The sequence below is a fragment of the Squalius cephalus genome (genome assembly GCF_949319135.1).
Source record: "Squalius cephalus genome assembly, chromosome: 2".
NCBI classification, from domain to species: domain Eukaryota; kingdom Metazoa; phylum Chordata; class Actinopteri; order Cypriniformes; family Leuciscidae; genus Squalius; species Squalius cephalus.
In genome coordinates, this window is record NC_137123.1 from 57,701,122 (window position 1) to 57,770,078 (window position 68,957).

At 39.1% G+C, this 68,957-nt stretch overlaps 3 protein-coding genes and 2 long non-coding RNA genes across 7 annotated transcripts in view; all 5 read left to right on the forward strand.

Annotated features, from left to right (window-relative positions):
* The first annotated feature begins 3,554 nt into the window (after positions 1-3,554).
* Positions 3,555-40,607, forward strand: LOC307150328 (interferon-induced protein 44-like). The gene is made up of 7 exons (XM_079857451.1): positions 3,555-3,615; positions 10,451-10,484; positions 10,962-11,169; positions 39,326-39,472; positions 39,571-39,748; positions 40,026-40,126; positions 40,210-40,607. The coding sequence occupies exons 1-7, from the start codon at positions 3,573-3,575 to the stop codon at positions 40,381-40,383; spliced, it is 885 nt and encodes a 294-aa protein (XP_079713577.1). The 5' UTR covers positions 3,555-3,572; the 3' UTR covers positions 40,384-40,607.
* Positions 40,608-40,789: 182 nt separating this feature from the next.
* Positions 40,790-42,444, forward strand: LOC307150332. The gene is made up of 3 exons (XR_013819684.1): positions 40,790-40,864; positions 41,218-41,336; positions 42,175-42,444. It is a non-coding gene; the product is annotated as an uncharacterized lncRNA (long non-coding RNA).
* Positions 42,445-44,730: 2,286 nt separating this feature from the next.
* On the forward strand, positions 44,731-46,690 carry LOC307149844. The gene is made up of 5 exons (XR_013819626.1): positions 44,731-44,857; positions 45,030-45,234; positions 45,531-45,668; positions 46,204-46,260; positions 46,472-46,690. It is a non-coding gene; the product is annotated as an uncharacterized lncRNA (long non-coding RNA).
* Positions 46,691-46,887: 197 nt separating this feature from the next.
* LOC307154355 (monocyte to macrophage differentiation factor 2) lies at positions 46,888-57,546 on the forward strand. Of its 2 annotated transcripts, none has more exons than XM_079864241.1 (7): positions 46,888-47,111; positions 49,468-49,549; positions 52,758-52,918; positions 53,155-53,229; positions 56,293-56,394; positions 56,498-56,567; positions 56,651-57,546. In XM_079864241.1, the coding sequence occupies exons 1-7, from the start codon at positions 47,098-47,100 to the stop codon at positions 56,852-56,854; spliced, it is 708 nt and encodes a 235-aa protein (XP_079720367.1). In that variant the 5' UTR covers positions 46,888-47,097; the 3' UTR covers positions 56,855-57,546. The 2 variants fall into 2 exon arrangements, with proteins under 2 accessions (XP_079720367.1, XP_079720368.1); XM_079864242.1 differs by lacking the exon at positions 46,888-47,111 and adding an exon at positions 48,830-48,877.
* Positions 57,547-68,901: 11,355 nt separating this feature from the next.
* Positions 68,902-68,957, forward strand: part of radil (Ras association and DIL domains) — a 22,633-nt gene continuing 22,577 nt past the window's right edge. For both annotated transcript variants that reach the window (XM_079854514.1, XM_079854515.1), the window contains exon 1: positions 68,902-68,957. This exon is cut by the window's right edge and continues 83 nt beyond it. The gene's annotated coding sequence lies outside the window, so the exon portion shown is untranslated.

The following is a 68,957-nucleotide window of genomic DNA, read 5'->3' on the forward strand; positions in this document are numbered from 1 at the left end:
AAAATTGATAGGTTGCTAAAGCAGAAAATACACCTGTCAAAACTGTTTTCAGAGATAAACAGAAACATGTCACAACCTAACCTAGGTTGGTAAACTGCAACTTTTTGGATTCTGAAAGTTAACACAATGGATGACATCAGAAAACAAAACTCCTTAACAGCTCACTTCCACAGGCTACACACACACACACACACACACTGTGACGAAGGACGACCTTTTTCAGGCAGATAAAACTGGCTTCTTGAGAATCAGCCAATCAGGAGCGTCACTGCGCTCTGCGGCTCGCGGAAGCAGACAGTTTCAGTTTCAGTTTCGGAAAAGTTTGGAAGAGAGCGCTGGCATTGAAAGACTGTGCAGTTCATATTCATATTTATATAGATAATATAAGCTAGTGTTGCTGTACTTATTTACAACAAGTTCCTAGTTAATGTGCAGCAAATTAATCTTTGAACAGGGATGTACTACTGCATTTCTAAGTTTGTATTTGCTTAGTAATAAGCATTTATTATAACACTGCATTTAGATCATAACAAAAACTATAATTTAATCTCTTGATTGTGTTTGTTTTATTATATACCTGCTAGACATATACTAATTATTTGACATTTATATAGAGAGTCTACATTTACTGATTTATGTCTGTATCTCTGTTTCAGAACCACAAACAGATTTAAACCTTTATTTCAATAAATCACCTAAACAGAACATCTTGTCTGCATTCTAATCGATGCCCCCTGGTGGTCACAATCTTTTAAAGACCAGTCAAATTATACAGTCCTTTCCAATCACCAACACACACACACACACACACACACACACACACACACACACACACACACACACACACACACACACACACACACACACACACACACACACACACACACACACACTCACAAACTTACTCTCTCACCCACATTCACATATAAGTTTGACTGTATTTATAAGAACTTTTCAAATGTTTTGGAATACCTGCTCTGTAGGATTCTCTTTTAGAGTATAAGTAAATATTCTTACTACATTATTAATGTGTATGTGTCCTCTATACTTATATGGCTCTCAATATTCAGTGGTTGGAGTTGAGTTAATACTCCTTGACAAGTTCCTTGACAAGTTCATGTTTCTGGCTTTAAAATCAAAACATATTGACCATTTAATAATTGTTGAAATGCTAAAATGTTTGTTCCAAATAGGTGTCCAATGATTGATAAATAAATATTTGTTGAATACTGAACCCTAATTGAAGTACCTGTTTATTAAGATGATATTATTTTGCATACTATTGTGTGCCTTGGACTGCCTGACACATAATAAATTATTATATTTATGATTAACAATCAAATGATTAATTAGTTAGAAACTAGTTGCTGTGCCATCAGCTGTCTTCTCATGAATGACTTGTTTGTCACTGAGTCAGTGTTGTTGATGCAAAGGCCCTTCATTACCAAACACCAAGTTACTAAAATAGGATACAATTATGTGTCATTCGCACTTGTGTGGTGTTCAAATTTTTGTTATTCAGCCAGTGTTCGTGGGTCTGGTGGACCTGCTGCATTTTTGGTGTTTTAATTCAACACAATCAAACAATTTTATGTTAACATACTCAACAGATGTTTACTTCATCCCAATTACACGCAATATAAACAGCATATATGGTTATTTCCTCTTTACCTTTGTTAGATCACATTTAAGAATTGCTTGTGGACGTCGAGGTCACTTGATTTGGGAAAAGCCCGTAAAAGTCCTGGCAGTAAGCCAGTATATCCAACATTTTTTATTATTTTTTCCGAAGTGTTGACAACTTAGTGTTAACTGATAATTGTTGCAAACTGGTACTACCAACAAAATATTAGTGCATTCTGGGCGTCGTATCACTACATCCTTATGCATCGCTTTCTGCCAGGACTTTTACGGGCTTTTCCCAAATCACTGAAGTGACCTCGACGTCCCGGTTAGCAGTAGCATGAGCCATCAGGCAAGTGTTATTTAAATAAACTCCTGATGTACTTACAAAGTACGTAGTATGTTGAAATGAGTATTCCAAAGATACCCGGATGGTCTACTATTTCCGGTTAGAATTCGAAGTGCAGATCAATGCACACTTTAACAGCTAATATTGCCCACAGCCCATTGCGTGCGGGAGGGAGGAGCTTTGTGGTGATGGTGGTGATGATGTAAACATGGCAGCCGGACGCAGCAGCGGAGATGCGACCTCAGTTTTTAAGTGTAAGAATTCAAATGTTTAACCCTAATTAAAGTTATATTTAACCACACTCACTTATTTACTGTGGCTGTACAAATGTTGACTTTATCAGTCCAACCAAAGAAACATGGTTACTACACTTTTACTATAGTAAAAACATGGTTCATTTTCATCGGGGTATTTTTGAGTAGTATACATAAGTATAAAATTAAGTATAAAATACGTTAAACAATAGTTATACTATAAACTTTAAATATTTTAACTCTTATTATATTTTAAATAAGTAGCTTTCGTTACACACAGGGAGGGAGAGAGAGGGGGAAGGAGGGAGAGAGAGGGGGAAGGAGGGAGAGAGAGGGGGAAGGAGGGAGAGAGGGAGGGAGGGAGGGAGGGAGAGAGAGAGAGAGAGAGAGGGAGGGAGCAGGCAGGAGAGAGAGAGAGGGAGCAGGGAGAGAGAGAGAGAGGGAGGGAGCAGGGAGGAGAGAGAGAGAGAGGGAGGGAGCAGGGAGAGAGAGAGAGAGAGAGAGAGAGAGAGAGGGAGGGAGAGAGGGAGGGAGAGAGAGAGGGAGGGAGAGAGGGAGGGAGGGAGAGAGGGAGGGAGGGAGAGAGAGAGAGAGAGGGAGGGAGGGGGGAATTGTTAAAACATCACGTGAAATCCTGGAAATAAGTGCATTTTAAATATGTTTTTTCAGGCCTGGAAAATTCATAGAAATTAGTGACATCTATATAGAATTAGGCTAGTTCTTTTTACTTAGTTGCAATCAAAATAAGCCCATAGTCTGTTTAAAATTAAATTCCAGTTGTCATAAATGAAAAGCCATGGAAATTCATTGATTAAAAATAATCCTGTGTTATGTTTCCTCTGGTAAAAATGAAATCAGCTGTCTCCAAAACATTGTAAGACACATGAACCAATGGATCAAATAGATCTCCAAAGACAGGAGAAAAAACACAACAGCTAACTTCATATATTAGTCATAGGGTGAGGTTCAAACTTCAAACAGAAATTTAATTTGTTTTAAGGGGAAATTATTTTGACCTCCACCAATATTATAACGATTATAAAAATATGATGGTAAAAAAAAAAAAAAAATTGGAGTGCACATAAACATAAATGATCCTTTACTTTCCATTGAAATAATGACAATATGCTATTTAAAGTGAAAGTGAAAGTTAGATATGCATATATAAATATAGCCTCGGATGAGAGCTGCAACCACAACATATTTTGCACATCCTAAGAAACACAAGACAGAACACTAGCGATTCTGTGATTCTTGTATTACTCTGTTTACTTTAAACAACTGTGTTTCTGCAGTGTGGTATTATTTGCTGCATTTATAAGGGGGGAAAAATTGCGAGATCACAAATGGGAGGTTCAGGATCAAAACAAAATGAAACCCCCCCAGGAGGTAAGTGCTGCGAATGTTGGGATTGTCTCAAAATATAATAATTTTATTTCACTTAGTTCCCCTAATTCCTTACTTCTTCTTGTGTGTCTGTCCTTTTTTTTTTTTTTTTTTTACTACCCTCTTGTCTTTTAAATCCTTATTATTTGTACACCGAGACAACTGGTCATGCATGATACTGATTTTTATCTTAAAGGGTTGATTATGATTTCACCTTTTTTAACTTCATTTAGAGTGTAATGTTGCTGTTTGAGCATAAACAACATCTGCAAAGTTACAACGTTCAAAGTTCAAAGCAAAGGAAGATATTGTGATTTCAGCGTAGCCAGTGGACACCCCCAGTGTTTGAGAGCAGAGAATAGGCTACTGCTAATTTTTTCAAGATTTTGATAGCTTATTTTTTTTATCATTCAAATTTGGCTGGGTGACTAATAACACATTTTTCTGTGGTGTGACAAACTCAGAACACATAGCCTACTTAATTTTGACTTTACAGGGACTTTAAGGACTACAACAAACGGCTGGTAGGGACTACACTACATTGCTCCCGGGTTAGTGACATCATCACCGACTCTATACAATTAACATAAACCCCTCCCCCGGGAACGCGATTTATAGGTTAGACTTGTTTGAGATGCGCCTAGACTCTCCTGAAATGTAGGCGTAGGCGAGACTCGAGAGTAGGCGGCTGCAGTGAGAGGAGTGAAAAAAGCGCAGGCAAGCCGGACTGGGCTGCGTTCAGCCCCGACAAAACGTTGCACAACGTTTTTTAAACAGAAACGGTGATGCGTTGAACACACTGTTCTGATGACGCAAGAGTTGCAACTATGGCAGCTGAGAAGGCCATTCTTTGTGTTCTTTGTGAAGAATTTTCGGAGCCTGATGAAGTCGGTATAAATATGTTTTTATATATAGGCTACAAAATATGCTTGATGTTACAGTTACTGCACTTGCCGCCCAGAACAAAAGAGAACATCCCAATCGAGTGAAGGGATTGCTGAAACTGAAATGGAAGCACACATCTTACCTAATTCAGACTAAAACACATCTATTTAGCCTCACATAGTGACTTTATTTGTAGTTCATACTGTTTTAATACCCTGTATTTTCTTTCTCATTTTTAGGAAAAGCACTTAATTACCATTGTTTATTTCTATACCAAATGTCATACACTTGCAATGAAGCTAAAAATATAACGTTTTGTCGGGGCTGAACGCAGCCCAGGTGTGGTCCGCTGAATCAGCGTTTGAATGACACGGTCGGGAACAGACCACACAATCGCACATCTGTATAAAAGTGAAATCAGCGCATATTGACCTCGTGGGTTTTTGTGAGAGGAGTTTGATTTTGAGATAGCAGATTTTTGATGATATAGTGACAGTGCGATTTGATTAGTTAGGCTACAGGCTATTTAGGCTTAAATTTAAATTTACACAACACATTGACTTATAGGCTAGAGACAGACAGAGTATACATAGGCAGGCTACAGGTGCTGGTCATAAAATTAGAATATCATCAAAAAGTTGATTTATTTCAGTAATTCCGTTAAAAAAGTGAAACTTGTATATTATATGCAAATCCTGCTGGAAAATGAAGGAAGCATCTCCATAAAGCTTGTCTGCTGAAGGAAGCATGAAGTGCTCTGGAAATGTCCTGGTGGACGGCTGCGTTGAGTGGACAGCACAGTGGACCAACACCAGCCGATGACATGGCTCCCCAAACCAACACAGACTGTGGAAACTTCACACTGGACTTCAAGCATCTTGGATTGTGTGCCTCTCCATTCTTCCTCCAGACTCTGGGACCTTGGTTTCCAAATGAGATGCAAAATTTGCTCTCATCAGAAAAGATGACTTTGGTCCACTGTGCTTTATTAAATCCAGAGTCAACGCAGCCGTCTACCAGGACATGTTCAGAGCACTTCATGCTTCCTTCATTTTCCAGCAGGATTTGCACCTGCCCACACTGCCAAAATAACCAAAACCTGGTTCAATGACCATGGGATTACTGTGTAATTACTGTGTGATTTCAAGTAGGCTAAATGCGCTAGAAAATCCGCGCTCATTCATGGATGTGCATTTATAGCACGGACGGAGAAAGCGCCGACGCCTGCAGGATTTCATCTGACGGCATAAACATATTATAATCCATCTGTACCGTGAGAGCAGAACGAACGAGCCTTTGTTGAAGTTTTTAAATTTGACAACTCCAAAAAGCAACGAAATTGCCAGACATCCATTAGTGCATGTTCACATAGGAAAACAACTGAAATACAGCGCTGGTTCTCTCGAACGATACTCGCCGACAACTCCGGAATCCAAAGACGTGGGCTTTGTAGGCTACCCAAGTAATGGGTGTATTAAAATTGTATGAAATAATCCCGATAAAAAGCACAAACACTGCAGAGAAGGTAAGTTCAGCAGCTAACATTTACTGAGGTGAAGTGACGGCTAACAGCAGACAAATCCAAAAGGTTCCGATAGGTTCCGAGTGCCTGACAACGGCGAGGGTAGTGAATTTTTTTCTAACTCGTTAGTTTAGATAATATTTAGATATAAAATGTATGACAAATAAGGGCGTGGTTAACTTTGATTGACAGCTTGATTGACAGCTCAGGCTGCGCCAAGGAGAATGACAACATAAGAAGCGCCATTTTTTAACACAGTTGAAATATAATACTACTGTTTCTGTATCATGAAATGTAGTTTTAAGAGTTTTTCAGGCGAGAATGTAGTTATTTAAAGCTCAAATCTGTGGTTTATTTAAAGATTTATGAAAATTTTATCCAGTTGTGAGATCCAGCGATGATGACCGGGCGCTCGGCGCATGTACCCCGCCTGGAACAGCTTTTCCTCGGCTAGTCGTTCGCCGCTGACCCTGGGGTCTCTGTAGTGGTTAAACATGAGATATAATTTGTCTTGTGTATATCTAACGGGCGATTTTTGGTCTCGTGAAACTATAATTTGTTCCCTGGCCAATCGTTTTGGCTGAGGGGAAATTTCATAACTTTATAAGCTATTTAACTTTACCGTTGTATGGTTAGACTAGATCGAGCGCTGACTTTGTGTGTTTGACTGAATTGTTTGCTTTATTTGTATAGCTTCTTATACCTTTTACTTATACTTTTATAATGGCTAATATTGATAAAACTGAAATTTAACAAAAAGAGACTGGGTTGAGTTTTGTCATTTTAAATTTTAACACAACGAAGATGATCTATATGTTGTTTACTGCAAAATCTGTTGTTTAGTACAAATGCACATATTGCCTGGACCATATTAAAATGTTTAATATTTTTATATTATATTTAAACGAAAAGAAGCAGGGTTGTGTTTTATATTTTGTTTAGTTATAGGCTAACGTTATATGCAGTGAATATAATCAATACGCGATGCCTGAACCACATTTGTGTGGCTATAATGTTAAGATTTCTTTAAATGAAAACGAAAAGAGTTAGTATGTTTTATAACATATTTCGTTGCCTAAAATATACACAGAGATAACCGGAGTAGCACAGCGAGCTGAGTGACGCGCGCTGCGTCAGAAGGTGGGCGGGGTTAGGATTTCCCAAGATTTTCCAAGATGGCGCCGCCCATCCCCCATAAACGGCTTCAAAACCGTTCTGCAGAAAGTCTATGGGTGACGTCACAGACGCTTTGTCCATATTTTTTACAGTCTATGGTTTTTACTAGCCGTCTCTTCACCTCAGCAAGTGTTGCTGCTGTACTTGCCTTCTCTGCAGTGTTTTGTGCTGTTTTTCGGGATTATTTCATACAATTTAATACACCCATTAAGGATTCCGTCGTTGTCGTCGAGTATCGTTCGAAAGAACAACCAGCGCTGTATTTCAGTTGTTTTCCTCTGTGAACATGCACTAATGGATGTCTGACAATTTCGTTGCTTTTTGGAGTTTTCAGATTTAAAAACGTCAATAAAGGCTCGTTCGTTCTGCTCTCACAGAACAGATTATAATATGCTTATGTACCGTCAGATGAAATCATGCAGGCGTCGGCGCTTTCTCCGTTCATGCAATAAATGCACATCCTTGAATGAGCGCGGATTTTCTAGCGCATTTACTTGAACTTCATAGGCAATAACGTTATATCTATGGTTTAACCCATTTGAGAGGCGGCCAAAATCAGAATTTAAAATGGACTGAATAAGCTCTCTACGAACTTGACGAGCGATGCCGCGCTGACGGACCATAGACTATAAAAAAAGAGTGACTGACAACGTTATGCACATAAATCACTGTCACACACTCTCTCTCAGAGTAGCCTAATATTAAGAGTTCCTGCATTATACATTTTCAACTAGCAGAATAGTACAGAATCACGATGTCACAGTCTCATTTGTAGCCGTGTATTTTAACTATTATAATATTTTGAAGGGCAAAAATAGGAACTTTTAATTGGCTTTACTGTAATCAACTGTCACTTTAGCGCGAGGCCCTGTGCAGTCGCAGACTTGGTACTGTCAGTTGCATATAACGTTATAGAATTACTTCCTCAGCCTGCATAGGAATAAATATCTATGCCCAGCCTGAACTAAAAACTCGATCACATCAGAGCCCGTCGGAGAGCCTGCCCACTCCCTATTAAGTCCTATTGTACCGAATTTTGGTTGTAGTACCACCAGAGTTCCACTGGGGGCAAACGCCATGAGTGCAAAATGAATGGGAGTCAATGGGGCTAGACGGATAAATTTGTCTCTTTCACCCGATTGCCGTTGAGAAATCTCAGATCTGATTGTAGATTTTGCAAGTTCAACATGGGTTTTAGGTCGAAAGTTGAATGAACGAGTACTTATGTCCTTTTGATTTCTTACAGGTTGAGTTGTTGTTGCCCATAACACGCTAGCATTCTGCTAATGGACGCTGATTGGTCAGTGAAGGACTGATTACGACCAGAGATCCCGCTTGATGGCATCGTGGCATCCAAAGCGGGACCACAAACAAACAAAACAAAAACAAGTCTAGCACGTGTATTTACCTGTGTCAGCTGTGTTGTGTGTTTGCCTGTGTCAGCTGTGTTGTCGATGCCTCGAGAGAAAAGAAAGTGCAGAGCGCGAAAGCACCAGAGTGACTGAAGGATTGCCGTAAGCAGTATCTCTGGTCGTACATGTGTATGACGTCATTGACACTTTAAAATACTTTTTAAAGCAAATAAGTGACTCAAAAAAATCTAACACCCAGCAATGTGTAATTTATTTGCATCTCCTTTCGAATACAACATTCAAATTACTAGACAAAAAATTATATCCTGAGAAAAGTGGATTTTTATTGGTATAGCGCCATAGACCTCCATTCATTCTGCACTCGTCCTGTGAGCGCCCTCATATGGAATCAGAGAGGAACTGCAACCAGTTCAGAAGCCGGAAGTGTACTGAGAGTGAAACTTCTCGCCATATTAGACATTCTCTGATCACGTCGAGCTAGGTGATTTCAGATACAGCCAGGCTCCAGCTCACGCCCCGCCTCTGCCCATCCGGGAGTGACGCAAGGCCAAGATGGCGACGGCCGGCTCCGCCCACTTTAGGCTTCAAAAATGCTCTTCAGAAACCTATGGGTGACGTCACGGACACTACGTCCATATTTTTTTACAGTCTATGGTTACATCCAGCCACAGCCGATGTCGAACACACCCATCGGCTGCGGCTGGATGTAACAGATCGGCGAGAGTAGCCGCTTGCAGGCAGGGAGGAGCTGCAAACGGAGACGTGACGTCGGACACTTTCTGGTTCCCGTAGTGACCGTTCGCGTGGTGTATGCATATTTTACCACAGCTGAAGTGAAATAAATGCAATATTTGCCAAATAATACACAGATGTTTCAGAGACATTTTCATTCAATACTTTATGTAGCCTACTGCTTCATACAACGTCTGTTTGAAGAAGAATAAAGTTCAACATAAGCTACTATCAATGAAGTGGAGTCTACGTTTTTTAATCAGTTTTAATTTGATAAACATGACACAATATAACATCGCAAATACATGAAAAGGGTGTTTACTGTTATAAAAAAAACAGATTTGTGCGCTTTAGAGGAACTAAAGGTGTTCAAATAAACATGAAACACACGTGATCGTTGTCATGCGGTGAATCCGGCCAATTGTAGAACAGCTGTGTCGTCATCAGAGCTCGTGCAGCCGCTCTTGAGAAGCTGCGCTGGCTGAGTTCTCCGGCTACTCTCGAATCGCTCTCGCGGTACTTTGATGGCACATGTCACAGTCACGTGGCGTCGCCGCTGCATGAAGTCGAACAAGCCTAATGACTAGAAGTCAGATACTTCACATAAACTACATAAATTCATCAACTAACCATTCAGAAATGTCCTTTTGCTTCTACATGTTGTCAGTTCTTCTTGAGTGTCTCCATTATTGTCTGACTCCGGTTTGAACATAAACATTGACATTTTCAGTGCATGTGTGTGAGGTACAAGGACACAAACTGTTGAAGCTCCGCCCCTTGTGCTGGGAGCAGCAGCTTATTTGCATTTAAAGGGACAGACACAAAAAATGGTGCGTTTTTGCTCACCCTCAAAAAGTGACAATTTTAACATGCTATATAAAAATATCTGTGGGGTATTTTGAGCTAAAACTTCACATACACACTCTGGGGACATCAAAGACTTGTTTTACATCTTGTGAAAAGGGCATTATACCACCCCTTTAACCTAATTTGTAAGTAGCTTATTTATCCTAAAGGTATTACAACTTATGATGTGTTACAACCATCCTCTGTCTCCCATATTTAAATAGATTACACAGCATAGACACATTCTCAGAGAAAGATACTACCAATGTATTGTTAAACTGAATTGTTTATTTGTTTTCCATAGAACTGGATAAACCATGGAGGAAATTTGAATGGGGGTAAGCTATACATGTTCATAAGTTATGCAGACAAGTGTTTATTTATATTTATGTCTATACTCGAAGAGCAATTTTTTCATCTGTAATGTAAAAAGTGAAAATGAAAATGAAATTTTTACTCAACGTTATGTTTACGGATAAATCCACATGTGCTCTATAACAAAAATATCTCCTATTTCAGCAAACAAAGTAAGACAGACCAAGCTAAAAGAGGCCATTTGTATTTTTTAACCTCCCATCACCAATCCAGCCATGGTTTCTAGTCAATCCATCATCTGTCAGCTGTCTATATCAGCTGTCCCTTGCTTATTTGCTTCTTTTGGGAAATACTCTGGGTTCGGGATAGATTCTGGACTCAGAGCCCTCCCCTGCACGCCAAATATGTATACTCTTCCCTCTGTCAGATGTGTTAATTTAACTTGTGAATAAACTTGTGAATTTAGTGTGTAAATAAATGTGTCTCTTGTCTTTGTGCAGACAGAAGGAAGTGCTGAAAACACGTCTAGAGAATTTTCGTCTGAGTAATCCTGATGTTACACATGTCAGGATCCTGGTAGCTGGGCAAATTGGAGCAGGGAAGTCCAGCTTTATTAACTCTGTCAATAGTGCCTTTCAAGGAGAAATGGTTTGTGAAGCACAAGCTGATAATGTACAATCAGCCGCCAGTCATAGTTTCACGAAAAGAGTAGGTATTATTTGACTCCTTGCACTCACATGAAATAAATATTATCTTAAGAAAATGAAGCTGCTAAGATGTTAGGAATATTGTAACCCAGGTCACTAAAGAGATTCTGTTGATGTAAGGAGAGAGAGAAAAAAAAAAGACACACTTGTGAATATATAAAACAGTTATTTTATTAATGTCTGTGGGGAAAGAAAAAAATAGAAAGTTTAAAGATTCTAAGAGAAAATAAGAAAATGCATAAATAAAATCATAAAACTCATTTAGAAAAGCTATTCAATTTAGCTAGACGAAGATTGGTTAATTCAACGAGAGGGAGTTAGCCCCGCCTTAATAGGTGGACTCAGGGCAAGGATGATGCAACACTTTTTACGAGACAGTGAAGCGGCTAGTTCAAGTTAGAGAAGCTGCTGGTGCGATCCTAAAGAAAGAAACAAGAGAGAGAATTAGAACGAACAAACCAAGAGTGAAATCAGAGAAACACTAGAGAGACTTTTAGATTAAAGTGCGGATTGAGTTTCATTCGTCAAACGTTACGAGTGAACGTGTTATTGACTGCTACGAAGAGAGTACATATCCAAAGTCGGGATTTTTGCCCTTCATAGCCGAGAATTGAGTTCTCTTGTCGGATGCTGCACATTTCCTGGACACCGGACGATTTTGAAGAAGAATTGTATGTGAATTGTCCCTGCTTGCTTCACATCGGAAAAAAAACCGTTGCGAGCGGGAACTGGCGAGCCATTTGCCCAATGCCCATATAAGGAAGGACCGAGCTTGTGAATCAAGGAACGAACGGAGTGGTATGATTGTGCACACATCTGAATTGAACTGTGTTGATCCGAGATACATTGCGGAAGAAGGATCTCGTGAGAGCGGCATTCGAACTGGAACTGAGAATTAGAGTGTATATAAATTATATACATATAAAAAGAGGAATCTGAATTGTATTGAATTTGAGACTGCTAATTAAGCAGTAAATTTTGACCTGTATTTTATTTTCTCTACTGTTATTTTTTCTTTCAAATTCTATTGTATTTCATTTTATTTCATTTTGATTTTATATTTTATTTTTATTTATTTTTCTTGGAGAACGAGAGTAAAAAGGGTATTCTTATAGGGTTATCATTTGGAAGGATTGCATTTGAATTTAAAACGTTTACTTAACCTTAAATAAGCCAATTAGAAACAAATTGAATAAATAGGTAAACAAATAAATTATATACATATATTAATAGAATAAGGGTCAATTAAATTTATTAGCTTGAAACTAAATAGGTAATAAAAAAGGAGAGAAACAATAATAATTATAAACTAAATAGGAAATATAAATTAGGGTTTATATTAAGGTTACATTTATTTGTTCCACAGCAAATCTTTGCTGTTCTCCTGGTCATTATATATATTTTTTTTTTTTCTTTCCCCCCTGTGTGATGTGATGTTTAAAAATTTCACTGCTTTATCATTTAATTCCTTAATACATCATTCCAAATTTTCTAACGCAACGAGTGCTTGTCATAAATTCTTTCTCCCCTTGCTGTTAACGCAGTCTCTTGAGCGATTCTGGTCTTCTGGTCACTGGTCCAATTTTGAAGCGGTGCACTTCACGCTCATTTGCATATTTCGCTATTTGTAAGTGAGGGTTGTATTGTCGCCGCGACGCAGGTTACAGAAAGTTGGCGAGCCAGCCAGGAGACTGTTGATTAGCAACAAGGACAGTAATAGGAAAGGTAGGAAGCGAGCAAATTTGTGAGAAAAAAAAAATCCCCAGAGTGTTGACCCTACATTGTGATAATGGAAATCATAGAGAGAGAAAGTGTGAACATTGAAAATGCGCTTATAGTCAAAGGCCTCACGTTGACCGAGGCGGATGATGAGCTAGTAACTTTCTTGCAAAAGTTTGGCTCAGTTAAACGTAACTTGATAATTGATGATCAAACTTCTGAGTTCCATCAGCATGCTATTGTGGAATATGTTCACAGCTCTGCGATGCTGAATTTAACGCCAATGTTACCCTTAACCCTGGGAAGCCTCTTGAACCCAAGTGTCACATTCCAAGTACGAGCTCTGGCTAGCGTCTGTAACCGGACAGCTAGTGATGAAGTCACTGAGGGGTATATTGAAAAATTGAAGGCCCTTGCTAAAGAGAGTGAGAGGCCCCTCTCAGATGTGCTTCAGGAGGAGTTGGAAAAACTCCAAGCTCACTCTGCTAATTGTACTCCAGAAAGAGCACAAAAAGCTTGCGTTGATGATTCCCTTAGTTCAGAGGCGTCTTGTTCTCCGATACTCTTATCGACCAATGCAGAAACTGTAGGAATGCGAATCCCAGAATCCAAAGACCCAACCAAGAGACGGATGGCCCCAATGGCCTTCCCAAATCCAGAAACCACTGTTGATGGTGTCACAGTGACTACCAGCCCTGGTTTCCCTGTGAACATTGCAGACCCACCGGGTATTCAAAGAATGGTAGTAGAGCACATAGTAAAGACAGCTGATGCTGCAATGGTGCAACAAACCTCAGTTCGCCTTAGGATTTTCTCAGGGAGGTGCCCACGCCCTCCAAATGAACCTGATTTTGATACTTGGCGAGCAAGTGTAGACCTTCTGCTAAGTGACCCATCTGTTTCAGATTTGCATAGAGCACGTAGGATCTTGGACAGCTTGCTGCCTCCCGCTGCAGACGTAGTGAAGCATGTGCGACCTCCAGCCTTGCCAGTGGTATACCTAGAGTTACTAGAGTCAGTGTATGGTTCTGTAGAGGATGGCGATGAACTGTTGGCCAAATTCATGGGCACCTTACAGAACCAGGGTGAAAGGTCATCTGATTTCTTGCATCGGTTGCAAGTTCTTCTGAGTTCAACGATCAGGAGGGGAGGTGTTGCGGAGAAAGATCATGATCGTTGCCTCTTGAAACAGTTTATGAGAGGGTGTTGGAACAATGGCCTCATTGACAGCCTTCAGTTAGGAAAGAGCGAGTCTCACCCACCCACTTTTGCTGAATTGGTTGTGTTAATTCGAACAGAGGAGGGTAAACGTGCCTCCAAAGAGGAGCGAATGAAAATACACCTTGGGTTGTCAAAAACTCCTGTTGCTTCCCCGAGGCCACGGTCTGCCACTCAGCAAGTGTCTGTCTATTCACATGAGACATCAAATTCTAGCAATTCGGAAACTGACTTCCTAAAGAAACAACTTGCAGAAGTACAGGCCCAAGTTGCTACTCTAGGTCAAACTCCAAGCCAGAAGCGCCTGAGTGGGTGTTCTGAGAAGGCAGAGTTGAACACTTTGAGGAAAGTAGTGGAAGAGTTGCGCACTCAGGTAGCCACTATGAAAGCATCCATGGCTCGAGAAGTGAAGTGTGGAAATTCCGATGACTCAGAAGTCGCTAACCTGCGACGACAAGTTGCTGAACTGCAAGCTCAGAGTGCTGCTCAAAAGAGTTATAGAGACTACTCCCGAGAGACTGCTAGTCCCCGAGTTTTTCCGCCACAGAATTCGTTTGAGACCGACACAGTTAGAGGTGCTAGAAGGGCCCAACCAATGGCCAATCGGCCTCGCCCTGGGTATTGTTTCCGTTGCGGAGAGGATGGCCATTTGGCTGTTGCTTGCGATAATCCTGCAAATCCCCCGAAAGTTGAGGAAAAGCGGCGTAAGTTGAGGGAACAACAGGCCCAGTGGGACTCTCTGCATGGGAATTCCTCTTTGCCTTTAAACTAAGGGAAGTCTCTGTAGCGGGGCATACAGAGACAAGGTGTAAAAGTAACCGCCCTAAATGTTATAGGCAAGTGCCTGTCGCTAGCAATCATGAGTCACCCTTAAAGAATCTACCGAAGGGGTTAGTAGGAGTAAAGTGCACTGCGCAGATCAGTATTGGTGGTAAAGAGGTAGGCTGTCTCCTAGACACGGGCTCTCAGGTTACTACGGTTCCCCAGTCATTCTACGAGGCACATCTGTCTAATCACCCGCTGAAGTCGTTAGAAAATTTGTTAGAGGTGGAGGGAGCTAATGGGCAAGCCGTGCCATATTTGGGTTACATCGAGTTGGCCTTGAGGTTTCCGAAAGAGTTTGTAGGTGTTGAAGTCGAAGTCCCCACTTTAGCTTTAGTAGTTCCGGATCTAAAGAGTATGTCACAAGTGCTTGTCGGTACAAATTCCCTGGATGTACTTTATGGCCACTGCATTACGGAGAATCAGAGTAACCCTTGTTCGAGCCTCCACGGATACCAGGCAGTGCTTAAAGTCCTGGAGGCAAGATGGAAGCAAACTAGCAGTGAAGCATTGGGGCACGTGAAGCTGATAGGGAATTTACCTGAAATCGTACCTGCCGGGAACACGGTGGTCCTGAATGGTTCAGTTCAGCTTAGGGAACCTTGTATGGAGAAATGGGTGACTCTTGAGCAACCATCGGCCCCATTCCCAAGCGGTCTCTTAGTTGCAAGCTGTGTGCACACATTGCCTTCTAGACGACCTTCTCAGCTTTCCGTCTTACTTAAAAATGGTACTCAAACAGATATAACGATCCCCCCTAAAGCTGTACTTGCTGAGATCCATGATATACAGAGGGTTATAGAGAAAACTTCCCAGAATTCAAGCGAAGTTGAATCATCAGCACCTACCCATGCCAACCTTACCTTTGATTTTGGAGACTCTCCTTTGTCTTCAGACTGGAGGGAGCGGATATCAAACCGGTTAAATTCTATGCCTGAGGTTTTCTCTTTACATGATCTTGATTATGGCTGTACAGGTCAAGTAAAACATCAAATCAGATTAACTGACGAGACACCCTTTAAGCATAGGGCACGCCCGATCCACCCCCAAGACATTGATGCTGTTCGAAAGCATCTTCAGGAACTAATGACTGCTGGAGTGATTCGTGAGTCTGAGTCCCCCTTTTCTTCACCCATAGTGGTAGTCCGAAAGAAAGATGGCTCGGTGCGGCTCTGTATAGACTTTCGGAAGTTGAATTCCCAGACGATCAAAGACGCATATGCTCTGCCCAATCTAGAAGAGGTTTTTTCTGTACTTACCGGCTCAAAGTGGTTTTCGGTGCTTGATTTAAAGTCTGGGTTCTATCAGATTGAGATGGATGAGGCCGATAAGTGTAAGACTGCTTTCGTATGCCCTCTTGGATTCTGGGAATTCAATAGAATGCCCCAGGGAATCACAAATGCGCCAAGTACATTCCAAAGGTTAATGGAGCGGTGTATGGGTGACCTCCACAGGAAACAAGTACTAGTCTTCATTGATGATTTGATAGTCTTTTCAAAGACCTTGGAAGAGCATGAGTCGCGGTTAGTACAAGTCCTCGATCGACTTAAGGAGTACGGATTGAAGTTGGCGCCTGAAAAATGCCGTTTCTTCCAGACATCAGTCAAATATTTGGGGCATGTCGTCTCGAGGGACGGGGTAAAGACTGACCCGGCTAAGATTGAAGCTCTAAAAACTTGGCCAAGGCCCACAAATTTGAAAGAGCTGAGAGCTTTCTTAGGTTTTGCGGGGTACTATAGAAGGTTTGTGTGTGACTACTCGAAGATAGTTAAACCTCTCACAGGACTCACTGAAGGGTACCCTCCACTTCGTAGGGGCCGCAGCGGGAAACGAGAGGGGCCAGAGTACTTCAATACTAAAGAGCAGTTCGGTGATCGGTGGACTATTTCATGTCAGAATGCCTTTGACGTCATCATTTCTAAGTTGACCTCTGCTCCTGTTCTGGGCTTTGCTGACCCCAAGCTCCCATATACGCTTCACACCGATGCCAGTACTACGGGGCTTGGTGCGGCATTGTACCAGGAGCAGGACGGGCAGATGCGGGTAATAGCGTTCGCCAGCAGGGGACTGACAAAGAGTGAGGCAAAATACCCTGCACATAAGCTTGAATTCTTGGCGTTAAAGTGGGCTGTTACGGCCAAGTTCAGCGATTATTTGTATGGCACAGACTTCACTGTTGTAACAGACAGTAATCCTCTGACGTATCTTTTGACTTCTGCGAAGCTTGATGCTACCAGCTACCGCTGGTTGTCTAGCTTGTCGACCTACACCTTTAAGCTCCAATATAGGGCTGGGAGTCAGAATCAGGACGCAGATGGTCTCTCCCGGCGTCCGCATGGTGAGCCCTTGGATGATCTGATCTCTCAGAAGGAAAGAGAAAGGATCAAGCAGTTTACACTTCACCACCTTGCAGAGCCTGGAAACGGGTCTGATTTTCTCATGGCAGATGTAGTGAAAGCCATTTGTGAGAGACATGAGGTGATTGGTTTGCCCGAAGGGCCTGGTTTGGCACACTCTTCAATTACATTGGTCGAGTCCCTCACTCATTGTGTTGATGCCTTGCCGAAAGAGTTGCAGCACGAGGCTGAGCATGGTCTACCTGATCTCCCTAATCTCTCAGAGACCGCATTAGCAGAATGGCAAGGGAAAGATCCAGAGCTTGAGATAATAATTGAGTGGATGAGGAGTGGGACTAGGCCAGGTACTCTGAGGGGCCAGCCACCTGAAATAGTATTGTGGTTGAGGGAGTGGAGTCGACTTGAGCTGAAGAATGGGCTGTTGTATAGGAGGAGGCAGGAGCATGGGGTCTCTCGCTATCAGCTTGTATTACCAACAGGGCTAAGGGAAATGGTATTGCGCAGTTTACACGATGACATGGGGCACTTGGGTATTGAGAGAACCCTGGACTTGGTGAGGTCCAGGTTCTTCTGGCCCAGGATGTTCCAGGCAGTTGAGGAGAAGATTAAGACATGTGAGCGTTGCGTGCGCAGAAAGAGGGCTCCAGAACGAGCAGCTCCACTGGTCAACATTCAGACCAGTAGACCTTTGGAGTTGGTCTGTATGGATTTTTTGTCGTTAGAGCCAGACCACAGCAATACCAAAAACATATTGGTCATCACTGACCATTTCACGAAATACGCTGTGGCGATACCGACCCAGAACCAAACAGCTCGTACAGTCGCGAAATGTCTGTGGGAAAATTTCTTGGTTCACTATGGCTTTCCAGAGAAGCTGCATAGTGACCAAGGGCCCGATTTTGAATCCCACACCATCAAGGAGTTGTGTCATATTGCGGGTATTCATAAGATTCGTACCACGCCATATCACCCCAGAGGTAACCCGGTAGAACGTTTCAACCGGACACTTCTCCAAATGCTGGGAACATTAGATAATGAGAAAAAGTCCAGGTGGAAAGAGTTTGTGAAGCCCTTAGTGCACGCATACAATTGTACGCGCAACGATACAACCGGGTATGCTCCTTATGAGCTCATGTTTGGGCGGCTGCCTCGCTTGCCAGTTGATTTAGCTTTCGGGTTGCCAACAGAAGCTCCGGCCAAGTCTCATTCCCAATACGTGAAGGATTTGAAAGATCGGTTGCGAGAGAGCTACGAGATAGCTAAGAAGAACTCTGTTAAATTAGCAGAGCGTAACAAAGGAAGGTTTGATAAACGCGTGGTTGTTTCTACCTTGGAGGAGGGTGACAGAGTCCTTGTGCGCAATGTTAGATTGCGAGGGAAGCATAAGCTCGCTGACAGGTGGGAGCAAGGTGTCCAAGTAGTAGTTAAGAGAGCGGGAGACTTACCGGTGTACACTGTCCGACCAGTTGGGCAGAGTGGTCCTTTCAGGACGTTACATCGAGACTTGTTGTTGCCCTGTGGGTTTTTGCAGTCGGATCGAGATGAGCAGAAGTCTAAGCAAAGAGTTCGCAGGCCCAGAACTAGAGCCTGTGCTAATAAGGATGATTCACAAGAGTCAGAGTGCGAGTACGAGTCTGAGACCGATCAGTTCTTTAGTCCTGTACTTGGGGACATGCAGGACTTTGAAACTCGAGTTCTGTTAAGCCCTGAGCAATTACCCTGCCCAAAACCTCCGAATGTCCCAGTTGACTTACCTGTTGTTGAACCTGCAAGAGAGAGTATACCTACCTGTGAGTTCTCAGAGGAGAATTCAGAGGAACCTGTAAGGGAAAGCTTACTTGAGTCTGGAGAGGTAGATACGCCTTCTGTTGAGCTGGAATCTGGTCATAGTGATCCAGGGGTTTCGGTAAGGGAAGAGCCAGGATTGGATCTCTGTTCTAGGTCTGTAGGTGAATTTCCTTCTCAGGAGGTTGAAACAGACGTTGATAGTGAGGTTGAGAACAGAACTATGAATGCTGAAGTTGATCAAAGTCAACGAGAGAATGAACCAGAGTTCGAGGAAGGAGTTATTCCCAGGCGCTCGCAAAGAGAGCGACGGCCTGCAAAAAGGTTTGAGTATCCCCAGTTAGGGAATCCACTTACCGTAGTGATTCAATCTCTGTTGCAAGGTCTAAGTATGGCATTCAGTACTTCTTTGGAGGAGGTGAATGCTTCTACTATTGATGATGTGCCTGTAGTTGTGGCTCAACCCAAAAAATATGCAGATGCAGCGAGGACGTGCATGTATTCGGGAGGGGAGGGTGTAACCCAGGTCACTAAAGAGATTCTGTTGATGTAAGGAGAGAGAGAAAAAAAAAAAGACACACTTGTGAATATATAAAACAGTTATTTTATTAATGTCTGTGGGGAAAGAAAAAAATAGAAAGTTTAAAGATTCTAAGAGAAAATAAGAAAATGCATAAATAAAATCATAAAACTCATTTAGAAAAGCTATTCAATTTAGCTAGACGAAGATTGGTTAATTCAACGAGAGGGAGTTAGCCCCGCCTTAATAGGTGGACTCAGGGCAAGGATGATGCAACACTTTTTACGAGACAGTGAAGCGGCTAGTTCAAGTTAGAGAAGCTGCTGGTGCGATCCTAAAGAAAGAAACAAGAGAGAGAATTAGAACGAACAAACCAAGAGTGAAATCAGAGAAACACTAGAGAGACTTTTAGATTAAAGTGCGTGTAGCAGCCCCTCGGCGTCGACAAACGAGACAGAGAGTTTCGACGGGTGCTTAATCTTCTTTATTCCGCTCGCTTTGAGCGCCATTAACCGTGACTTCGATAAACGTTGTGTTGTAGCACCGTGAAACTACATAAAGAAACAATATTATGGAGTGAAAACAGTCTCAAAACCTTCCACAAATGCACGCGAGAGATCCACATGCGTGAGCAGCAATCCACAAATGCACGCGAGAGATCCACATGCGCGCGCAGTAATCCACAAATGCACGCGAGAGATCCACATGCGCGCGCAACAATCCACAAATGCACGCGAGAGATCCACACATGCGCAGCAATCTACAAATGCACGCGAGAGATCCACACACGCAAAGCAATCCACAAATGCACGCGAGAGATCCACACACGCAAAGCAATCCACAAATGCACGCGAGAGATCCACACACGCAAAGCAATCCACAAATGCACGCGAGAGTTTATCTCTCTCACTCACACACACACACACACACACACACACAGCGATACACGAATGCACGCGAGAGATCCACACACCCACACACACAGCGATCCACACACACTGCAATCGTGCATTATTGTCCTTACTCGCATTGCTTTGCTCACAACACAATTCGCAACTTTGCTTTATCTGTACCTGTAATTTCAGAGTCTTTTGCATTGGTGTTCTGCCTTAAGAATGCCCCTGAATATGCGCTTTTGTATCTGTGGAATCTTTTGAGACTGTCGTTCCGCGGCCCTGATTCACAAATGCACACAAGCCTATCTGTCCCGTAGACTGTGATCTGTCCCCATTACCTGCAAAGATGCTATATGGTGTCTTCCTCCAGAGGGCGCTAACCGGCCTTCGAGCTGAATCTCCCAAAGGGCTGGATTCATTTCGTTTTCTGACTTAGCGAGACAACTGAAGTCTAAACATTTTTCACTAACTATCATATACATACATGCAAAGGTAGAGTAAAACCAAACCCCTTTTTTATTCTTCAACGTGAAATCAGAATAGGCTATATAACCTTAAGAAAACCATTCAGATAACAGGAAAGCTTTAAAGCATTTATGTAACTGTTGGCAAACTACAAGGCTGTACGTTTTCTTTTGTCTATATAATTGTAGTTCTGAATGTACTTTGTGTAATGTAATAACCCCTCCCCTCACACACATATATTAAATGGAAATTAATATATTTTCAGCAATTACCTGTATGTTTTGCTTTCCTTATTTTTAAAGAAAGGATGAATGCTTCCACATAATTTAACCAACAAAGTAAAATATTTCTTTCAAAAGAATCCACAAGTATTACCCTCAAGTAAACAATTCTCATGCAAACCATTACATGCAAAAGTTGGAAAGTGAGATTTGCGTCAGTTGCTCCTTTTGTGGTGAATCAGATGAACCAGTTGTTCATCTTTTTTTGATCTGTTCATTTACTATAAAGCTTTAGCAAAAAAAAAAAAAAAAAAAAAAAGAAGTTTATTAAGAGTTAGATAATAAAAGTGGGGGGAAAGTATATTATTTCAACCAACTAAATAATGAGACTGGATGATATACTCATTTCAAGGCAATATTTATTTGGCTGCAACCACAACACAAAAACCACTTTAAATTTAATGGTTCATTAATTGCCAAACATGTTTTTTCAATCTGCGAAAACAGGAATAGTTCACCCAAAAAATGAAAGTTCTGTCACCGTTTACTCACCCTTAAGTTGTTTCAAACCTGTATGAGTTTCTTTCTTCAGCTGAACACAAATGAAGATATTTCGAAGAATGTCAGAAACCAGACAGTTGACAGTAGCCATTGACTTGCATAGTATTATTTTTTTTCTACTATGGAATTTAATGGGTTCCGTTAACCGTCTGGTTTCTGACATTCTTCGAAATATCTTCATTTGTGTTCAGCTGAAGAAAGAAACTCATACAGGTTTGAAACAACTTAAGGGTGAGTAAACGGTGACAGAACTTTCATTTTTTGGGTGAACTATTCCTGTTTTCGCAGATTGAAAAAACATGTTTGGCAATTAATGAACCATTAAATTTAAAGTGGTTTTTGTGTTGTGGTTGCAGCCAAATAAATATTGCCTTGAAATGAGTATATCATCCAGTCTCATTATTTAGTTGGTTGAAATAATATACTTTCCCCCCACTTTTATTATCTAACTCTTAATAAACTTCTTTTTTTTTTTTTTTTTTTTTTTGCTAAAGCTTTATAGTAAATGAACAGATCAAAAAAAGATGAACAACTGGTTCATCTGATTCACCACAAAAGGAGCAACTGACGCAAATCTCACTTTCCAACTTTTGCATGTAATGGTTTGCATGAGAATTGTTTACTTGAGGGTAATACTTGTGGATTCTTTTGAAAGAAATATTTTACTTTGTTGGTTAAATTATGTGGAAGCATTCATCCTTTCTTTAAAAATAAGGAAAGCAAAACATACAGGTAATTGCTGAAAATATATTAATTTCCATTTAATATATGTGTGTGAGGGGAGGGGTTATTACATTACACAAAGTACATTCAGAACTACAATTATATAGACAAAAGAAAACGTACAGCCTTGTAGTTTGCCAACAGTTACATAAATGCTTTAAAGCTTTCCTGTTATCTGAATGGTTTTCTTAAGGTTATATAGCCTATTCTGATTTCACGTTGAAGAATAAAAAAGGGGTTTGGTTTTACTCTACCTTTGCATGTATGTATATGATAGTTAGTGAAAAATGTTTAGACTTCAGTTGTCTCGCTAAGTCAGAAAACGAAATGAATCCAGCCCTTTGGGAGATTCAGCTCGAAGGCCGGTTAGCGCCCTCTGGAGGAAGACACCATATAGCATCTTTGCAGGTAATGGGGACAGATCACAGTCTACGGGACAGATAGGCTTGTGTGCATTTGTGAATCAGGGCCGCGGAACGAGTCTCAAAAGATTCCACAGATACAAAAGCGCATATTCAGGGGCATTCTTAAGGCAGAACACCAATGCAAAAGACTCTGAAATTACAGGTACAGATAAAGCAAAGTTGCGAATTGTGTTGTGAGCAAAGCAATGCGAGTAAGGACAATAATGCACGATTGCAGTGTGTGTGGATCGCTGTGTGTGTGGGTGTGTGGATCTCTCGCGTGCATTCGTGTATCGCTGTGTGTGTGTGTGTGTGTGTGTGTGTGAGTGAGAGAGATAAACTCTCGCGTGCATTTGTGGATTGCTTTGCGTGTGTGGATCTCTCGCGTGCATTTGTGGATTGCTTTGCGTGTGTGGATCTCTCGCGTGCATTTGTGGATTGCTTTGCGTGTGTGGATCTCTCGCGTGCATTTGTAGATTGCTGCGCATGTGTGGATCTCTCGCGTGCATTTGTGGATTGCTGCGCGCGCATGTGGATCTCTCGCGTGCATTTGTGGATTGCTGCGCGCGCATGTGGATCTCTCGCGTGCATTTGTGGATTGCTGCGCGCGCATGTGGATCTCTCGCGTGCATTTGTGGATTGCTGCTCACGCATGTGGATCTCTCGCGTGCATTTGTGGAAGGTTTTGAGACTGTTTTCACTCCATACAATATACTCATAAATAAAAAACGTATGTACAAATGACAGATTACTTAAACAAATACACATTTACAGATACCCAAAAGGCAAATAAATTATTACATACATGAGAAATGAACCAAAAGAGCTCGACAAATAACACGTGCCATACGAAATTATATATTACTTTAAAATACAACATGCAAACACACAATAAAGACACATACCTCGCTCCGCTTGCCAAAGGGTACTAAAAGAACCAAAACGTAAAGTGCATCCACCTTTTTACAATATATATTTCAAACTTTTGTAAAAACCACGTGAGAACCACACTGTGCTCCTCGTCCGCACCTCTCTCTTCTTCCTGAGTTACAGCTTACGTTACGTAGAGAGCGTGCGTGCGCGCACACACCACGTTTAAAAGGGACACACACACATACATATTTTTGCGGTCATTTACACTCCCACCAATTATGAAATGATGAAAGAACAGGACAAACTGTGAATGAATCAGAACATGATTTCTGAACATCAATATGACCGCCTTCAAACAGTTTATATGCATGCGAAGTCTAAAATGTTAGGTTTTATAGAACTTAATTACATGGTCTGATGCAATGGAATCACAAAGCAGTCGTTGATTACTCATTTTCAATAAGTACCACCAATTTTTGGATGGGCCTTTCAATGACTGTGGGCTTGGAGCGTTGATTTTGTTTTTGCTCCCCTAACTGCAACTTGACTCGCCTTACAAGACCATCACTTCCTTCACTGGTTCCCACCACTCGGCCTAATTGCCACTGACCTCTGGGAAGCATATCGTCTTTGATGATTACAACATCATTCACTTGAAGGTTACGGCGAGGAATATGCCATTTCTGACGTGCTGCAATGTTGAGAAGGTATTCCTTCTTCCAACGACTCCAAAATTGTTCGATTAGGTATTGAACTCTGCGCCATCTTTTAGTGGCATACACATCTTGTTTTACAAACTCTCCTGGAGGTGGAAGAGCAACATCAGACTTCATCATTATCAGATGGTTTGGGGTCAATGGCTCGAGTGAATTTGGATCATTAATCCCATCTACCGTTAGAGGGCGGCTGTTTACAATGGCCATTGCTTCATAGAACAGCGTTCTGAGTGATGCGTCATCAAGCCTGCCTGGGCATAAAGCAAGTGTGGCATTGAGTACATTTCGCACAGTTCGTATCTGGCGCTCCCAGACACCTCCAGCATGGCTTGCAGAAGGAGCATTAAAGACAAACTCGCATTGCCTTTCTGTAAGAAAGATCTCTAAGGCGTTGGTGTCAATCTCTTTCAGTGATTTTGCGAATTCATTTTTAGCTCCAACAAAGTTAGTGCCGTGGTCACACTGAAGTTTGCGAACTGCTCCTCTGAGGCTGATAAAGCACCTTAGGGCATTGATAAAGGAGTCTGTAGATAGGTCCTCAATCATTTCAATATGGACTGCACGAGATGATAGACAAGTGAATAATAGGCCATATCTCTTAAGCTCCTTACGAGCTCTCTTCACAATAAATGGCCCGAAACAGTCCATACCACAGTACGTGAATGGAGCGGAAACCTCAACACGTTCTCTGGGATGTAACAACATTGGCTATCGAATCATTCGTCGTTGGTTTGAATTAACAAATTCAAATACTCTGTGTTGCTAAAAACATTTCTTCCTGAATACAAAAGCTGGTGCACTTTGAACTCGTGAGTGCAAATCAGGCTTTGGCTCCAGCTAGTCGGCGACCAATTGACTTTTACGACACTAATTTCACCTCAGAGACATTCCAAACCCCCCCTTTCCCCTCTCTGGACCACAGAGAGATAACGAAACTTGAAACTTTCTACACACAGACACACACACTCACACAAACATCCTCCTATAGAAATATAGTTTTAATGTATGTAACTCAGATTAGGGTTTGACCTTCCTGTATGCATGTTTTATTAATTTGTTTGATCATATAATTATGATTTTCTAGAGGTGTGGTTTTGAAATGTATTCTTTAATCAATAGTGTTTTAGTTAGAGAAGGTTCACTAACATTCTCTGGCAATCCCTTCCCCCCTGTGTTGAACTGTGTTTTAGTGCCTAATGGAATGTCCAGCAACAGACATTTTAGGAGTGGAGCAGAGTTAGTGTTAATCTTTAACCCTACTTAAATCCTACATTTTCTATATGTATAACCATTGAAGAAATATGTAAACCTGAATGTAATTTCTCTTTTCCACGATTGTTCTTCTCTGTGATGGGTTTTTGTATTCTTGTAAACCTTAAAGGAATAATGTTTCAGATGTGCACCCTGTTGCAATCATAGATATGCCATGTGGATCTTTTTAAAAGTCCAATTTTCATTTCCATTTGTAAATGTACATCACATTTTGGGTTAATCTTATTCCTAGATTGTTAGTAGAACTCTTAATGCTTATTTTACAGAATAAGAAGTCATTTCTATGCCGTAGCGTTTAAACATACCAAATGTGGTCTTGAATTGAACCTCCATATACCCGTAGGAAAGATATGGGTACCAAATTATGATAAAATGCATTTTACTGCAGTTATAATTGTTTAAAGTAGAAATGGCATGATCCTAAGACTGTCATAAAACATGCAAATCGAACTCCTAAGTGAGACAAAGGAAATTTCTCCCGCCTGGAATTTCGCGTTCCAATTGGCCCAAGCGCCAGGGAGGAGGAATTTTTCGCTACCCTAGAAAAGCGGAACACTCCGCGTTCCGTTCAGTTGAGTTCGGTATTTTCTTTCGTCTTGTTTGTTCCTGCTTGTTCGAACCCTCCTCATCAGGGAGACCATCAATGGCTCCCGTTTAGGGGGCTTTATATTTTATTTTATTTAAGTCTTTTAGTTTTGTTTCGTCTTCGAACTTCAGCCGACAACTTCAACTCAAAGGAAAAGACTCTGTTGAAAATCCCGCGGCGCGCGCTCCTCTTCATTGAGGACGTGCACGAGCACTGCGTCTGAGGAAATTCCTGGCTCCATGGGACCTAGTCCTCATCTCCGTTTTATTTTCTTTACTAAGTTTTATTTTCATATTCGTTACTCCCTCCACAAAGGGAGCTGAACTCTGAATCATGTTTCTGGCCACTTCACGTTTCAGTGAACCTTTAAACTGCGCGCGAGTCTGCTCGCCCCGAAGACACGAGGAAACACGCCCCGCTCTTAAAGGAGCTCTTCTTCAGCAAATACAAAGAGAACCATGTGCCATGCAAGTATCGATTATTGAATTGAACTTACAATGTGATTTCTTTGTTGTCTCTTACGGGTTACTGTCTGTGATTTTTGCCATGCTGAGATCATCTCGGTGATCTCTCTCGTCCTGAAACTTTAGTTTCACTTTCTCCCTTCCTCTCCCTCTCTCATCTGTTATCCGTTTAGTCTTGTATTTTGTTTACGTGTCCTGTACATACATATTTACTCGTGTAAATTGTAGAACTTGTATTCCTTAGTTCGATGTAGTATTAGTCCAATTATTAAATTCCATATGCCCTTGACTGACTCTGATTTAATTGCCCATGTTACTTAGTCCCTGAAATGTTCGATCTTAGCTATATGCTTTATCTTGGTAGGCTACGATTTAAGAAACCTAATTTTAGTCTACAAACACCGAGAGTGTCTTTTCAAGGCCTGGAAAAGATACTCTTTCTCGTGTTTGTAAGAAGGATAATTTTCCTTGAGAGTTAAGTTAATCTTACGTATGTTTGCTGGACAAACAGATTGTTTGATAACTAAATTAATTCCATTAAAGTTATCCCATAACTTCGAGCTGAAATAAGAACAATTGATGTATTAATGACGAACCATAACCCGTTATGGTAATCGTTCATATATCAATCTAGTTCAGCTGCGATAAATTAATGTAACTGTAACATACAAAATATTAATCATATTCATGATTAATTATTAAAATTCCCTATAGATCATTTGAGCTAATATGAATATTAATGTACAACCCATTGTTCTTACAGGGAAGTTCTGCCATACGCTGTTCTTCAGCTGGTCGTCTGAGTTTCCGACATTGCACACACTTGTATATGAACTTGGCGACGGACTTACTGCCTCCAATGATCCAGAATCCATTCATTCTTAACTCCATTTGAGTTTGGCTTCTTCCCTGGTGACGAACTTTGGTGTGGTAATATGACAGAATTAGTTTAGTGATGTGGTTACCTTTTGGAAGTATTACAGGATGTTTTAGATCTTGACTGAGAGATGAGTGTTTTAGCCTCCCACCAACACGGAGGATGCCATTGTCCAAAATAGGATCCAGAGGGTACAGTGCGCTTGAATTTGGTAGAGCTTCTCCTCTTTCAATTATTTGCATTTCTTTTGAGAATGCTTGCTGCTGTACAAGCTTGATGACCACCTTAGCAGCTCTCTCACGTTCTTCAACTGTCACATGATCACCGTTGCACATCTGTTTGTGGCCCAATCTGTTTATTCTTGCAACCACCCTTAGAAGCATAGACCAAGAAGAGAATCGACTTAAGCGACTGAGGATGTCTGCTCCGTCTCTGACTGAGGTCACAAAGGTTTGGACTAATTTAACTTCAGGATCACCGACAAGCAGGTTCACAGGTGTGTATGGTGTTGCATTTACTTCCTGTTCCCACAGGAATTTGGGTCCTGATAACCACATTGATGTAGAGATGGCAGACGCATTAAGCCCTCTAGATGCATAATCAGCAGGGTTATCTGTTGTATTTACGTAACACCAATGACTAGGATCTGTGGCATCTCGAATCAGCTGCACTCGATTTGCGACAAAAACATGAAACCTACGGGCTTCGTTGTTAATGTATGCTAAAACGACCTGCGAGTCTGTCCAGAAGAACTCTTGGTCAATCTTCATTTCCAGCTCATTTTTCAGCATGACACTCATTCTGGCAGATATGACAGCGGCTGAGAGTTCTAACCTGGGAATGCTTATGACCTTTGTAGGTGAGACCCTGGCTTTAGCCATCACCAGACTGCAGTGGACTTCACTCTTGTCATTTTTGAAGCGGAGGTAGGAACAAGCACCATATCCTACATTACTCGCATCGGAGAAGTGGTGTAACTCTGTTCTGACTATGTCACTGAAGGTATGTGGGTGATAACATCTTGGTATCAATACTTCCTTGAGTTTCAGAAGATCGTTTTTCCAACCCACCCATTGAGAACGCAAGTCATCAGGAAGTTCGTTGTCCCATTCAGTACCTCTACGACACAGTTCTTGTAGGATACACTTTCCCTGTAGAATAAATGGGGCGACAAACCCAAGAGGGTCATATAGAGAGGCTATAACAGACAGAATACCACGGCGAGTCAATGGTTGATCCTTAAGGTCAATGCTGAAACTGAACGTGTCATCCTTTGTTGACCATTGAATGCCGAGTACGCGTCCAGCTGGTGCTGCTTCAAGATTAAAGTCAAGAGGCTTTGATGTAGTTGCCTTTTCTGACGGGTTTAAACAACTCAGAACGTCTTCCTTATTTGAGTTAAATTTGTGAAGCCGTAAACCTCCATGTTTACACACTCTTTGAGCTTGCATTATTAGTTCTTTGGCTTCACTGGTTGAGGGAACACTGATTAACCCATCATCCACATAAAAGTTCTTCTCAATGAATGCTGAGGCTGAAGGATAGTTAACCTTGTGCTGCTGTGCCAGGTACTTTAGGCCAAAATTGGCACACCCAGGTGAAGACGTGGCACCAAAGAGGTGGACTGCCATGCGATATTCTTGAGGCTCTTTCTCCAAGTCTCCACCCTCCCACCATAAGAATCTCAGGTAATTGCGTTCATCAGGTGGGACGAGAAACTGGTGAAACATCTTCTCTATGTCACAGGTAACTGCTACTGGCTCCTTTCTAAAACGGCACAGCACTCCCACCAAGGAATTGGTTAGATCAGGCCCAGTCAGAAGTGTGTCATTTAGAGATATACCACGAAACTTTGCTGAACAATCGAATACCACCCTCAGCTTGTTTGGTTTCTGAGGGTGGTACACCCCATGGTGTGGGATGTACCACACTGTCTCTCCACTTAATATAGCTGGAGCTTGTTCTGCATCACCCTTGATAATCATCTCTTCCATGAAAGCCTTGTAGTGATCATAATACTGTTTATTGGACTTGAGCCGTTTCTTTAGGTGTTGTAGTCGAGCAGTTACTAGCCCTTTGTTGTTGGGTAGTGAGGGTCGGCTGCTGCACTTAAATGGGAGAGGAAGCTCGTAATGTCCATTATCCTTCTGATGAATATTGGCACTGAGGTGCTGTATGAAACGAACATCCTCTTGTGACACACATTTATCCTCATAAGCTTTCTCATTGAAATCTGACTCAAGAATTTTCAGGATATCATTGGGCGATGGGACAGGTATTTCCTTTACTGCAACACGGTGGACAAAACTCTGATTTCCTTGTCGGTCAAGGTGTGGATAGACACTGTATGGCGGCTGGTACAACAGCAGCAGCACGGCGTGCTGCGGGAGTGTGCACACAAGAGTTTTCTCGAATCAAACCAGAGATTTACCATACTGAAGACGGTAGAGTTGTAGTCGAAGATGAGTTGTTGAACTTTATTGTGATTAAAATGCGAACACTAAGCCATGATGATATTGTGACAATTGTAACGAGCAGCTTCAGCTCTGAGCGGATTGAGAACTCAAAGGCAGTTTTGGCAGAGCTCCTTCCACATCATAAACGATGGATCTCCCATAGGGGACAAAAGAAGGATGTTAATAATGTCAAAATGTGTCTGCAAGCGCTTAATGAATGCGGTGAAGAGATCCCAAGATTTGTATCGCATTTCCTGGATGAACTACCCCCCGTCTCTTTTAAACATATCGACGTGTCTGTGCTCCTTGGGAAAATGCAGCAAATTAATACTGACATTGATTACCTAAAAAGAACTATGGGAACTCAAGTAGCTGCCTGTGAAATGTTGCGGGAGGTTTCTGAGAAACTTGATGGCCGGCTGACAGCTGTGGAGGGGCACTGTGACCCGGACGCTATCTGCCTCTCTGCCGTGGAGACACAACCGGGTCTTGCGCCCAGCGTGACAGGTCTTCCCTCGGCTGTGTTGGAGAGGCCAATGGGCCCTGGTCCTGTCTCCTGCCCTCCCTCTGTGGCTGATGGATGTTCGACAGCGGCGCGTGGTGAGACTGATGGCGGAAGACCGGTTCAGTCTGTGACTCCCCCATGGAGTATGGTGGTTAAGGATGGGCGCAGACTGAAGCAGGTACGGCTGAAGCAGGTATCTGAGAACCCTGTTCATCGAAGCCCCACACCTCGCACTGTAAAAACTCCAGCAAGGTATGTGAGAAAGAAAACTGGCATAATTGGGACTGGTGTGGTTAGTAATATACTGGCTGTTAAAACAAAGATGGTCAAGGTATTTGCAACAAAGTTTGATCTCAGTGTTGGTGCAGATACTCTCAGTGACTACTTAAAGATGAAGCTGAATCGGGAAGTGACATGCAGAAAAATAGAGGCGTCACAGAGCAGATTTGGTTCCTTCTGTATTTCCGCTGAATGTAATGATGTGGCCGAGCTATACGATCCGCAGCTTTGGCCCGCTGGAATTTTTGTCCGACGCTACTATGAGCCTCGTCGCCCAAGGGGAGCAGACGGAGGTCTGTCCGGGCCAGAGGATGCCCCCCGCTCTCGAGATGAGGGGCTGTTGCATGTTAATGATGCTAGTGTGCCTGCTGTAGTTGTGGGTGAGGACGGGATGAAGGCCAGCTGCTCGGCTGGAAGTGACAAAACATTGTAAAATGCGTGTTGTTTCATATAATACCCGCGGGCTGCGAGTAGGTCATACTGTTACTGATATATCAAATCGTCTGGTTGTGGATACATTGCTGGATGAGTGTGACATTCTGTGCTTGCAAGAAACTTGGCTGGCGAAACAAGATCTGGATAAGCTGAACACTATACACATAAACTTTCATGGGGCTGGAGAGTCCACTACTGACCTCAGTACAAAGCTGGTTCGAGGTAGGATAGCTGGTGGTGTAGCAATATTGTGGAACATCAAATATGACTCAATGGTGAATGTGGTGCGCCTAAATGTTGACTGGGCCATAGGGCTAGAGTGTAATTTTAATGAAAAGAAATTTATTGTCTTAAATGTTTATACACCGTATGAATCATATGAGCATGAGGATGAATTTTTGAACAGGTTAGCGTTTATTCAGTCATTCATAGAGGAGAATTGTTCATCTTGTGTCTATGTTATGGGTGATTTTAATGCTGACATGTCAGATAACAAATCTTTATTTGCAACACACTTACAGCAGTTCTGTAATGAGTCTAACTTAATTCTATCGAGTATTGCTTTGTTGCCTGACTCAAGTTTTACCTATGTTAGTGATGCGTGGAACACAACATCTTGGTTAGACCATATTGTGACCACAGCTGATGCTCATGCCTCACTGATAAATGTGGAGATCTGCTATGAACTTGCCACCTCAGATCATATACCTATTGCTGCTTTGTTAGATGTTGAAAAACTCCCCCTGCTGTCCAGGAATAATAATGCAGCTTCAAGTAAACTGGACTGGTCAAAGCTGAGTAAAGAGGAGGTGGCTGAATACTCATTGCGAACTGAAAGTTTTCTAAATAATATTCCTCTGCCTTATGATGCCCTAATGTGCTCAGACATTAATTGTAAGGATGTGCTACATGTTGAAAAACTCTGTGCCATGTATGATGGTATTGTGAAATGTCTTAATGTTTCCAGTGAACCTTTCTGTAAAAGAAAATGTAAGGTGTTTAACATTAGACCTGGGTGGAATGAGTTTGTGGCTGAGCAGTATGCTGAGGCAAGAGAGGCCTTTAGACTCTGGTCAGAGGCAGGAAGACCTAGACATGGGGAATTGTTAGATAGAAAAAAAATGACAAATGCTAGAGTTAAGTATGCACTACGTTTTATTAAGAAAAATGAAAATACAATGAGAGCAGACTCACTAGCCAGAAAGTTACAGAAAAACAACCCTACTGATTTTTGGCAAGAGGTCAAAATTATGAATAACAGTACAATTTCCTTACCGGCTGTTATTGAAGGTATTAGTAGCCCAGAAAAAATAGCTGAGCTCTGGCGTGAGCATTACTGTGACCTATTTAATTGTGTCAAAAGTAACTCAGTTAGAATCAATCATGAACATACTGATTTCTCAGCAGATATGATGGTTAGGGTAGCAGATATCTATGATGCCATTAACATGTTGGAGAACAACAAAGCCTGCGGTATGGACTACATTAATGCTGAACATCTAAAATATGCCAGCCATAAGCTCTGTCCTTTGCTTTCCATGTGTTTTAATGGTTGTTTGGTTCATGGTGTCCTGCCTAACGCTATTATGTCTGTTTTGTTACTACCTGTGCTTAAAGACAAGGCTGGTAAGCTTAACAGTATTGACAATTATCGACCAATTGCATTAGCCAGTATCTTGTCTAAAGTACTGGAGAGAATACTGCTAACAAAGTTAGAAATGTATGTTCTTACTACTGACACTCAGTTTGGGTTTAAAAGAAAGCATGGAACCGACCTGTGTATCTATGCTCTTAAAGAGATTGTGTCCAGGTATAACAGCCTGAATTCGTCCATGTTTTTATGTTTTATTGATGCGTCAAAGGCATTTGATAGAATTAATCATGAACGACTGTTTGTAAAATTGCTTGATAGAGGTTCTCCTATATTTTTAGTGAGAATTTTAGTGTTTTGGTATGCCCATCAAACGTTTCAGGTTAAATGGGATAATGTTGTATCTGCTCCGTTTCATGTCAGTAATGGAGTGAGACAAGGAGGAATTATGTCTCCTATTTTATTTAATGTCTATATGGATGATCTGTCAGACCAGTTAAATAGGTTAAAAACTGGCTGTCTTGTGGGTAACACTGTTGTTAATCATCTAATGTATGCAGACGATCTTGTCCTGCTCTGTCCATACAGCGCTGGGCTGCAGCAGATGCTGAAAGTCTGCTCGCAATATGGCTTAGATTATGATATTAAATATAACACTAAGAAAAGCCACATAATGGTAGTTAGAAGCAATGAGGACAATAAATCAACTTTTCCGACTTTTTATTTGTCAGACAGCCCTCTTGCTGTGTGTGAGGTAGTTAAATACTTAGGTCATGTTATATCTAATGACTGGACAGATGACAAAGACCTATACCGTCAGCGCTGTAAAATTTATGCTCAAGCCAATATGCTCATAAGGAAGTTTTATATGTGTTCTGACTCTGTGAAGTGTTCTCTGTTTAGAACCTATATCACACCGCTATATACTGCTCAATTGTGGTCTAACTATAAGAAAACGAGTATGCAGCGGCTAAAGGTAGCATACAATGATGCAATGAGGTTGCTGCTTCGTGTCCCTAGGTGGCATAGTGCCAGTCATTTGTTTGTGGCCAATAGAGTGCCAACCTGTGAGGCACTCTTAAGGCAACTGATGTTTGGTTTTATGTGTCGATTGGACAATTCAGTGAACCATGTAATTGAAGCCCTTGTCAATCCTCTGAAAAGCTGTTATAGATACTCTTCGAGGCTTAGACGACACTGGTGTAATAGCCTGTATATTCTATAGGCTATTATGGAATTTTTATGTATTTTTGTATCTCCCTTTTTATGCTGTATGTTGTGTTATATGGACCTGTGTCTGCAATAAAGTTATATATAGACAGGCCTATAATACTCCACCCAAGCACAGTTCTTTGCGCGAAAGGCTCATTTTCACCACCTATAATGGCTTCCAAGGGAGCTAGAGCAGATGGGCAGTCAAATCCAATTAAAAGTCCGACTTCACAGTTCAAAAGTGGTGATAGCTGACTTGCTAAGTGTCTGAGGTGACTCCACTGAAGCGCTGTGTGCTTGGTGGGAATATACGACTTGTCCACTGGAATGAAGTCTCTTGTGTATGCTTGCTGTAGTGGTATAGAACTTGCAGATTGTAGTCCTCTTACTTTAAGTCCACAGACTCTCTTACTGGCAGTGATCGTGTCAGCAGCTGTCATGGTGCTGAGCCTCAATTGCACAGGTTGTGAGACAACATTCAAACTTTCAAGAAGATCTTCCAAGATGAAACTTGAGTCGCTCTGGGTGTCAAGTAGAGCATAAGTTAGTACTTCTCTTTGGGGTTCGTCCACTGTAGAGATGAAAACTGGCACAATGCTGGAAGTAGCAGGAGAACATTGAGTGAGTGCGTGGGTCATGACTTTATGAACTTCCTCATTTGCTTGAACATTCGTAGATGCCCCTTTAGGGTCCTTTGAAGGAGCTTTATCCCTTTCTTCATGTAAGCAGGTAGGATGACTTCGACCACACGTACCACATGTATGTCTTCTTCTACAGTCTTTACTCATGTGTCCCTTTCTGAGACATCCGAAACAGAGGTGGGTTTCATGAATGAAGGCTTTCTTTTCTTCAATAGTCTTTCCAGCAAATGTAGAGCATTGAGCAATGTGATGTTTTTCATCCTTGCAGAAAAGGCACGATGTCTTTGGCTTAGAGATGTACGTCTCTGGTCTTTTTGAGCTTAAGTCGTTCACCTGAACCTTTGTACTGAGAGCCTTAGCACGTTTGGGGAACCTTTCATCTGTGTTCCTTTGATTCACAAATAGCGCAGAGGTTATAGGGTTACAAGCTATTTTTGCTTCCTTTTGCAGAAATTCTGTGAAGCATTTGAAACTTGGATAGTCACCTGATGTGTCTAGCTCTTCCACCACGATTCGGTTCCACTTTCTCACAATCCATTCGGGGAGTTTCTTTAACAGCTTGTGGTTTTCTTCAGAATCATTTAGGATGGCTAATCCTTTTACGTGAGGAATTGCCTCGACACAACCTTGCAGGAAATCTGTGAAATCTCGTAATGCCAGTGGGTCATTTGCTCCAATTTTGGGCCATCTCATCAGCTTGTCTCGAAACGCTCTTTGGATGACGAACGAGTTCCCGTACCTTTCCTGTAACACTTTCCAGGCACCTTGATACGCATCCTCAGAATTTCTGTAGAAATATCCCTCCACCGCTTTGCGAGCTTCCCCAGCAAGGTAATTCTTCAGATAGAAAATTTTTTCACCAGAAGGAAGAGGTTTTCGATCAATGAGGGCCATGAATGACATCTTCCAATCTATGAATTTTAAAGGGTCACCAACAAAGACAGTGGGTTCTGGAACTGGCAGCCGATGTGTGCTTAGTGAGTTTGCTATTGCTTGAGCTAGATTTGCAGTTTCCTGAGGTGTTGTAACTTTATATCCTTCACATGATGCTTGCTGAGGTAGGAACAACTGTGCTTCCGGGTTCAGTTGAGATGTAAGCTCTGTCCTTTGGCAGCCAGTGTGAATGCTAGGGCCTTCGTCATCTTCACAGCAATGAAGGTTGCCTTCCAAATCGTTATACACTTTGACACGAGCTGCTGCTACTTTAACTTCTTTGTCAACTTGTAGCTGTTGTAGCCGCTTCTTTTCCTCAACTAGCCTTAACTGCATTTCAGCCTCCTTCTGCTTTATCTCCGCTAACATTCTCGATTCACAAAGCTTCCAGTCATGCTCCATCTTATCAAGCTTAGCTTGTTGATTGTGAATTTCTTGTAAAGCTTTAGCTTGTTCTAGTTTCGCTGCAAATTCTGCCTGTGCATCAGCACGCTTACTTGAGACTTTAGAAGTCTTTGATTGGTTATCGGATCCCAGTGATGACTCTGAAACGACTGTGTTTGTTACTGTACATCCAAAGACGGATCCATATTCATCCTTATTCAGCACCTGCCTTACTCTTTCCTTCACAAGTTCTTCGTTGTAACTTTCATTAAATGTTTCCAGTCGTTTACTGACAAGATCAGTGATCTCTGCAGTTAGTGCAGCGCAGGCATCCATACGTTTAACAATGTCTGGAGTAGTAGTGTGGTTACGCAGAATCGGTTCATAACGCTGATAGACTGAATCATGTCTGCCTTGAATGTCCTGCTGTATTTGCTCCAGGTCTTCACGTGTACAGAATGTTTTCAAATTTGATCTAGCCTCTCTTGAAGCCTGCTTCCAGGACTCATATGTCTTATGGAAGGACCTTTCCTGTTTCTTTGCTTCGAGCTCATGCATCTCGCGACCTTTCTCTGTTAAGCTTCTTTCACGTGAGCTTGCTCTGATCTGTTGCACTGGTGGGTTACTTATTTCTTCAGCTGGAAGTGGCATCTCCTCGACTGATTCAACTTCCTTTTCAGGTGGGTTTTCCATGGCCTCTTTAAAGTTGTTTGCTTCTTTAAACTGGGCAACTTAAGCTATAAGTGATACCATTTCCATCAGACCTCTAAAATGTAAGCACTCAAAATATTAGCAACGAGAATCAACACAAATGCATAACTGTAAACACTTTTAACATTTAAATATTTCCCTTGTAATAGATCAGAAATTTCAGTGTTTACAAACAGTAATAAAGTTAACTATACTCTTTGTGTATGACCTTTTAAATGTCCAAGATAAATCTTCAACAATCAACGTTCAAATTTAACACACAAGTTTTTATAGTCTTTAAATAATCAAGTAAACTTGAATATTTTCTTGTGATTTGACTTATTCAATTTAAATGTCTCTTGTAGTTTTATCCTTCAATTTAATAGTTCAAAAAAAATTCTCCTTTCCATTTGAACATGTCAACTTACAGAGTTCCAATGAATGGATGCAGCTCACGTGGGAATACGATTTAACTCACAGTCTCAATCTCATCTGTAATGTTAAACGGTGCCTTGCTACCACCTTGCGATCTTTCCCTTTAAGCAGTTATAATGACGTCACGATCCGCTGTGACTGCGCAGACGTCCGCAGCGCCGTGCTGATCCTCGTGCGGCGTTGTGATGAACTCTCTCGAACAGGGCAGCAGCGAAGCGATGCAGAGTCCCGATAAGCGTCGAGTTTCACTGTAGCAGCCCCTCGGCGTCGACAAACGAGACAGAGAGTTTCGACGGGTGCTTAATCTTCTTTATTCCGCTCGCTTTGAGCGCCATTAACCGTGACTTCGATAAACGTTGTGTTGTAGCACCGTGAAACTACATAAAGAAACAATATACTCATAAATAAAAAACGTATGTACAAATGACAGATTACTTAAACAAATACACATTTACAGATACCCAAAAGGCAAATAAATTATTACATACATGAGAAATGAACCAAAAGAGCTCGACAAATAACACGTGCCATACGAAATTATATATTACTTTAAAATACAACATGCAAACACACAATAAAGACACATACCTCGCTCCGCTTGCCAAAGGGTACTAAAAGAACCAAAACGTAAAGTGCATCCACCTTTTTACAATATATATTTCAAACTTTTGTAAAAACCACGTGAGAACCACACTGTGCTCCTCGTCCGCACCTCTCTCTTCTTCCTGAGTTACAGCTTACGTTACGTAGAGAGCGTGCGTGCGCGCACACACCACGTTTAAAAGGGACACACACACATATATATTTTTGCGGTCATTTACAGTGCGGATTGAGTTTCATTCGTTAAACGTTACGAGTGAACGTGTTATTGACTGCTACGAAGAGAGTACATATCCAAAGTCGGGATTTTTGCCCTTCATAGCCGAGAATTGAGTTCTCTTGTCGGATGCTGCACATTTCCTGGACACCGGACGATTTTGAAGAAGAATTGTATGTGAATTGTCCCTGCTTGCTTCACATCGGAAAAAAAACCGTTGCGAGCGGGAACTGGCGAGCCATTTGCCCAATGCCCATATAAGGAAGGACCGAGCTTGTGAATCAAGGAACGAACGGAGTGGTATGATTGTGCACACATCTGAATTGAACTGTGTTGATCCGAGATACATTGCGGAAGAAGGATCTCGTGAGAGCGGCATTCGAACTGGAACTGAGAATTAGTGTGTATATAAATTATATAGGCTACATATAAAAAGAGGAATCTGAATTGTATTGAATTTGAGACTGCTAATTAAGCAGTAAATTTTGACCTGTATTTTATTTTCTCTACTGTTATTTTTTCTTTCAAATTCTATTGTATTTCATTTTATTTCATTTTGATTTTATATTTTTATTTATTTTTCTTGGAGAACGAGAGTAAAAAGGGTATTCTTATAGGGTTATCATTTGGAAGGATTGCATTTGAATTTAAAACGTTTACTTAACCTTAAATAAGCCAATTAGAAACAAATTGAATAAATAGGTAAACAAATAAATTATATACATATATTAATAGAATAAGGGTCAATTAAATGTATTAGCTTGAAACTAAATAGGTAATAAAAAAGGAGAGAAACAATAATAATTATAAACTAAATAGGGAAATATAAATTAGGGTTTATATTAAGGTTACATTTATTTGTTCCACAGCAAATCTTTGCTGTTCTCCTGGTCATTATATATATATTTTTTTTTTCTTTCCCCCCTGTGTGATGTGATGTTTAAAAATTTCACTGCTTTATCATTTAATTCCTTAATACATCATTCCAAATTTTCTAACGCAACGAGTGCTTGTCATAAATTCTTTCTCCCCTTGCTGTTAACGCAGTCTCTTGAGCGATTCTGGTCTTCTGGTCACTGGTCCAAATTTTGAAGCGGTGCACTTCACGCTCATTTGCATATTTCGCTATTTGTAAGTGAGGGTTGTATTGTCGCCGCGACGCAGGTTACAATATGCTATAAGGAAAAATTACTAATGGATCTAGACATCTGTTTAAAATCAAAAGCACTGAAAATATTTTGGCAATGTGTGTGATATTTACAAATATTTATGGTGCCATATTCTTGGTCTTTGTTTATAGCTGACCGCATACCACATCAGAAATGCAGATGGAGATTTGCCTTTTGAAATCTGTGATGTAATGGGCTTAGATCCTAAAAAAATATCTGAGTGTCAACCAAATGACATTGTCAAAACCATATATGGCTATGTGAGGGAGGGTTATAAAGTAAGTATATAAAGATATTAATTTCATTTAAAATTAACATTTAAATGTGTGCAATATCTCTAACATTTTTATATTTTGTCTTTATTTAACAAAACTAGTTCAGCGAGGATAATCCACTCTCTAGCGACGATGGACATTACAATGAATCCCCTTCAGTGTCGGATCAAGCTTTCTGCCTGGTTTACGTCATTGATGCAAATACAATACATCTCTCTGCAGAGAATAAGATATTTATTGAGAAGCTGAGGATCATCCGCCAGACAATCAGTGATAACGGTAAAACGTTGTATGATTTTTATCGTCATTTTTTTTATCACAACACTGTATAAAAGAGTCTACATTCCCTATGAGAAACTATTTAGCATAATGTGCATATATGAATATTTGATCTCCATTTCATCAATATAAAGGTACTCTAAGTTAACCAATAAAAAATTAACATTTGCCATTTGCGGTTTTTTTTTTTTTTTTTACAAAGTGAGATAATCTGAAAACACAGGAATATATAAAATCATTCAGATTAAAATAATTTAGACTTTGTTTCTCACTGTAGGGATTCCTCAAGTGATTGTTATGACCAAAGTGGATGAAGCATGTCCGCTGGTCAAAGAGGATCTAAAGAAGATCTACACTAGCAAGAAGATCAAAGAGAGGGTATTCATTTAAACATCTATGCATGTTACATGTTCTATAGTTCGGTAGTTTTATAAACAATTTTGCATTCTGCTCCTGTCCAGATGGAGATCTGCACAAACGAAGTGGGTGTGCCAATGACCAGTATCTTTCCAGTGAAGAACTACCATGATGAGATTGACACAGATGATGATGTTGATGTTTTGATTCTCAAGGCATTTGATCAGATTGTGCGTTCTGCTAATGCAAGACTGAGAAGGGGTGCTTCAAACGTATGAGAAATTCACAAGACCAGAGAATGTTGTAACATGCATGGACAGAGCATTTTAACTGTAAAAATATACAGGATTTTTAGGGGAAAAAACAGTTTTTTTACACTGTAAGAAATGATTCTGTGGTCATGCAGATTTGAATTAATGTTTTTGGTTAAAATGTATTCAATTTAATTGTGTTTTTGATTTTGAGGCAAATATTTAATTAAATTTCAAATAAAAATGTTTGGAATAAAATCTACCCATTGTAGTTAAATAAAACTTAAGCATTATATTTATCTAATCCCAAATTGAGAGAATATTGAGTGAATTCAAATCAATGCAATCAGGTAAATTTTAAATGAAAAGCACTTCCTGTCAAAGTGCGCCTTTTTTAAAAAAAAATGCAGCAGGCTACCTGGCCACAAGACATTTGAAGAGCTACAGACAGTGAATGTTCGTCTTCTTCCACATTGCTCATCTTGCTAAATTTAACTGGTTGACTAAGGTAAGAAAACTTCTTTTATCACTGGGCTAGTAAGAAGAATGCATGTAACGTTAGTGCTATATTACAATATAAAATGAGTTATCACAGAAAAAGAGACTCAGCAGCAACACAAAGTTGGCTTCTGTTGGAAGGCTATATATTAATGTAGCAGTGTGATTTTGTTGCGCTATAATATGAGCACAGCATTATACATTTTGGAAGAATTCTTATGTATCGAAGTCAAACTTTTATTTTGAAGGATGTGGGTTAGCATTTCCACTATCATGGTTCCTAGGTCCTTTGCGTGTTAATATCATATCCTCAGTATGTTTTTATGAAATTGCGTAAATAAGTACATTGTGTTTAATTTTAAGGTTCCATAAAGAGACATATTTGGGGTTATCGCTGGAAGAGCATCTTATATTTCAGACGGCACTTGATGCACTTCCGTTGGCTTTACTTCCCGTGTGTGGAGCTCGTCTTCCCGAGGCAGGTAACGTAACTTCTCTGTGTTGTTTCACTGTTTTGTTGCAACTTGCAACTGTGAAGGTAACTTAGCTAAATCCACGTGAAGTCAGTCTATTAACAGTGTTACATTTTAGAGCTGCAATTTTATTTATTTTCATGCATAAATCTGTTAATTTTAGTGTGGTAATGTCCGTCCATAGCGGCTAGCACTTAAGTTAGTTAGCTAACGTAACTTTAGCAGGAGGGGAGGACGCTTAACATGGCACAAACTCTCTCATTTTACAGCTAAACCGTATACTAAAAGTTTCTGAAAACATTTTAGTAACAGAATACTGTTTCATATCTGATTTGCAAAAAGTACATTTTGATTCTAATTTTATTTGTTATTTGGTGATTTGATTTCATTGTGTAGTATTAGTACGTTTTGAAATTTTGTTAAAGCCTATTTTCATTTTGGGCCTAAGGTTTTGGCCATTTGACACGTTGTTGGGTGTGGAAGGTTAATGTGATTGCTTTATCTGTAAATTAAATTAATGATGATTTTTTCAGAATTTCTTTCATCTGAATATTTTTTGGTAATGCATCGTGTAGGTCTTAAATTTACATCTTTATGGTCTTAAAATGTCTTTAAAAAGGTCTTAAATTTGACTTATTGTAACCTGCATGAACCCTGTACAAAAACATCAAAATAGAGAAGAAAACAAAACAAAGAATAATTTGACACCAAGGCCTGTGAGAAAATAAAATCTAATAAAATAGATTTATAAGCTATGAAAACAATAATGAATTTTCTAATAATGTGATATGCTTGCAATATATTTCTGACAGTTTTATACTAATACAATAACAATTTCTTGTTGCAGGACACTGAGAACTTGGAGGAACTTGAACAGGTCATAATGGCCATTACTGTGACCCCAAAGCCTTCTACAAGCAACAGCCCAAAGAACATTGGGATCGTCATAGAAGGCATGGAAGTCATCACAGGACTTGGAGATATTGCAAGGGCTTGCTCTGTCCTCCTTGGCTTGACCTACTCGCTGAATGTCGATTATCCCAGACAGCTGAAGTACACCTTTGAGGTGTTCCAAAAACTTTTCTTGAAACTGGATGATTCAAAGCTTTCAAACAAAGTCCAGTCCCTCAAGAGCAAACTTCAGGCTTGAAATGAGACTGTATTGCAGTGCAGACTTTTGTGCTACACAATGTCCATCTTCTACAGAGCTTGAGAATTGCACATTTGACAAAGTACAAATGAACTTTTATGCACTTTTATAATTTATGTTTTGGCACATGCCATTATGAAGTATTTTTCTTAAAAATCTTTATTGCTCTTTTTATTTTTAAATAGTTGAAGTCAGCATTCTGTCCTTTTCAAATGTCTGGTTTGAAATGCAAGATCCAACTTCTGACTTGAAATGAGACTGGTTGCAGTGTACAATGATGTGCTACAGTGTGTTGAAAGAACAAAAGTTAATTGTTAATAAAATTCTTATTTGAGTATTTAAGTTCTGTACTTTCTGGGCCATATTATTCATAAGAAATGAGTATTTAGATTTAATTCATTGCATTTATTAAATTCAAATCAATGTACAGATTAATGTAGATGATAATTACTCAATTATGATATGTAGAATTAAATTAATTTTTATTAGTACTATTTACACATTAGGGAGTTTATCTTTTTCAAATCAACTCAATATTTTTGTTTAGGTTTTAATTAATTTATATAATTAATCTATTCAAATCTACTCATATTAAATGGATAACTATTAAGGGTCTCATTTAATTAATATTTACTCAATTCCAAACCTTGTGAAATTTAATTAATAATATTGCTTGTAATCTGTTGCCTCATTTTTATTGAGTAGATATGGTGTATCTTTTCTTACAGTGTAGTTGAATGAATGTTAAATGATCAAATGTGTATTATCTTAAGAATCAGCACATTATTTAATTTCATATATAGCCTACCATTTACTCATATATGCACAGTACACACACACACACACACACACACACACACAAACAAACATATATAACTATCGTTGTGCCTGTGTAGATGGTGATGGTGTGTAACATTTTACTTCTACAAGACATTCCATTTACAACATGGTATAGGTAATAGCCAACATTTGACAATAGTAAAATTGTGTTTTTGTGTAATTGTGTATTCCATGGTTTTCGAGCAAGATGTAAAATCTCTACCTGCTACTTGAAAATAAAAATTAGTTGTTGGCAACTGCTTATTTTGTATAGTCTTCTTCTTCTGTGTAATTGTGATTGGTAGCAGTGGCGCGCACAGACCTCCTCCGGGGCAGGGGTGGACGGACCAGAAAGGGAAACATTTAAATAATTTTAAATAAATCACCTGTATTTAAAGCAGTACCCGTCTGTCTGTTGTGTTTATATATTTTAATGACTTCCTCACAATTATTTGGAATATCTCGCTCGATGGAGAGCAGCAGTCGGTCAGAGAGCCTCTCTTCATTACCAATGAAAAGATGTTAATACAATTAGAATTCATAACACATCAAACAAAAATAGGGAAATGATGATAATATTACTAAATATTATTTACTTTACCAAACAAAACAAAGAATCAAGTAGGTAATTATGAGGAATTCATGTTTAGTTATGTTGATGTTATACATTTTATGTATGTATTCATTAAAGCGTTAGCTATCATGAAATCAGTAACACTTTACAATAAGGTTTCATTAGTTAAATTTGTTAACATGAATAATTAACTGCATGCAATTAACACTAATAATTAACTGCACTTCTACACCATTTATTAATCTTAGTTAATATTAATTTCAGCATTTACTAAAACATTATTAAAATCAAAAGTTGTATTTGTTAACATTAGTTAATGCACTGACTGTGACATAACATGAACAAACAATTAAAAGTTGTATTATTATTAACTAAGATTAACAAATAGGCCTACAGTAGCCTAACAAATGTTTTGCTCATGATTAGTTAATGTTAGTCAATATGAATAATAAACGAATGAACTTTATTGTAAAGTGTACTATGAAATCAAAGATATTCCTTACAATTTAGGGCTGGACATGGACTTAAAATTTCCTTTCACTAGATGTATTTCCCCAAGCTAATAACACTTGCTATGGCCTTGCCTTGGATAAAAACGAATAACATTGTCAGACTCAGAATGCGGCTGAAATTGAGTTATACTTTTCTAATTGCTATTATTATTGTTAGTGGCAAAGGTGTATAAGTGTATTTATTATAATATTTATTTTAATATGTATTATTATTTACATTTATATTTACATTACATTTATCAGAGAGGGGCACAATATTTTGAGACAAAAGGGGCAGGGGCTTGACCAACCAGCAGAGTGCAGGGGTGAGCTTTAAACACTTGAATGCGCTGGTGGATGTCACAAAGAAGAGCGATTATAAAAGCCGTGGTACAACACTCGTCCTGTCTCTTTTCTCAAACAACTTTTGTGTGATCAAGACGCTGCGGTGCAACATGTGCGGTTTTTCAGAAACCCGCTTTGTGTTTGTAAGCGTGTAAGTATTGGCTTTTCTTTTCTTTTCTTTTCTGAACCCCAATGTTGCGTAAGATTACGATATTAGCTTAAGACTCATCTTTATCTGCAGTTATGATTGGAGTGACACTATCAACGTTTCGAATGACTTTATTGCGTGCAATTTACATTTACACACCTAAATCTCCCTCCAGGTTTTCGTTTGGAGGTTTTAGTGGGTTTACACGGGAACCGCATATGAACCTATCTGTTTCCCGGTTGTAGAGTCTTCAGTCTGAATCATGTTGGGGGAACAGAAACACGTGGCCTTGCATGAGGTTCGCCGTTGGCGTTTGAACGAGAACATCTGCACTTGATGCATCGATTCTAAATCGCGATGAATGCGATCAAGAGATGGCGGTAAGTGAACCTTAGACAATGGATTCTGATATGCAATGTTTTTGCAATTATTGTTGAGCCACTGATGACTTCTATTTCTTTTCTGACACCTCGTATGAACGCTGTATTCAGCAGCTGATTATACAATCTAGTCTGAGGCTCTTGCTTAGCCTAATAAGTGACTTATTTTAGGTTTCCCACGTTTATGCACTAGTGTTTTTTTATGCATTTGTAGTCAAGGTTTAGTGTGAAGGATTCTATTCTGCAAGAAACTGTGTAAATTATATTAAACCCCCAAATCTTTTTGTGATTTGTAGAGTCTCCAGTCTGAATAATTTTGGGAGAACAGAAACATGTGGCCTTGGATGATGTTCGCCATTGGCGTTTGAACGAGTAGAACATCTGTGCTTGATGCATTGATTCTAAAACGCCATGAATGTGATCTAGAGATGGTGGTAAGTGAACCTTAGACAATGGACTCCTGTATACACCGTTTTTGAATAAATTGTTGAGCCGCTGATGACTTCAATTCATTTCTGACACCTCGTATGAACGCTGTATTCAGCAGCTGATTATACAATCTAGTCTGAGGCTCTTGCATGTGACTAATTTTAGGGTTCCCACATTCATGCTCTAGTTTTTTTTTTAATCTTTTTTTTTTTTTATGCCTTTTGTAGTGAATGTTTGGTGGGCAAGATGCTATTCTGCGAGTAACTTGCTTTTAAAGACCTTTCAAAGTCAGTTTGAGATCCCTTGTTAAAATAATTTAAAGTGATTTTACCATTATGGTTCTATAACTTGAAAAGATTGGGACCTAATATTTTTGGCAATAAGCCACAATCCTATAAGTTAAATCTATATCTGGTAAGCGCATGGCTACAAAAGTCATAAATCTATTGGTCAAAGTGTGGGAACTCTTACTTTTGTAAGTTGTGTTGGTTTGCCAACATGGCTTTTCCGCTACTGAGATTGCTTTGTTTTTCCCATCAGCTTTCACTGATGGTTAGAATGTTGAAGCTCCTGACTGCAAGAACGTGGTGTTGTGAGGTGAGACTTTTTTTTTTTTTTTTTTTTTTTTTTCTTGGTGAAATAGTTTGACTGATCTATGGTTAATGGGTCTGATTGTAAACTCTCCCTGAGCAGTTTAACTCCATACTACTACACATCTCTCTGGACTGGTTGAGGCTGCAAGACATGGCCAGCTCAGTGTACGCTTGGATATGATGCAGCTTTATATCCTACTTTTTGTTATTTGCAGGTGTGAAGACCAAGAAATCATCTGGCAGCATACAGTTTGGAATCCGATCTCCTGTTTATGCGTGGATGTCACTGTGGAAATTAATGCATTTTTGAAACCCTAAATGTACAATTATGCATTTCAAATTACATGTTTGGATGCGTTTAAATAAAAGTGTGTAAACAACCTCGACTTTTTTTCTTTCCCTTTTTAACCCCTTTGTATCAGTTTAGTTTCTATAATAAAAAAAAAAAGCAGTTTCTATAAGCTCAAGTTTAGGACACATAATAAAAAGGATCAATTGAGGTCTGATGCCGTCATGAAGCCTTTTAAAACAGAAATGTTTGAACCTAATATGGCATACGTCCAATATCTTGAGTGATCTGATGGACAATACATCGAATAAACCACCATCCTATAGTGATCCACTCTCTGACTGCAGGAAGACCGGGTTCCTGAGACCGTTACATGCTCTCTACTCTACTTCCGGATTATTGCTCATAATGATCGCCTCGTGTAGTTCAACACCCGAATGATGTTTCGGAGAGAGGTCGTTAATACATTCGTGTCGCTGAGTGACGAGCTCTGAACTGAATCTACGACGTTTTTATCTAGACTCGCGCAACTGTTGGATTTCACACGTTTAAATGAAACTTATAAGGTGAGTAATGTTAAATGTGGTGACGCTGGAGATGAAGGAAAATAAAGAAATATGATTAAATTAGCGACTGTTCTGAATAGAGAGAGGAGGGTATTGTCAATGCTGTCGTTTTTCTGTCTAACTGTCTTTTGTGATGTGACACCCACGCACCACAAAGAAAAGCTAAACGTTACTCGTTTACGTGGGTAATATAAATGTTTATCTTTAAACCTGTGCATGTCGATTCTTGAAAGTTACGTTGTAACGTTACTGTTAATGACGGTATTTCCTAAACGAGGGTTCGATTCTCCCTGGACAGATTTGCGTGCTGCCTGACTGATGTTTATGGGAGTGGTAGAAAAAGACGGTGTTTTAATACTATATTTGCGTAGAACTGTGATCATTTTTCAGATTTGACTGTAAACGTAAACCGGGAGCATGTAAGATTGAGCTCTCGGGGATTCATTGCCGTGTACGAACAGTTGACATCTGGATCTGTTCGGTTTATTGTCCGTGCTTCGTGAGGATGTGCTGATAGCAAGTGCTAATGGGAAGAGAGAACACATTTTGAGTGATGCTGGACTGGCTCTTACCGTATGGTTTCAAGTAGTTAGGCTCTATTAATATTGTTTATGGCTTCATGACGTAACTTTCATTTCCCTCCAAAATCTATGAAATGATTAAATAATACCAGGAACATTTAAATGTCTTAATTTCTTAAATTAATGTTATTTTATTTTATGGGGCTTACAGTATCACTCTCCAGAAATTATAAACAAGAAAACAATTAAAAGGCTGAAATTCTTGAAAAAAAGTAGTCCAAATAGTATTTTCTTTTTAGAAATATTATTAATATATCAGAAACTTTTGTCTAAAATTTCACTGTGGCATAAACGGCAGAGGACCATGACTGTGTCAATGGCATTTTTAAAATATAGTATATATTTGGATCCTTTTATGAAAATTACATGTTTTGTTACAATAGTTTCTTCAGTGTTTTAAACAAAATAATGAGCCAACATCACTGTAAGAGATTATCAACAGGATTTCTTTTTTTGTGGGGTACGTGCATGAGTTTTAGTAAGTGTTGACCATTGTAATGAATACTAGAACAAATTTAGGCCATGCTATTTGGGTTACTAACAATAGAAATTAGGACAGATGTGGGTTATATGCCTTGAACTAGATGTGGTCATTAAGAAACAACCATAGCTACAACCACGACCATAACTTAGCAAGTCAAATCAGTTTTGTTTGACCTGATTTCATATTGCTTATTTAAGTCTTTATTAATCGTCATGAGGCTGCTGTGTGGTCAAACAAACCTGTTCTTATTGCTTTTTGTTCTAACAAATATCTGCTCCATCATTCTCTTTTTTGAATTTAACTCCTCTGAACATAAACATTTAGGAAAATTATGTAATACTCATATCATCCTTCCAAGTAATGTGCTGTAATTTATGCCAAATTACTACTGAATTGGCACATAATGTCTTTCTCTGCATCACATTTCTAAGTTTCTCTATTTGGCAGCAAAACTATAACGTAAACTAGTGGTCTTGAATTCAAAGTGTCACTGTGGTACAAAAGAAGAAGAAAAGAAACCACACACAGCCTCATTCCTTTTCCGTCACAGTCTCATGTTTCCATGCCAACAGTGACATCAGCACTGTGCAGGGATGTGTGTAAGGATGAAAGACTCCTCTGCTGTGGTTCTCCATGGTTACCATCCACTGCCAGCCAACTGCAAAAGTTATTATCAGTCACATGATAATTTGACCTATATGGTGATTAACTCATCAGAAATTATAATAAAACAATGCAATAATGCATTTGATCAAAAAATGGTAACACTTTTGTTTAGGGTCATTAGCATGAGGCTATGATATTACTAGAATATTGGCTGTTTATTAGTACTTCTAAAGCATATATTAATGCCTTATTCTGCATAACCATATTCTACATCCATTAATCATACCCAATAACTATTAATAAGCAGTAATTAGGAGTTCATTGAGGCAAATTTGTATTGAAATTTCATTGAAAAGGGCACATTTATTTTTTCATTCTGTACAACAAGTCTGTATAGGAGTAAGTGAAATGTGTGGTGACATTTATGGTATATTTTACTGACTATAACAGTAACAGTATGCTGAGTTACGGAATTGTTTATTAATTTAAAAAACATTTTGTAGAAACCACCAGTTTAAAAGAATTAACTTTATTAAACAACATTCAAACTCAAATGTCAAGAGCATAATTACCGTAGCTTTAGGTAAGCAGGTAGGTAATAGTATGTTATGCATTTGTTTTTCAGTTTATAAGTAATTAGCTTTACCTGATCCTGCATTTTCTAACTCTTTCTTTTTGCTTTTAGATTTATGAACAATCGTGTACCATCTAATAAGAGATATCAGCCAACAGAATATGAACACGCTGCTAACTGTGCCACACATGCGGTGAGTTGTGTGTTTAGAATAAGAATAAGATAGAATAGTTTGGGATTAAGGAATGCCTGTAGTAGTGCAGTAATCGATTTCTGAGAAACACTGTTGGAAGTGGAACGGACCGAGCACCAAAACACACTTGCAGCTAATCAGGAGTAAGGGGCGGACACTCATGATGGGGGAGGTGCCTGTGTTGCAGTGTGTTTGTGAATTTAGGGGTGGAGAATAAAGGGGTGTGAATCTTTTGGGTACACTCTCAGAAAAAAAGGTACAAAAGCTGTCACTGTGGCGGTACCTTTTCAAAAGGTACACCTTTGTACCTAAAGAGTGCATTTAAGTCCCTCAAAGGTACATATTGGTACCAAACATGTACATATTGGTACCTAAATATTAGAACCCTTTTGAAGGGTACTGTCCCAGTTACAGCTTTTGTACCTTTTTTTCTGAGAGTGTAGGGGCGTGCTTGTTTTGGTGATTTCAAATATCAACAGCGTTTTTTCAGAAATCACTTACTGCACCTTTAAATTATGTTTTATTTACAAAGTTCAGATGGAGCACATTCAGATAATCAACCTAATTAGCACAAGAGGAGGCATATATATATAGCCGACCTACCTCTATCCCATGACAGTTTTCCAGCATCCCTTCACCACCTCAACTCCTCAATCTTAAATATTTCCTATCCCAGCCAGGAATGGGGGATGTGAGGGAGGGTGAAGTCGTGAAGTGCTCATGGAAGAGATGAGTTTTCAGCTGTTTTTTGACAATTCTTGTCAATTCTTGTCAGGGATTTGGCTGTCAAGTGAAGTCAAGTCACTTTTATTTATATAGCCCTTTATACAATATAGATTGTTCATAGCAGCTTTAAAGTGATAACAGGAAAATAATGCATTTTGGTTGTTGTTCTGCTGAAGTCAGTTCAGTGTTGATTCAGTTCCGTTGTAAAGATCATCAATTAATAAATTAGTTAATTTAATCTATAAAGCAGTTCTGCAAAAAATTATGTTATCGTCCAGCTCAGTTCAGTTCTCATCCAACAGCGTCAGTACAGTCAGATCAAAAATATTGTTGAATATTAAGTGTCCCCAGCTAAACAAGCCATAGGGGACAGTGGCAAGGAACCCAAACTCCATTAGGTGACAGAATGGAGAAAAAAACTTGGGAGAAACCAGGCTCAGTCGGGGGGCCAGTTCTCCTCTGGCCAATTAACGAACACGGTGTGATTATGATTCAGGCTGCATCACAAGTCAGAATTCAGATCGGGGTCGGTAGCATTCAAATATTCATCCCGTTCCTTTTGCTTGAAGATCGGATTCATCACGCCAATATGGAGCCAAAGCTGGCCATAGGGTCTGTGCGGAGGACCTGTCTGGTTCTTGTGGTCTTTGCCGAGGATCTGTGCCGATGGCTGTCATGTCGATGAGGCCTTCACAGGGGATTGTCTAGTAGACACGGTCTCTGCTGACATTCAGGGCTGCGTTTTGGTCGTGTCTAGGTGCAGGTCCACCATCTGATCTGGATATGGACCGGATCCAGCTGACTACGGTAACTTTGGGATAAGGATGAGACAAACAGACTAATATTTGGGTAAATGCCATTCTTACGATGTAACAAGTACATCGGGTGTTATAGAAAATGTTCCTGTTTTGGGTTTACCTAATTTATGCAGCTTAAAAATCTTTTAACTAATTTGAATAGAAATAGAATAGAAATTGATAATGTGTTATGCCAGGTTTACAGAGATGGGTCTTTAGTCTAGATTTAAACTGACAGAGTGTGTCTGCTTCCCGAACAATGTTAGGAAGACTATTCCAGAGTTTGGTTGCTAAATAAGAAAAAGATCTAACTCCTGCCATTGATTTTGATATTGAAGGTATTATCAGCTGGCCATAATTTTGAGATCGCAATAGACATGAAGGACTCTAATGCGTTAAGAGCTCACTAAAGTACTGAGGAGCTAAACCATTTAGTGCTTTGTAAGTAATTAGCAAGATTTTAAAATGTATGCAGTGTTTAATAGGGAGCCAGCCAATGCATTGTTGACAGAACCGGGCTAATATGGTCATACTTCTTGGTTCTAGTAAGAACTCTAGTCCATTTTGGACCAGAGTTTGTTTATTAAGTGTGCAGGGCAACCACCCAGTAGACCATTACAATAATCTAGCCTTGAGGCCATGAACACAGAACTAAATTTACTGCTTTGTCATTGAGAACATATGTCGTAATTTATATATATTTTTAAGATGGAAAAATGTTTTACAGATGCTAGAAATGTGGCTTTTAAATGAATAGCAAGGAACAGTGAACAAAAACTTTCTTGAGATTGATTTTGTTCACTGTGCTGAGTGTGCTTCTCTGTAATGGTACCATGCAATGTTCACTTACAGACCGGAAGCTCCTTGAGGGCACGTCACTCGTAAGAGAGAGTGGAGGTTGGAGGGTGCGGAGCCTGTGACCGTCCTGTAGGAAAGCACCAATGTTGTGAACTTGATGCGAGCCACAACCGGAAGCCAGTGCAGAGAGATAAACAATGGTGTGACGTGGACTTGTTAAAAACCAGTTGAGCAGCTGCATTCTGGATCATTTGTAGGGGTTTGATTGCACATGTTGGAATTCCAGCCAGAAGAGCATTGCAGTAGTCCAGCCTAGAAATGACAGGCCCTGGGTGAGAAGTTGTGTTGCATGCTCAGTTAGGAAAAGCCTGATCTTCCTGGTGTTGCTCTGTGCAAACTTACATGATAATGCTGTAGTAGCAATGTGGTCTTTGAAGGTCAGCTGGTCATCAAAGATTACCCCAAGATTCCTGGCCTAACTTGATGTGATTATTGTTGTTGAACTTAGCTGGATAATAAAGTTGTGCTGTACTGACAGGGTGGCTGGGAAGACAAGAAGCTCTGTCTTCGCTAAGTTGAGTTGTAGGTAATGTTCTTTCATCAATTCGCCAGGGAGTCTGAGATCCATGCAGCTGCCATGGGACGGTTTGGTTGAAATGAAAAGAATATCTGTGTGTCATCAGCAATGATAGGAGAAACCATGTGCATGTATAATGAGTCCCAGTGATGGAGAAGAGGAGAGGTCCAAGAGGTCCATACTTGCTCATGAGTATATACATATATACAATAAATAAATGCCATACATTTGTTTTGAAATTATTTCCTATAGTCTACAGTCTGCACATATTGTTCTATTTAAATAATCAGTGATTATATTTTATTCTCAGCTCTGGATTATTCCCAGTATTGTGGGTGGGATCTTGTTGTACCTCTTATCTGATGACCACTGGGAGGAGATTTCAGCATGGCTTTATGGGGCGGGACTATCAAGTCTTTTCATCATATCCACAGTTTTCCATACTGTCTCCTGGAAAAAGAGTCATCTCCGGTAAGACTTTCAAATGAGCTAAATCAGCTTTTTGATCAGTACATTGTTCAGTTTGTGTACTGGGAATTCAGACACTTGAACATGAATGTTAATCTAGCGAGTTGCAAGTGATTTTGTTTTCATTTTGTGAACTAAAGCTAGAGTAGCTGGAAGAATCTTTTAGGCCTAACTGATAATCTATCTTAATATTTATTTACACTTGTGCTTGAGAAGTGATATTTTACTTTACTTTTTAGATCGGTTGAACACTGTTTCCACATGTGCGACAGGATGGTGATCTATTTCTTCATTGCCGCATCCTACACACCATGGTGAGCTCATGTACAGAGTGAATGTTGTTTATGCATCAATTTAAGAAATTAGTTTTAAGTCTGCATTAGGGATTAATGGCTTTGTGTTTGGCTTTCATAAATTGACACAGTTAGAAGTGCAGGTTGGTAGTTATCACACTATCAGTTTTTGGGATTGTCAACCGCTTTTACTTACAGGCATGAGTACCGTTTGTTACAAGCTCATATCTCTGTCGCTGTAAGTTACCGAAACCACACATGAAAACCTGCAACATACAGTAGATACCCGTTTGTGCAGTGCAGAGCGGCTCTCTTGGACTGTGACTTGACTGAGTAGTTCTCCAGTCCGGTTGTATTCACACAGCACGGGTTGTAGAATGCGGTTGTCACTCCTGTAAATCACTGTGTGTGAACGTAACTGTATTAAGGACTCAAATACAGGACTGAGGACCTGGTATTAAGTGGTATTAACCACTTGTTTACACCTGGTATTAAGGTGTGTTTTGGTCAATCGGATCACAAGTAGACGAGGGAGACACATTCCTGTTTACACCTGGTATTTGAATACATCTCTTTTGCCCACTTTCAACCACTTCTGTCCTGATATCTTTGAGGGGAGGGTCTATAGGCGGGTAAATGTATGGACCTTTTCAGATCTTTCGATGTTATGAACGAAATTAGCTCACACAATTTACATATGAACATGAGCATGGAAAACAGAAAAACATACGTAGAGCAGTAGGTAGCTTTCGTTTCTGCTCTGACAGCCGCAAGACCATGCGCAAGACCACCTTTTGCGGCTGTTCGAACACATTCGACCACTTGAGCGTCTACACATTATGAAAGCAATCTGGTCAAATGAGTTTTCAACTACCTCTGGAAGTGGTCGAAAGTGGACAAGCTCAAAAATTTTTAGACCCCATTTACACCTGTATTTAGCGTTGTCCACTTATGTTCCAATCGACCAAAACGCATCTTAATATCAGGTGTAAACAGGGCCTGACATCTGTATTCTGTTGCTGTGCGAATGTGGCCATGAAGACCAAGGGTTCAAATGTGCCAATCCTTTTAAGTTTGTTTCCACTAAGATGTGTGAATCCGTTTTTAGCAGAAATACTGATGGTGCCATAGATTCTGTTAACACAGAAAAATGTTCTTTATTTTGGAGCACCATTAGTTCTATAAAAGGATGTGTTGCTTAAAGTCACAAAAAATCTATTCTTATCTTTTTATGGAATATTCCAGTATTTATTATAAATTATATGATTTATCTTCTCTGATGACATGTTTTCTGGTGCGAATTTACTGGACCTACATTTTCTTGTTCAAGAAGCTGTTTCACTCTGATATACACTGATGAGCCAAAACATTATGACCAGATGAAGAGAATATTGTTGCTCATCTTCTAATAAGACTACATACTAAGGTCTGGGTTGATTAGATAGTAAGCAAACAATCAGTTCCTGTAATTAACGTGTTGGAGGCAGGAGAAATGAGCAGGAATAAAGATCTGGGGCCGTATTCAAAATTAAGCATTTTATCTTACCACTAGGAGTACTCCTAAATCGCACTAAAATATTTTAGCTAGGAGTTTTCTCTTAAAAGTTATTCACAACGCCTTTCAGACCTACTCTTAGTAAAGAAAAATGACAACTCCTAAACTAAGAGTGAGTCTTCGTTGCTATGGATGACGTCATTACTCATGCACGAGCTTGACTGAAGTGACCACCTTGATTGGCTGATGATTGTAACGCGGGAATGATTCCTAACACCTCCCCTACGATGATGAGTGACAGGTGACAGGTCTGAGAATGCGTGCGCTACACAAGTAGTGCGAAGGACGGAAGATGATGAATAACTGAATAAATAGCCTAAATGAATAAAGAGTAAGGCTAAACAAATAGCCTATAGCCTAATGAAACATATGGATTGATGCAATATCTTTGCAACATTATTGAATTAATCTGTCACTATATTGCCTCTGCCTACGTTTGCAAAGAGAAGAACATTTTAATTTGATTCACAATGAAACGTTACAATTAGTTTACATGCAATGAGTAGCCTAGTTTTGGTTGTTGTTGGTGGCGTTATTGCATCCCTAGTTATGCCTACAATGCAAAATTGTTCCCTCACGATTGGAAGCTCCTGTAGCCGCCGCATACGCATTTCAAAACATCGCAACATGAAATGCCACAAAAAGCGGTTTGTGAATAGGTCTTAGTGAGTTAGGAGTCCTCTCGAATTCTTTTAAGCTGTCCCAGACTTAGGTGCTACTTTTAGGGCTAAAATGCTTCGTGAATTACTCTTAGTCAAAAAAATTAGGAGTCCTAAAGTTACGAGTGACACGCCCATTATTTTTAGGAGTTGCTCCTAAATTCGCCAGTTAGGAGCTACTTTTAGCCTTAAAATTCTTTGTGAATACGGCCCCAGAGCGTCTTTGACAAGGTCGAAATTGTAATGGCAAGGTGACTGGGTCAGAGTATCTCTGAAATGGCAAGGCTTGTGGGTTGCTCCCGGTCAGCAGTGGTGAGAATTTACCAACAGTGTTACGAGGAGGAACAAACCAAAAACCGGCGACAGGGTGTTGGGCGTCCAAGGCTTATTAATGCACAAGGGTAAAGAAGGTCACAACTTCCATTTCATGCCAACTTTAAACTTGCAATATTTTGTTATTTAATTTCAAGTCAAATAAGTATTCGGAGAAATAGTGATCATTTTCTGAAGTATGTTAAACTGATACAACTGAAAACAATTCTCAGTCCAATTCACATTTTATTCAACAGACATGTTTAGTTGTAGTAATTAAAATAATGTACTTGTTTTGATCAGTTACAAAGAAGTCAGATGTTGAATTAGTCTTTTCAGTGCTTTGAGTATAGTTGTTTTCCTATTTGTGACCCAGCTGCATAGCCTTGAGTTATGAATCTCAATTGTACTTTTACATTTATTTTATCCAAATGGATTTACAGTGCATTCTGAATTAACAATTAGTGCTTATATTCCCTGGGAATCAAACTGTGAGACTTTCACAGATAGCTGGTGTCCGAAGCACCATTAATTAAGGATGTAATGGCTTTATGGCAGGCTGACGCTGCGGGAGCTTGGTCCATGGGCTGCCCACATGCGTTGGGTTGTCTGGGTGATGGCCACTGTAGGAACTGCCTATGTATTCTTTTTCCATGAAAGGTGAGCACGTGTTTGACAAATGACAAGTGTTTATTTCTACTTACATTTTCACTTTGGTGCGTTTTCTGTGCTACATGTGTTTCTTTTGTCCTTTGTGTTTCAGGTTTAAAGTTGTAGAGCTGATTTGTTACATAGCAATGGGTGTTTTTCCCGCCCTTGTCATCCTCTCTATGGTAAGAAAATGAATGCTTTCAGTTGAAAATGTCATGCCAGACTAATTAGAATTAAATGAAATGTCTGTCTGTTTTCCTTATAGGCAGACAGGTCAGGTCTGTGTGAGCTGCTGGTTGGTGGCGGGTGTTATGTGTTGGGCATTGTGTTCTTTAAAAGTGATGGAATAGTGCCCTTTGCTCACGCTATATGGCATCTCTTTGTTGCAATGGGAGCAAGCATCCATTACTATGCCATCTGGAAGTACCTGTACACACCTCTAAATCAACCAACCAGTACGGCCCGGTGACACACCTATGCATACACCTAACCACAAATCATATAATTAATATATATTTGCCACTAAAGTGCTAAAATTCTACTAAAACATAAACAATATTGTTTGTTTTTTTCTCTTGTGTTTTTGCTAGCGAACAGTTTGACTGATGTAACTCTTGTCACTTATTAATAGGTCTTTAACTAGCACAGAAATTACAACTAGCCTTTGTGAGACTACAGACAGCAGGGGTCATTTTGGACCTGAAGCCGTGTGCAATCCTGAGACTGATAAAGGATCCAGAACATGAACATTTCTGGAAAAATCTATGGACGTATTACATGATGGTTTACAATTTTTTAAAAGGTATATACTGAGCAAATGTAAAATCACTGCCAGATATTTGTAAAAACACTCATCCTGGATAGTAATTACTTGACTACAGTTTAAAGGTATTTCTGTAGTGTTTTTTTAAATTGATGTAAGATTATTCTGCCAATTCTGCCACTGCCAGTGGGGAGATATTCTTATTTCTGTCAGAAATATGAGTACATTTTGTATTACTGTACACAGTATCGATTCTCCATGCTTCTAGTCTAGTGCAAGTCTGTTGCATTTTTGGATGTGTAATGTCTTTGGAAAATGCCACAAGTGCTTGATGACAATGTCCAGGGAAAGATTTGCTTAAAGATTTCATGGCTTAAAGGATAAGTTTAGGGTTTTTCGACTCATACCACATTATGATTGTGTTTTAAATTTTTCTTTCAGATTTAAAATATGCTTAGTTTGATTTACTAAAATATAATTCAAAAATGTATTATTTAATATTTTAAATAATATTAAATTATTTAATCAACTCGACTACAATAGGGTTTCAGCAACAACAACAAAATTTAGGAGTTAGGTCACAGCTCACTGTTTCGTTCTCTATATTGAGACTTGCATGGGGTTTTAAAGTGCCCCTATATGCTTTTCCCAATAATACCTTTCATGCAGTGTGAGCTGTTTGCAAATGTAAAAGGTCTGCAAAGTTTTAAAGATCAAATAAAAATTAATGTCTCCTTTAAGAAAGGTTTGATTCTGAACTGCCGAAACGAGTCGTCTGCGATTCCAGTCTCACTTCCGTTTACATGTGTAACAATGTAACACATTTGCATAATGCCACCCTATGGTCTTCATTGGTTGCTCGCGAACAACGTCTGACCCGCCCTTAAACACTGTAGTTGTAGCTGAGGCCTGGAAGAGTTTGGTTCGTGTTGTCGACGTGTCGATGCTGTTTTCAGCGCTGCGAACCCACTTTGCATGCACTTACTGTACACAAAAGGATAAGGACTCACGCTGGAATTGATACGGCATTGTTACATCGTTCGTATCACTGTTTATGCAAGCGCTGAGGAAGCCTACAATGCTGAAATTCAGTAATAGGCGTTTCGTTTGCGACATGTTCTGTAAGCTGTTGACCAATCACAACAGACTGGGCCGTCTGAAAATTACGTCTGATTTTGGATGCATGTAAATCTATTGAAGGAGACCCCAAAAACTAAATTAGTAACCTTTAAAATAGCATAATAGGGGCACTTTAAAGGCTTTTGTCCATTTTACTGCACTCAATTCCAATGAAAATCAGAAATTTTAAATGTTTTATTTTATTTATTTAATTATTTATTTAAACTTTCAGCTGTTGAAGGTATTATATTACAAATCATTTTGTATGAGTGCTTAACAGGATATGAAACACAGATACACTGAAAATCGCCAGCTATTTGCCTTCATAATTTAAAGGTTTCATGAACAGGAGTAAAAATTACACTGATTTTTAGTCAGGTTCACCTCAGATTATTTTGATCTCTTTGAACTCAATAAGGGAACAGTTACCCAAAAACTGAAAATTCTGTCATTATTTAGGCCCTGTTTACACCTGGCGTTAAGACATTTTTGGTTGATTTGAACAAGAAGACGAGGGACCTGTCTCTTTTGTCCACTTTCAACCACTTCTGTCCGGATTTCTTCGAGGGGAGGATCTATGGGTGGATAAATGTAAATGTATGGGTTTTTTCAGATCTTTCGATCTAATGGACAAAATACGCTTGCGTAATTTACATATGAACGCCCCCGGAGATGACAGAAAAACATACGGAGAGCAGCAGCTTTCATTTCTGCTCTGACTGCCGCAAGAGCATGTTGAACGCTGTGAGTGTGTGTTAGAAATCAAGAATGGTGAGAGAACATTGTGCTTGGTATGTTTTTCGTCTTCAAACCAAACTTGGGTCTTTAGCTGACAAAGTTTAAATCCCGTCTGGCTAGCGCATTAGGTCAGTAGGTGGTCTTGCGATCTGATCAATCTGTTCGACCACATTGGACCACATGAACGTTTACACTACAAAACAATCCGGTCAAATGCGTTTTTGACTACCTCTTGAAGTGGTCGAAAGTGGACAAGCTCAAAACTTTTTAGACCCCGTTTACACCTGTATTTAGTGTTGTCCACTTGTGTTCTGATCTACCAAAACACATCTTAATATCAGGTGTAAACAGAGCCTTAGTTCCAAACTCGTATGTTTTTGTCTTTCTTCTATAGATTTTCCAGTCTAAACTTGGGCTGTTCCGACTTCATAAATAATAAAACTGCAACAATAAAATACCATAAAAAGGTTCCTCATTTTATTGTTCTATGCAAGAAAGAAAATCATAGAGGTTCGGAACAACATGAGGGTGTAAATAATGGCAGAAATTTCATTTTTGGATGAATTATAATACACATTTAGCACACTTTTGTGATTATATGGTTTTTAGTACCGTCTCAGCTTCAACATCTGATTACCAATGGTCAAGGTTTGTAAATTAGCCATCTTTTCCATTGGACTGATCAGCCAAAGCTTTTCCTCTCAGGGTTGCTAAATCGCTGGCTGGTAATCACAATTTCTAAAGCATTCCATTTTTGTTGTGCTCCCTTAGCCAATTCATATTTTAATAACATTTTAATGTTGAAAATAAATTGAACATTGTAATATTGTCATGTTGATCAGGGCTAATAGGTGATCAGGGATCAACCACAGATTGTCAAGTAAAATTAAACATGGGGACGCTTACACACTAACAGTCTGTAGTTTTTATTTCTCCAACTAATAAACTAAAGTCTATTAAACAAGTATTTAAATTTGTATGGCCTTTACAATAACGTTAAACTCTTAAATGACTCTTAAAACTCAACAGAATTTTTCCCAAAATGTGCATTTGTTATTGTTTTACATCTTAAAAGAACTGATATTTATTGTATTATGAATATAGAAAGTGTTTGGTCAATAGTTGTAATCCACATGTACAGTACGTAATCATATTTAGCTATAAATGCATTATAATGTTGATATTTATGTTTGCTGTGTTAAGATTATACATTTCATAAGGATTTCATTAGTGTTTTTTGGAAAAGTATTTTTATTTGCTGTTTTTTCCCCCAAAAAGTTTTATTTCATGATGAGTGAATTTCAGCTGAAATGTGTATGCCATTATAACACATCGCCTTAGTCAGTGAAGATTTACGCTTTTAGTGGACCAACAAGGTGAACGTGATTTCACCAAGTACAACATGTTCCTGGATGAACATCATTGTTGGTCCTGGAACAACATTCAAATCAACCAATCAGATTTGAAGGACAAGTTTACAGTTTATGTCAAGTTTAGGCTTACAACCAGGTGCTTCCACATCAATGTTATTCACATTCATTCAACAAAATATGTTGATCCAGGAACATGTCTTACTTGGCAAAATACCCGTGACCTTGCAAACACACACTGTCAGGTACGTTTTTGCACCCTTACAGGGTTTAAGTTGAAAGTAAGGGCTGTTTGTGACTTAAGGTTTTAGTTTGAACTTGAATTTGCTTCTGCTCTCATTTTTTGCTTTATGGAGACTTATGAGTTGCACTGACAATGCAATTTTTTGTAAATACATGAGACCCTAATGATATTTTATTAACCAAGTAAGTGTTGATGTTATGGATGCTGTTGCCTATAATATTCAGTTCTAATGTTCAGTATACAGTAATATCTAAATCTATACATTTTTAACACAATTGTACAATGACTTTAACTGTTTCTAAATGATTTTAAAAATGTGTTAATGACATTTGTTCATTAAGTGTTCCCTGCTTTTGTCATTTTTGACTGCTTTTTTCAAATCTTTGTTTGGTGTATTCTGCTTTATGACAAATGTGTTTACTATAAAGGAGCAGTTACAGTTTACATCCACCATAGAGCTTTCACTGCCACTCAGCCTGAGATTATTCATTTCGATTTTCATTGACCTTGAATGAAAACAACACTATTTATTATAACTTATTAGCGTGCGCATACTGAATGTACAAAAGTCTCCTTCCTCTCACTTTTGAGTCACTAGAAAATGCTGGATGGCAGATGTTTGATAAATCCTGTGATTAATTATGGTGTTTTAACATGTTGAAATGATAGAAAGCTTATAGTTTACCTTTGACTCAAAGCCAACCGAAAAAGGACAAGCCAAGTTATAAAATAGTTATCACACAATTTAATGCTATTTTGCCCTGACAAATCTTTCTTAAAGGGATAGTTCACCCAAAATGTTTTAATTCTGTCATCATTTACTCACCCAAACCGGCATGAATTTCTTTCTTTGCTAAACACAGAAGAAGGTATTTTGAAGAAAATGGGTAACCAAACAGTTGACAGTAGCCATTGACTTCTGTAGTACCAAAAAACTAGTACGGCTAAAATGGTCAATGGCTACCATGAAATGTTTGGTTACCCACATTCTTCAAAATGTTTTCCTCTGTTCAGTAGAAGAAAGAAATGCATAGAGGTTTGAAACAACACAAGTAAATTATGACAGAGCTTTAATTTGTGTGTGAACTAAACCTTTAAATAATGTAGAATTTAGTGTGTTCATGATATCTGACACCAAACTTCACAAAACATCAGGCTGCTTACCTGTCCTTAATTCTGGGGAGAATTATGAAAATATGAATTCAGTAAAATGACTGAATCCTCTATTTAAGCTGAATCCACTTGAAACCTAACCCTGACCTCGCTGTAAATATCATTTGTGCCTTTTCTAGTTTGGGTGTGTTTCGGAACAGTTCAAGGCTTTGTCTTGTTGGCCATTCTGCTTATAAAAATGTCTTTTGAACCTTTCACATGAAGGTATTTGTGATTGTGATTTCGCTGCAACGTTTGTATTGCCCCAGTTTTTGTATTTGTATTAAGACCATGTTATTTCATATACCAATGCTTTTTATCAAGGAAACTTCCTTCTGAAGCATCATTTGAGTCCTGCATTCTACGCATTTTGTATGTATGTGGGTTGATCAATAAACACAAAGAATAAACACCATTTTGAACCCAATTATTCATTAATTTATTGCTTTATTTACTGAAATTGCAGTTAATGTTGAATACTGTCATGCTACAGGACAATTTTCACATTTTAACTAAAATGTTCAATATAAAATGCATGCTCTTTACTGTCTATCCAAATAGATTTGGCTTTGATTAAATCATGTTTTAATTGTCAAGACAAAATTTGAAATGGAATTTACAACCAACAAATGGCTGTATTAGATCATTGCTACAGTATTTCTCAGCCATCAGTTCCACCACCAAACCACCAGATGTCACAATTCTAGTTTGGTTTTACTTCATTGTGATCATTTTCTGTTTGTCAGTAGGCTACAGACTTTAAAAATAATGGCAATGTTTTGTATGTAAAAAAAGAAAAAAGGGGACTTCTTTCAAGGATTTTTCATTTTTATGCCATGGATCAATCCATTATACAGATTTAAACACTGACATTTGTAATGTAGGCCTACAAATGTGAGCCAAAAACATCTTGGGATTTGAATGAGTATGTGCTTCATTCTGAGCTGCCGGATGTCCCAGTAGAGGGCCCCACTTTACACCCTCAGGAGACTTCTGATCTATTAGTCATTCCACTGGAATTAATTATTCATAGAGATCTGCCATGTTCTTAACAGACATTTTCAGTAAAGTGCCCAAATTACATTAAATTGCTATTCCCAGTCAACCGAACATTTGCATAACATTTATTCTTTAAGCATTGAGCATTATTTTAACTGCAGTTTCTCTTTAACCAAGAATTGTAGACAAAACAAATGTAAAAACCAACTGTCATATAATAAAAAAATAAATAGGCCTACATTAACTCAATCCTCAGATATAGGGTACGGATCTAACATTCAACATGATATTAAAATACATTGTATTGCTATAGTTAGTAGGCCTAGGCTATAGTTCATTCATATGAATGTTCTGAATGAGTGTTCTTTCACATGGGTGTTCTTGCCTTATTTTTTTCAGAATCAGTGTGTAGAAAAAATATGGATCATAGCCATCTGAATATAGCTCACTGGAGCTGAACTAGGCTGTTCATATGCACACAGGGACACAAAAAAGTATATCCAAATAATTATTGCAATGCATTTTTAGATGATTTATAAAGTCCCCCTTGGGCTACAGGGTGATAGCTTCTATTTCACAAGACTGGTTGCCCACTGAAGCTAAGCACGCAGGGTTGAGCCTGGTCAGTATACCTGGACGGGAGACGGAGACCTCCTGGGAAAACTGCTGGAAGAGGTGTCAGTGAGGCCAGTAGGGGGCGCTATCCCTGTGGTCTGAGTGGGTCCAGTATACAATAATGGGGACACAATACCGTCAAAAAGCCCCATCCTTCGGATGAGACGTTAAACCAAGGTCCTTACTCTGTGGTCATTAAAAATCCCAGGATGTCCTTTGAAAAGGGGTGTAAGTAACCCCGGCATCCTGAGCAAATTGCCCATTGGCCTCCTAATCATCCGCATACTGATTGACTTCATCACACAGTCTCCTCTCCGCCAATAAGATGGTGTGTGGAGGGAGTTCTGGCGTATCTTCCAGATGGATGCTGCACATTGGTGGTACATGGTCGAGGAGAAGTGTTATATAAATGTAACAAATTATTAAGTAGCCTACACTTTAGCATACTGAACTTACTGACATTTAATTTCATGTTATTTGCAATTTGTATGTAGCCTATTACATGCAATTAGTTGAACTTAAGTGCGCTTTTTTGTTATAAATAACGACATTAATCATGGTACATGTGCTTTAGTACACTGTAAAAAATTTATCGTAAAATCAACAGTAACTTACTGGCAACAAATATCCAGCAAGCTTCAGTATTTTACTCCACGGTAAAATTACTGTAAATCTGACAACAGTACTTCACAGCATACCGTATAATAACTTACAGTATATTTATACTGTAAAATTAATTACAGTTCTTGTTTTTGCACTGTATTTTAAAATACAATAGTTAACAGCATACTGTATAATAACTTACAGCATTTTTATACTGTAAAATGAATTACAGTGCTTGTTTTTGCACTGTATTTTAAAATACTGTAAAGTTACTATGCAGTATAATTGATTATGGTATTTTTATATATATACACACAACATATAACCAACTGCAATCTGTTACACGCTTGAAAATGAAAAGAATGAAAGCTAAAGGCGTGTATGCAAAAAATATTTCACACAGTTGTATTACTGATTATTAGATGTTACGTCAATTATGACAACACACAGAAGTCAGTTTAAAATTCTTTATTAAAATTTAATTAAACTAGAAACACTCCAGACTTGGCAGGGCCAAGCAAAGAGCAAAACTCATCCTCAACACGCTGCAATCTTGAACAACTGTACACACTGAAAGAAATGAAAAACATATTCAACACTGCATAGACGTACACACAGAGATTACTTTAAAGGAGAACTCCGGTCAATTTTAACATTGAGCTCATTTTTTTGTACATTTGGAGTGCTGTCAGTACAGAGAACAACGACAAAAATCGGTGTTGCCTACACAGAGTTATTCTATTTTTAAAATTTGCACCCTGTTGACTTCAATGGGGCAAGTTTTAAACCTGCTTTTAGCCTCTTAACATCCTTGATGTGTCATTACAAGTGCACAGCCATGTGAGTGATTCCTTTAGAGTGAACACGAGTGAATCTGACTGCAGTAGATGTGAAAGATATGAATAAAAATGATGTTATTTCAGCCAGCGCACATACCTGTGTTTAAATCCTGTTTTCGGCTGAAGTCCAAAGTAGTCGATTGTCGAGTTCGGGCGCATGATCGTACGTACTAAACCTATGCGCGTGAACTCGACAATCGACTACTGAAAAATACAGGTATGTGCGCTGGCTGAATAAACATTTTTATTCATATCTTTCACATCTACTGCAGTCAGATTCACCGTGTTCACTCTGAAGGAATCACTCACATGACCTGTGCACTTGTAATGACACATCAAGGATGTTAAGAGGCTAAAAGCAGGTTTAAAACTTGCCCCATTGAAGTCAACAGGGTGCAAATTTTAAAAAGAGGATAACACTGTGTAGGCAACACCGATTTTTGTCGTTGTTCTCTGTACTGACAGCACTCCAAATTTACAAAAAAATGAGCTCAATGTTAAAATTGACCGGAGTTCTCCTTTAATGAATTTTAGTGCATTATTCAATAACTGAAATGACTTAACTCTGTTTTTAATGAAGGAGTAAAACTCATCCTCAGCACGCTGAAATCTTGAACAACTGGACACACTGAAAGAAATGAAAAACATATTCAACACTGCATAGACGTACACACAGAGATTACTTTAATGAATTTTAGTGCATTATTCAATAACTGAAATGACTTAACTCTGTTTTTAATGAAGGAGTAAAACTCATCCTCAGCACGCTGAAATCTCGAACAACTGGACACACTGAAAGACATGAAAAACATATTCAACACTGCATAGACGTACACACAGAGATTACTTTAATGAATTTTAGTGCATTATTCAATAACTGAAATGACTTAACTCTGTTTTTAATGAAGGAGTAAAACTCATCCTCAGCACGCTGCAATCTTGAACAACTGGACACACTGAAAGAAATGAAAAACATATTCAACACTGCATAGACGTACACACAGAGATTACTTTAATGAATTTTAGTGCATTATTCAATAACTGAAATGACTTAACTCTGTTTTTAATGAAGGAGTAAAACTCATCCTCAGCACGCTGAAATCTTGAACAACTGGACACACTGAAAGACATGAAAAACATATTCAACACTGCATAGACGTACACACAGAGATTACTTTAATGAATTTTAGTGCATTATTCAATAACTGAAATGACTTAACTCTGTTTTTAATGGAGTAAAACTCATCCTCAGCATGCTGAAATCTTGAACAACTGGATTTTTACCTGTAAGACAAAGAGAAACATGGATCAGTTAAAACATAAAAAGGTTACAAAATAATTCCAATATGTAAAATCAAAATAAATAATTAGAAAATAAAACAAATTTCAAAGACCAAAAATTACAAGCTAACAACTAAATTGCAACTTAAAAATATCAAAAAAGTTAACATATTTTTTGTAAATGAAATAATTGAATGCTCATATTAATTATTCAATCTGTGCATTTAATTTATTACTTGTAAAAAAAGGTGGCTAGCATGAGCATTTTAAGAATAATATGATTGTTTTACAGCTGATTTCATGTCTATGATATTTGTGTTCAATAGAATTTGAATATTACATTTACACTAGTATATTTTCTTTTTTTAAAAATAGAATGTAAGTTTCACAAGGTGAGATTTGTGTCATGACTCATGAAAGGAGTATTTTTAGCAACATTTTGTATTTAACGTGATCTAAAAATTAGAAAAGGTTAGACTTTTTAATTGATTTATAGAGCTAATAAAAAATCTGATTTTTAAAATGTCGATTTGAGCCGTGCAAAGAGCATGAGTGCTTCCCAATACACAAATTGATGCATCCTTATTTTCTCACTCCGTCCTTCACCCCGAAACTGCGTCTTCCCTCGAATTTGGGTGTCGAAATTTTATTGAATGCTGAATGTTGTGCTTGTTCAATTTACGCAGCTCCACCGTTAATGATCTAGCACTCCCTTAGCACCTGCGTGGCTGCGTTAAGAATTCTCTGGCGCTGCCCCACGGGGATTAACGTTATATTGGTCATTTTCGTGAATATCAAACTAATATCAAATATACAACTAAATTAACCGCAGTCCGTTGGCAGTGGGTTTTATCCAGACATTAATAAACTAATACAGTCCACTTGAATTAGGCTAGTGAATGAAAACGAATGAGCAAAATCGAACTGAAGGACTTGTGGATGCCGAGACGCGGGAATTCATTCGGCGGGACTTTCACTGCCTGTGTATTCACTTTAAGTGTGCATCATACTAACGTTATAAAATGTATAATATGACTAATAACACTGTGGTTGTCCATTCAATTCGTGTAGGCCTATAACATAACTTACCGGTAGGGTTAAGTTACATATTGTTGTATGAGGCCTCGATCGCGACAAGCAACACGCACACGGTGTAATTTACACACAAGTGTTCAGAAACAAGAACATTTCGATTAGCTGCTAACGTTACTTTGTTCTAAACTTGAAAATAATAACTGACATTAACATCAAACCTTGTGATAACTAGTATTTGGCTAACTGGCTAGAATGTTCGCGTTAAAAAGCTAACGTTACCTTAACTTTACCTTTATATCAAACTCACCACCGATTATGATACTTAACAACAGTTAATGGTAAAACGAATATCTTCACATTTGTAGTGGTGAAACATTTAGAAATACACATTTTTAAGATTTTGAATACAATTTTACATCTTACCTAGCTAGTTCTTGCTGGTTCTGCGTGCTCCGTCCGAAGTCCCTCAGTCTCAGTCAGGATGAAATGGAAAATTCCAGACGAGTGTGACGGCTGACGGTTAGATGATGGTTGCCAGGTGTATATCCCGTGCGATTCCCTCTTTATGTAATTAAGTGTGTAAATCGAAAGCAAAATAATAATAATAAATCATGGAAATCGATTTTTATCTATTTACATTGCCTATATTATTGATCATTGGATGGGACTACATCTCCCATCCAAATATTTTAGGCTATAATAATCTTTGAGATTAGTTGTGTTTGTGAAAAAATCTGGCAACCATAAAGAAAAAAAACGAAAAAAACACCCAAGCAAATTTAAACTTTTTTTAACTATATGCTAAATGCCTTAATCTATGGGTTACCTTATGAAACGATGTATTATAAAATTCCTAAGCTGAAATAACCTCAATAAACCAAAAAATGTCCTCTGTCAGGCTTGTCTGTTGGAATATTACTGTCATCAATTTAACAGGAGTATAAGAATTACTGTAATTATTTTCTTTCCCCCACCAAAGAAAAGCATAAATTGACAGCAACTTTCCTGTAAATAGTTATACGGTAACAAAGCTGGAAATACAGCAAAAATGATGTAAAAGCTATAAAATTGACAGCAACTTACTGTAAACTGTTTCTACAGTAAACTTTCACTGGAAATACAGCAATAATACTGTGAAAACAACAGAAATCATTTACAGTGTATGTTACTCAATACTATAAGTTAAAACTTTTAACTTGACCTTATTACACTGCACTTTTTAAAAAAGTGTAAGAAACCAAAGTGCAGCCTCTTTAAATTATTGTCTAGACTAGTGGACTTATATTTCAGCATTATTAGGCTATCATTTGCATGCACAGTTTTGAAGTGAACTACAACTGTACATTCAATAAAGAAAGAAAATAAGTGTTCCCAAGTTCAGAAAGGTGCTAGTAGGGTATTTCATCAACTCAACTGTGACATTAATTTGTTTTACAAATGAAAACACATATTTAGAAAAAAAAATGCACTTGGAGGGGGCTTTATTCAGGATAAGAAGCCATTTTCAATTCGCGCGAATGAAAACGAGGCTGACGGATAGATGCACAGTCAATTCGTGGCTATCGCGTGTCTAAATTTCAATTCGACAAAAAAGTTGAATTACGACCCATTCAACAGACTGTATGTCTATCTCATACAGCCTCGGTTTAATTCGCGAAATATTACATAGCCTATGGCATGGCATACACCTCCCTGCCTAAACGTCCAAGCGTAACAATACGAGAGAGCTTCAATTTCTCGGTTCGGCTGTTTCCGGCTGCAGTCGGCTGAGGGAATGCAGACACCGAAGCAAGCAGACTATAGTGTAGTCAGTG

What these genes read in the sequence shown, in the direction of transcription:
- LOC307154355 (XM_079864241.1), top strand. An exon ending in GCCGCATCCTACACACCATG is followed by an intron (nt 53,230 to 56,292) that starts GTGAGCTCATGT and finishes GCTTTATGGCAG; the next exon opens with GCTGACGCTGCGGGAGCTTG. An exon ending in GTATTCTTTTTCCATGAAAG is followed by an intron (nt 56,395 to 56,497) that starts GTGAGCACGTGT and finishes TTTGTGTTTCAG; the next exon opens with GTTTAAAGTTGTAGAGCTGA.
- LOC307150328 (XM_079857451.1), top strand. Translation starts at nt 3,573, where the DNA reads ATGGGAGGTTCAGGATCAAAACAAAATGAAACCCCCCCAGGAG. An exon ending in CCAGACAATCAGTGATAACG is followed by an intron (nt 39,749 to 40,025) that starts GTAAAACGTTGT and finishes TTCTCACTGTAG; the next exon opens with GGATTCCTCAAGTGATTGTT. An exon ending in GCAAGAAGATCAAAGAGAGG is followed by an intron (nt 40,127 to 40,209) that starts GTATTCATTTAA and finishes GCTCCTGTCCAG; the next exon opens with ATGGAGATCTGCACAAACGA.